The 70091-nt window shown below is 51.4% G+C and overlaps 3 protein-coding genes across 4 annotated transcripts in view; 2 read left to right on the forward strand and 1 right to left on the reverse strand.

Moving 5' to 3' along the window:
• LOC126029657 (zinc finger protein 883-like) overlaps window positions 1-4652 on the forward strand; it is a 5126-nt gene extending 474 nt beyond the window's left edge. Inside the window, exons 2-4 of one of the 2 annotated variants that reach the window (XM_049787970.1) lie at window positions 330-412; window positions 2326-2940; window positions 3361-4652. In XM_049787970.1, coding sequence (XP_049643927.1) covers window positions 330-412; window positions 2326-2940; window positions 3361-4263 — 1601 coding nt within the window. In that variant the 3' untranslated portion in view covers window positions 4264-4652. Of the gene's footprint in view, window positions 1-329; window positions 413-2325 lie in introns of both variants that reach the window. The other variant, XM_049787969.1, reaches the window with a different exon arrangement.
• Window positions 4653-22702: 18050 nt separating this feature from the next.
• On the forward strand, window positions 22703-30197 carry LOC126029663 (zinc finger protein 883-like). Its single transcript, XM_049787974.1, has 5 exons — window positions 22703-22790; window positions 24288-24414; window positions 25444-25518; window positions 26682-26764; window positions 27424-30197. The coding sequence occupies exons 1-5, from the start codon at window positions 22758-22760 to the stop codon at window positions 28792-28794; spliced, it is 1689 nt and encodes a 562-aa protein (XP_049643931.1). The 5' UTR covers window positions 22703-22757; the 3' UTR covers window positions 28795-30197.
• Window positions 30198-38085: 7888 nt separating this feature from the next.
• On the reverse strand, window positions 38086-40786 carry LOC126029667 (zinc finger protein 420-like). Its single transcript, XM_049787979.1, has 2 exons — window positions 40754-40786; window positions 38086-39795 (listed from the first exon to the last, which is right to left on the reverse strand). Exon 2 carries the CDS (start codon window positions 39577-39579, stop codon window positions 38089-38091), a length of 1491 nt encoding a protein of 496 aa, XP_049643936.1. The 5' UTR covers window positions 39580-39795; window positions 40754-40786; the 3' UTR covers window positions 38086-38088.
• Between the last annotated feature and the right edge of the window lie 29305 nt (window positions 40787-70091).

Consider the following 70091-nt stretch of genomic DNA (forward strand, 5'->3'; position numbering starts at 1 on the left):
TTAAAAAAGAAAGTGTACAATTTTGTCTTTAATTTGTTTTGGGCGCATACCCAGCAGTGCTCAGGATACTTCTTACTCAGAGATCACTCCAGGCAGGCACAGGGGACCCTGTGGGGTGAACTGGGTCAGCCGTAGACAAGGCAAATGCCCCACCAGTGGTCCCATCTCCATGGCCCTAAATTTATGACTCAGTCATTGGATTGTTGTTGAACATGAATTTGTCGGGAGAACAGTGCAGATGAACTTGGCTGATTATTATAAGTTCTTTTAATCTCAATGGGCTCTGTTTTGTCTTTCCTATTCTCACCTGTACACACCTCCTCTTCTAGAATGGGACCTCCAGCTGCCAAACAAAGACTCCGAACTTGAGCCCTTTAACGCCGAGAAGGAAGCAGCCATTCGGATCAAAACGGTAAAAATGGGAAGTCTCCGCACCACTGTTCCTTTTAATCCACCTTGAGACGGTTATGAGATTTTTTTTTTCCACACAAAACATGGCGCCTTCACAACAAGAGGTGACCATCAGATAAACTTCACTCCCCCTTTGGCCAGATCAAGAATATATCAGGGCTGGGGCCGGGCGGTGGCGCTAAAGGTAAGGTGCCTGCCTTGCCTGCGCTAGCCTTGGACGGACCGCGGTTCGATCCCCCGGTGTCCCATATGGTCCCCCAAGCCAGGAGCAACTTCTGAGCACATAGCCAGGAGTAACCCCTGAGCGTTACCGGGTGTGGCCCAAAAACCAAAAAAAAAAAAAATATATCAGGGGGCCCTGAGAGCTAGCACAGTGGTATGGCATTTGCCTTGCACACAGCCGATCCAGGACAGATGGTGGTTCTAATCCCGGCATCCATATGGTCCCCCGTGCCTGCCAGGAGTGATTTCTGAGCACAGAGCCAGGAGTAACCCCGTCGGCTGTGACCCCACAAAAGAAAGAATACATCAGGGAGGACTCTGCCTTGCACACAGACAACACGGCTTGGGTCCCCATCATCCCATCAGGTTTCAGGAGTGATTCCTGAGCACAGAACCAGGAGTAATCCCTGAACATTACTGTGGGTAGTCACCCCCATCCACCCCCCAAAAAATACTGTTGACTGGGCCCGGAGAGATAGCACAGCGGCGTTTGCCTTGCAAGCAGCCGATCCAGGACCAAAGGTGGTTGGTTCGAATCCCGGTGTCCCATATGGTCCCCCGTGCCTGCCAGGAGCTATTTCTGAGCAGACAGCCAGGAGTAACCTCTGAGCACCGCTGGGTGTGGCCCAAAAACAAAATTAAAAAAAAAAAATACTGTTGACCAAGAGAGGACATAGTCTCAGGGGAGAGTCAAGGGTTCCTCGATATTCAGCTTGTAATGTGCCTACACCACTCCCACAGATTCGATCCCCAGGAAATAACAAGATGTTGGCGACAGAGCTGGAGGGATAGCAAAGTGGGGAGGGCCTTTGCCTTGCGCGTAGCTAACCAAGGTTCAATCCCTGGCATCCCATAGGGTCACCTAAATACCGCCAGGAGTGACTCCTGAGCACAGCCAAGGATAAGCCCTGAGCATCACCAAGTGTGGCCCAAAAACCACAACATAAATAACAAAGTATTATTGGACCAAGAATGAGTTCCTGGAGGTGGTGCGTGAATCTTTTCCGATCAGGGACCAGTCATGATTCCAGTAGAGTGTCATTCAGGGCCAGAGTGATAGCATGGCAGGGAGGGCGTTTGCCTTGCACAAGGCCAACCTGGGTTCGATCCCCAGCATCCCATAGGGTCTCCTGAGCCTGCCAAGAGTGATTACTGAGCACAGAGCCAGGAGGAACTCCTCTAAGTGCCCGGATTTGAGAGAGCCCAGGGCTGGAATATTCTCTCTCCTCTCTCTCTCTCTCTCCCTCTCTCTCTCTCTCTTTCTCTCTCTTTCCATCTCCATCTCTCTCCCTCTCCATCTCTCTCCCTCTCTCCCTCCCTCTCCCTCTCCCTCTCCCTTCTCTTTCCCTCTCTCCCCTTCTTCCCCTCTCTCCCTCTCTCTTTCTCTCTCTTTCCCTCTTTCCCCCCTCTCCTCTCTCTCTCCCTTCGTCTCACTCTCAACTGGCTCTGCACTTAGAAATTGCCCCTAGCAGGCTCAGGGACCATATGGGATGTCAGGAATTGAACTTGGGTTCATCCAGGGTTCGGTACATGCAAGGCAAACACCCCACCTCTATGCTATCTCTCCAATCCGCAACTCTTTAGCTCTGTTTCAAGCCTATTGGCAGTGTCAGGGAAGGGAATGAATGCGTCCACTCAAAGGCCAGTAAATTTCTGGGTGACTGTTAGCTTCTCTCTTGTCTGATCTGCCAGGAGCAACTCGAGGAGTGGGAGGTCTACGAGTGTGCGCAGTACAGGAAGGACTTCGGGGGAGTCCCGGGGGAGCCACCGCACAGAGACGTGGCCTCAGAAGACGACGAAGATGACGGTGAGGAGTGCAGAAAGGACATCCCCAGCCCCAAGCGGAGACCATCCCCAGAGACCGCCATTCGGGACACCGTCCACCTGGCTAAGGCCCCGGCCCCTGCCGCTGACGGGAAGCCCTTCTACTGCAAGGAGTGCGGCCTGTTCTTCATCAACGCTGCCTGCTTCAAAATTCACGAGCAGATGCACGCGGGCTCCTTCCGCTGCCAGGAGTGTGGTCTCGACTTCAGCTGCGCCGCACACCTGACCATCCACCTGCAGGCCCACGCAGACTCGGGCGGTTTTGGGGCCTCCCTGGCCCAGCCCACGACCCTGGCGGCCGACCAGCGGCACGGGAGTGGGCAGGGGGACGCCGCGGCCACCGCCATAGCCACCGCCAGTACCACCACCGTGGCTGGGGAGGAGGAAGACGAGGACGACGACGATGACGACGACGACGTGGAGGAGTCGGAAAAGATCTTCAAGTGCGACAAGTGCTGGCGGGCTTTCAGCACCTTCTCCAAGCTCACCACGCACTTCCGCACGCACACGGGCGAGAAGCCCTTCCAGTGCAACGTGTGCGGCAAGACCTTCACCACCTCCTCCTACCTGAGCATTCACAAGCGGGTGCACACGGGCGAGAAGCCGTACGTGTGCCAGGAGTGCGGCAAGGCCTTCACGCAGTCGTCGGTGCTGACCAAGCACCTGCGGGTGCACACGGGCGAGAAGCCGTACAAGTGCAAGGAGTGCGGCAAGGCCTACGTGAAGTCGTCCGGCCTCATTGAGCACATGAACGTGCACACGGGCGAGAAGCCGTACACGTGCAAGGTGTGCGGCAAGGCCTTCGTCAAGTCGTCGGGCCTGACGCTGCACATGAAGATCCACACGGGCGACAAGCCCTACAAGTGCGACAAGTGCGGCCGGGCCTTCTACTCCTCGTCCAACCTCACCAAGCACTTCCGCACGCACACGGGCGAGAAGCCCTTCCAGTGCAACATCTGCGAGAAGACCTTCACCACCTTCGCCTACGTGGCCATCCACAAGCGCTCGCACACGGGCGAGAAGCCCTACGTGTGCAAGAAGTGCGGCAAGGCCTTCACGGCCTCCACGCGCCTCACCAAGCACCTGCGCTCGCACAACGGCAAGAAGTACGAGTGCGAGCTGTGCGGCAAGACCTTCGCCAAGGCCTCCTGCTTCCTGGGCCACAAGCGCACCCACAGCCTCGACACGGCCGTGGTGACGGGCGTCATGCCCGCCACACCGGCCTGCATCTGCCCCGACTGCGGCCGGGTGTTCCTGGACGCCGCCGCCCTGACCGTCCACGCCAAGACGCACGCCGAGGAGAAGCCCTTTGCCTGCACCTTGTGCGGCAAGGCCTACGCCAAGGCGTCGGGCCTGGAGGGCCACATGCGGAGCCACACGGGCGAGCGGCCCTTCTCCTGCCAGGAGTGCGGCAAGGGCTTCCTCAAGGCCTCGGGCCTGGGCGACCACATGAGGATCCACACGGGCGAGAAGCCGCACACCTGCCCCGAGTGCGGCATGGCCTTCATCAAGTCGTCGGGCCTGAGCGAGCATCTCAAGGTGCACACCCGCGAGAAGCCCTACAAGTGCGACAAGTGCGGCAAGACCTTCGCCTCCACCTCGCACATCACCAACCACTTCCGCTCGCACACGGGCGAGAAGCCCTTCCAGTGCAACGTGTGCGGCAAGGCCTTCGCCTGCTCCTCCTACGTGACCATCCACAAGCGCACGCACACGGGCGAGCGGCCCTACGAGTGTCGCAAGTGTGGCCGTGGCTTCACCGCCTCCTCCTGCCTCATCAAGCACCTGCGTTCCCACAGCGTGTAGACGGGCCCGACCGAGGGGGTCAGGGAAGTCACTCGGGGTCCACTATCTTCGTGGCCCGGCCCTCCGGGTCTCATGCCATCGCGCTCCTCTGGCACAGGGAAGCCACAGGGACTGTCGGTGGCCTTGTGCACGCAGGGCCTGCCCGGACCTGTTTTTCTTTTTCTTTTTCTTTTTTCCCCTTTTGAGTGTTCTCAACGTGGGAGCATCTGAACCAGCGTCTCGCCGTCACTCGTGGGAGAATTGCATGCATGGCAGTGGGGAGACAGTCTCCCCCCCCACCCCCAGACACATGCCTCCCCCAGCGGCCGCAGCTGTCTCCCATCTGTCTTCCTGGCTCACGGGATCCGACCAGGTCTGGGACTTCCCAGCTAAAGGGTCTACCCAGCCTCTCCCCGGGTGTAGGCCCAGCTTGCCTCTGCTCTGTTCTCTGGGAGGCGTGGCTGGGCCATGCTGCTTCTGTCAAGATGAAGAATGCAGGGACTTCCCCCAGGTATAGGGACTCCCCCAGACGTGGGGGTGTGTCTTTGCCGTGTTTTTTTTTTCCATGAGAATCCCACATGTAGGAAGTGGGAGCTTCCTGGATCATGTACCCTCATGGAGGACCGCTCTCTGGAGACACAGGGAGGGTCCCCGCCATGTGAGGCCTACAGGGCAGGGTGGTCCTGTAGGTAGACCCATACAGCTTGACCCCCTGGGCCCGCAGGCCATATCTGGGACATGGGGAGCAGTAGCAGGTCACCCACATACTCGGGGTGGGTGACACTGTCCTGTGCTTGGGGGTCCCATGGAAAGGAGTAAAAGCCCCCCAAAATATGTTTGTAGCTTTGTGTTGAGGAGTTGGTATTCCCCAGCTAGGAAGAAAGGGGGAGAGCACTTTGGGGAAAAGTCCCCAGAAAGGATGTCCCCTCAAAAAAAAAAAAAGCGCTTCCCAGCCTCCAACCCTACTCTGCTCTACGGCTTTGTCCTGGGTCCCAGAAATGTCTGGTATGGACCCCTCCTGGGTTGAGGGCTCATGTCCACCCCTTTTGTCTAGGGTGTGGGGAGCGGCTGATGCAGTACTGAAGAGTGAAGAAGCACTGTGGTAGCTTCTCTGGGGGATCTACCAGGGAGAGCTCAGTCAGGACTGGCTCTTGTGGATTTCTGGGAGGTTTGGGGGGTTCCAGATTGTCTGTGTGTGTTTGCTAGTTGCGTAGTTTGTGAGTCCAGCAGAGGAGGGGTGAGGGGCCAAGGGATCAGAGTCAGGGTTTGGCGTGGGACATGGACGGGCTCCTAAGTGTTAAGTTAGAGTCTCTGGGACTGGGGTTTCTCTCTACCAAGGAGGGGCTTGTCCCAGAAAAGCTCCCGTCTGCCCCCAACCACCAGCACCACCAGCAAGATGTCTAAAGTCACAAAAACTTCAAGACAGTGAGTGATTTTCGTGCTCATGAGATTCGGTTCCAGCAACAGATGGTCGGTGCCTGCCATCAGGAAATGACTTGTGGTTTCCATGGCGAACCTGCCCGTGTCCCGTGGATTTCAGGGGCGTCCGCCGACATCTCCCTACCCCAAAAGGCCTCGCTGAGACATGGGCTTCTAGTGGGTGTGTAGGGTGAGCAATGCAGTGCTTTGGTTTCTGACATAACTCCGGCCACTGTTGTGTTGTTATTTTAGCGTCATCACCTCTCTCCCCCATCTCTCTCGGCCACAACCTAGGACATTGGCCTTTGGGGAGGTTCAGGTGGGGAGCATCAGTGGCTGCTACTAGCAGGGGCCAGCTACCCCCAGGAAGGTGAAGAGGGGACGAGAGAGGAACCTGGACCCTGCCGGCCTGACTAAAGGACAAGCACATGGGACTGTCTTTGTGCCTGGCCACACACAGGCCAGCCTGGACCCGAGTTTGGCACAAAGGAAGATCAGGTGGGGAGTGAGCAAGCACAGATGCCACATCCAGGGCCTCCCTGTGTACCTCGGACTAGGCACTTAGGAAAGCAAACCGACTCAAACCCCGAGCTGCTGGCACACAGAGCCAGGATCTGCCTAGAGTGGGGAACACGGGCCAATGTTTAGACCACACACAGAGCTGGGTCTCTGGCCAGGACAGCAGGTCCTCAAACCAGGAGTTCAGGGCACTAGGACAGAAGCCCCTGAGGCTGGGAAGCACCATGGTGACAAATCAGGAGTCTCATATTTACAACCGGCTCCGCTGGGACTTTCCCATGATCCAGCCATGCTGAAAGCTGAATCCATGGGTGGCCTGGCCTGAAGGAACGTGAGGTACCGCTGGGGGCTCACGGGTCTAGGCTCCCCTAGTGTAGGAGCAGGAACCTGCCCGGTGGTCCGGCCCTGCCATTCATACTGATGCCAGGTCACCGCAAGTTCAGGTCCCAGGGACAGTGAAACCACAACAGGAAGTGAGGTGTTCATGGGAGCTGGGCCAAGTGGGCACCTCAGAGGTGCTGATTTTCCCCCTACCAAGGCGCCCTTTCTGCCTCACCCCCCCTCAACTTCCAGACTTTAAGGCAGGACAGATGACAGCTGGGGAGAGTGGCACCCCCAGACCACTAATGAGGGACAGTCACATTTACACTAACTTCCAGGGCCAAAGAGGTAGTTCAACGGGGAGTGTATTTGCCTTGTACATGTCCAAATCGGGTTTGAGTTATGACATCCTGTAGGGTCACCTGGGCAGCGCTAGGAATGATCCCTGAGTACAGAGCAACGGTATGCCAAGAGTACCATCAGGTGTGGCCCCCAAACAAAATACACGGACCTTCTACAGATACCTACTGTGCCCTAAGCTGCTGCCATCCCCACTGATGGAAGGAGAAACTGAGGCATGGAGGAGCCTTTGGTATTTAAGCAGGCTGGATCCCAGAGCATGTTCATGGGGGGGGGCTGTCAGGCCACACTGCAGGCCCCCCCACATTCCACAGAGGAGAGGAGAGCAGGAATCCCCCAACTTCATGCCCCCCCTACAGGTCATACCGAGAGAGATGGTGACTCAAAACTAGCCACACAGCTGGCCAAGTCTGACCCCTCCTGAACCCCAAGAGCAAACTCCCAAAAGTTCATAGACCCCTGCAGGGGAGGGGCCCTCCGCACAAGGGAAACAGGCCAAGAGGGGGTTCGTGGTGACATGATCAAGCCAGGGGACTTAGAACTCAGTTTGTCCAAGAGACGGCTGTCTTTGTGAAGTGGATAGTAAGGCTGGAGTGATAGCACAGCGATAGGGCATTTGCCTTGCATGCAGCCAACCTGGGACAAACCCAGGTTTGATCCCCAGCATCCCATATGGTTTCCCAAGCCTGCCAGGAGCGATTTCTGAGTGCAGACCCAGGTATAACCCCTGAGTCCCCCCAGGTGTGGCCCAAAAACAAGAGTGTATCGTGTTCATATACATATAGTCTCAAGGCAACCGAATTCTTTAGGGGACACCCATCATTCCCACCTGACTCCTTAGGTCCAGGGTCCCAGGCATCTTGCTCCTCTACAGCCTCATGAGTCTGTCCCATTAGATTGGAATTCAGTCTCCATCACAAGATCATGGGGTGGCGGTGATGACTGGGTGAGAGTTCGATTCCGTCTGGGTTCTCATCTGCTGTATCTCTTGCACTCACTGATGAGTTTAGGGGGAGCTTTGAGCTGTGCCTGTGTGTGTATGCCTGTTTGGAAGGTGTCTCTTCCTCCCCCCCAAAAAATGCTAGGTCTGTTTGCATCAGGGATTTGCAGAATCGCGCCTTCATTGCACGCCGAGTTGGAGTGGATCCTGGGACGAACTTTTCTGGTGCTGCCTCGCTCTGGTGTCTCGTCTTCCTTCTAAGGACCCTCTCACCGTCTCAAGACACCCCACCCAGGGAAGCCGTGAGCTGCTTGTTGCATTTGGGACTGTTTTGGGTTTTGTATTAAGAGCTTCCTGTCCATGTTCTCTTCTAGATTTTTCTATCGTCCTAGGTAAGATGCGTTTACCCTTTGTCTAGATAACCTTGCCCTGCCACCTTGCTAAGCTTTGGGAAATATATTCATTTTGAAAATGCCTCTGGAGTGGTGTGTCTGCCTTCTGAAAGCTTTTAGCTGAGCTTTTCTTACTAAGGGACAAGCAAGAAGAGTTTCGCAGGGATCAGGAAGGATAGCACAGCAGGAGGGCATTTGCCCTGCACGCAGTTGACCACTTTGATCCCTGGTACCCTATAGGGTCCCCTGAACCAACTGAGTGATTTGTGAGTGCAGAGCCAGAAGTATACCCGTAGTACTCTAAGGTGTGGCCCCAAAATAAACAAGTCGGAATGATAGAACAGCTATAGGGCATTTGCCTTGCATGAGGCTGACCCAGGATGGACCTGGTTTAATTCCTAGCATCCCATATGGTCCCCCGAGCCTGCTAGGAGCAATTTCTGAGCACAGAGCCAGGAGTAACCCCTGAGTGCTGCTGGGTGTGGCCCCAAAACAACAACAAAAAAACCCACAAAAACAAAAAGAATAGTTTTGGGGCCAGAGGGATAGCATAACAGGTAGGGTATTTGCCTTGTATGCGGCTGGCCCAGGTGCATTCAATCCCCAGCATCCATAGGGTTCCCCAAGCCTGCCAGGAGTGATTTCTGTGCACAGAGCTAGGAATGGGAACCCCTGAGTGATGCTAGGTTTGGCCCAAACATCAGAAACAAAAAAAATTTGTTTATTGGGACCAATGCAATAATACAGTGGCTTGCAATAATTACATGGCCTTGCTTGAATTTCAGTCCTACATTGCAGGCATTCCCAAAAACCCCTCCGGAGTAAGTCCTGAGCAAAGCTGGGTGTGGCCCAAAATGAAAAGGAATTTTTAGAAAGCTCTTAGGTCCCTAAGATTCAAAGACACTGGTGGGGCTAGAATGATAGCAAAGAGGCAAGGTGTTTGCCTTGTTCACTACTGACCCAGGACCGACCCAGGTTTGATCCCCAGCATCCCATGTGGTTCCCTGTGCCTGTCAGGAGCACAGAGCCAGGAATAACCCCTAAGCACCACTGGTATGGCCCAAAAACCAAAAAAAATAAATAAAGGAGAACACTGGTTTTTTGAATCTAACTGGAACCCAGCAATGCCCCCATATGACCTCACCCAGGTGCCCCCCTCACCCCTCATGGCCTCTGGGTTTTCTGTGAAACATGGAGTCATGGGGGGCCCGGAGAAATAGCACAGCAGTGTTTGCCTTGCAAGCAGCGGATCCAGGACCAAAGGTGGTTGGCTGGAATCCCAGTGTCCCATATGGTCCCCGTGCCTGCCAGGAGCTATTTCTAAGCAGACAGCCAGGAGTAACCCCTGAGCAACACCGAGTGTGGCCCCCCCAAAAAAAAAACCAAAACCAAAAAAAAAATGAAGTCATGGATCATTTATGTCATGAGGGTGGGAGATCTTATCTTTCTTTCTTTCTTTCTTTCTTTCTTTCTTTCTTTCTTTCTTTCTTTCTTTCTTTCTTTCTTTTTTCTTTCTTTCTCTCTCTCTCTTTCTCTCTCTCCCTTCCCTCTTTCTTATCTCTCTCTCACATATGGTGGTGCTCAGGGGTTACTCTTGACTCTGCCAGGGATGAAACCCAGGTTGGCCACGTGCAAGGCAAGAGCCTTCCCCACTGTACAATCGCTCTGGCTTCTATTTAGTGCTGTTCTCAGCATTAACGTTTATCCTTTTTTTCCTTCTTTGCACTGCTGGGACTCAAGCCCACGTCTCATGCATGTTTATTCGTTGTTGTGGGGGTTCGATGGGGGAAGAAGGAGGCTTTGGGGCACCACACCTGGCAGTGTTTAGGGTCATTTCAGGCTCAGAGCTGGGAGTCGAAGAGAGATGACAGCAGGGAAGGTTTTTGCATTGAACGCAGCTGACTTGGATTGGTTCCCAGGCACCACACAGAGGCCTCCAAGCTGCACCAGAAGTGATCCCTGAGCAGAGAGCCAGGAGTCAGCCCTGCGCACTGCCGGATGTGACCCCCCCGCCAAAACACACACACACACACACACACACACACACACACACACACACACACACACACACACAGACAGACAGACAAAAGAAAACCAGGCTGTGCTGAAGGAGCCATTCTGTCCCAGCGATTGCATTTGGGATCTTTTCATGCAAGACAAATGCTTTCTAGCTGAGTTTTCTCCCAGCCCTGACATCTGTTTCTTTGGATTCTTGGCCACACCAGCCACTCAGAGATAGACAGACTCCTGGCTCGGTGCTCCCTCATGGTCTCCATGGATCATGCATGAGGTGCCAGGAACAGATTCCAGGGCTCCTGCAGCTCCAGCCCCCTTGGTTCTCTCTGTCTCTCTGTCTCTCTCTGTCTCTCTGTCTCTCTCTGTCTCTCTGTCTCTCTCTGTTTCTCTGTCTCTCTCTCTGTCTCTCTGTCTCTCTGTCTCTGTCTCTCTCTCTCTCTCTCTCTCTCTCTCTCTCTCTCTCTCTCTCAGCATTTCTGGCTCACTCTTGCTGTGGGAAAGCTAAAATTACCACCACATACATATGAAAGAAAAAATTTCAAAAAATAGACCGTATAGAAAAATACCAAAAAAAAAATATATAGGAGCTAAAATTAGTCCTGAACTGTCCCAGCCCCATGCCTTTGGGTATTTTGGGATGGGATTTGGCCCTGTAAGTGCCTGTGTTTGCATGCAAAGCCGCTGTGCAAAGCACAAGTTGTCTCGCGAGAACACAATCTCCCGTTTCCACAGCGACGCCCCCCCCCCACCCCTGGCCTAGTCTTCCTCTCCTGGGAACACACACACACACACACACACACACACACACACACATACACATGTTTCCATGACAACTAAGCCCCCTTTAAGCAGGACAGAGAAGCACGCAGCCAGCCAGGTGGGACTGGAAGCAGCGGGCGATGGAGAGCAGAGGCCGTTTCTAGGGTGTCTGGGTCACTCTCAAGTGTGGTTCCCCAAAAATAAAAAGAGAGGGGGAAAGGACTTCAGAAGAGGACACACTGGCCCTGCTGGGGGCATGGGAAATGGGCAACTAGGACAACCTCTATTAAACTTGGTCCCTGGGGGCAGAGTGACAGCACAGCGGTAGGGCATTTGCATTGCAAGCTGACAATCTGGGTCAAACCTGGGTTTGATCCCAGCATCCCATATGGTCCCCCAAGCCTGCCAGGAGCAATTTTTGAGCACAGAGCCAGGAGTAACTCCTGAGTGCTTTTGAGTGTGGCCCCAAAACAAAAAGTTGGTCCCTAAAATAATTACTCAGACCTAAATTCTCCGTTCCCCGAATACACATGTTCTCTCTTATTGTTCACATCCAGCTGTACTAAGGTCCCTTTGGGGTGCTGGGGAACTGAAGTCTGGCTGGCCACAAGTGCCATCCCTGCTGTCCAATGACTTCATACTGACTCACTTTTTATTTAATGGGTATCAGAGCCACCCCCATGATGCTGGGGGCTGTGAGACCCGACTCAGTGCTCAAGGGATCTTGCAGGGATAGAACTCAGGCTTTCAGCCCATTTTTTATTTTTTGGAGGTTCTTGGAGGAAATCTAGACTCGAGGGCACCAGACTTGCTTTATTATTGTTTTGGGGGCCACAGCCAATGATGCTCAGGGCTTGTGCCTAGGAATCATTCCTGATGGTGCTCAGGGGACCCCTCTGGGATGCCAGGAATCAAATCTAGGTAGGCTGTGAACAAGACCAGTGTCCTCCCCTTTGTGCTATGGCTCCTACGCCCTTCACAGAATATTAAGCTGTTCCCTTGGCTCAACCATGAGGAATGTTAGCATCAGGCAATGTTGCACCCCATCCCGGACTTGCCACTAACCCCATGCACCCCAGGCTGCCTTCAAGTGTGGGAGGATTGGTTCTTGGGCCCTAAACCCTGCAAAACTCCCCACCATCCGAGGATGGGGAGCAGCAACAGAGGCTCCATTCTGAGGGGAGAACCACCAGCCAGCTGGGCTCTGGGGGTTCCTGGGGGATTAGGGGAAGGGGGTACTGAGGACCACAGGAGTCCAGAACACACATGTTTACCCCTCCCAGAAATAAAATAAATGTGATTTCCTGCCACTGAAAAGAGCTGTTGATTGATTTGGCAACTGAAGTGGAATTGCTTTAAAAGAAAAGTCATGCTACTTAAGGCAGCCCAAAAAGGCAAAAAAAAAAAAAAAAAGTTTAGTTTTTTTCAGGACAAGAAGGAATATGGCATAGTGTGGGGTGAGGTGAGAGACACTTGCTTGCACCCGTGCAGCCCAGGCTTATTCCTCAGCATCCCATGGGGTCCTCCAAGCACAACCAGGAATGATCCCTGAGTGCAGAGCCAGGAGTAAACCCTGAACATTGTCATAAAAATATAGTTTTTTTTCCAAAAGGCATGTGCCCTATTCACCCCGGAAGAGAAAGTTATTGGGAGAACTTGGTGTCCAGGGAGACAATTGATACAGAGAAATTACACCCCAGTTGGGGGAGGGGGGCCCTCTCATTACAAGGATGTCTCCAGGTGCTGGAGTGACAGCACAGCAGGGAGGATGTTTGCATTGCACATGGCTGACTCTGGTTTCCATCCCCAGCACCCCATAGAGTCCCTCCCAACTGCACTGCCAGGAGAGATTTCTGAGTGCTGAGCCAGAAGTAAGCCTCCAGCAGAGAGGGTGGGAGAGAAGGTGGAAGGGAGAAAGAGAGAAAGAAAAGAAAGAAAGAAAGAAAGAAAGAAAGAAAGAAAGAAAGAAAGAAAGAAAGAAAGAAAGAAAGAAAGAAAGAAAGAAAGAAAGAAAGAAAGAAAGAAAGAAAGAAAGAAAGAAAGAAAGAAGAAAGAAAGAAAGAAAGAAAGAAAGAAAGAAAGAAAGAAAGAAAGAGAAAGAGAGAGAGAAAGAAAGAAAGAAAGAAAGAAAGAAAGAAAGAAAGAAAGAAAGAAAGAAAGAAAGAAAGAAAGAAAGAAAGAAAGAAAGAAAGAAAGAAAGAAAGAAAGAAAGAGGAAGGAAGGAGGAAGGAAGGAAAGAAGGGAAGAGGAAGGAAAGTAGAGGAAGGAGGAGTGAATGAAAGAAGAAAGGAAGGGAGGAAGGAGAGAAAAGAAAAGAAGGAAAGGAAAGTCTTTCTGTTTTGTTTTGTTTTGTTTTGGGGTCACACCCAGCAGTGCTCAGGGATTACTTCTGGCTCTGCACTCAGAAATCACTCCTGGCAGGCTAGTATGGGATATGGGATTCGAACCACCATCTATCCTGGATCGGCTGCTTTCAAGGCAAATGCCCTATTGCTGTGCTATCTCTCAGACCCTTGAGGGAAAGTCTTTATTACAAGCCCTGGTGAGGGGCTGGAAGATAGTGTTAGGGTTCCTAACAATAGAATAGTGGATTGGACACTTGCCTTGTAAGTGGCTGACCTGGGTTCGATTCCAGAACCCCATTTAGACCTCCAGCCTACCAGGAGAGATCACTCGTTGCAGTGCTTCCAGGACTATACCAGATGCCGGGGATAAAACTGTTGGTCACGTGCATGGCAAGAGCTCTCTCCACTGTCCGTTCATTCTGCCCTCCAAAAGTTATTTATTCCATACCTCGCCTGATGTGAGAATGAGCCCCAATTGAGAAAACCCCGGTATTGTTTGTCCCCTGTTGGGCCAGTTCCTAAGCTCCATCCACTGGGCTAAAATAGCGCTAAATTCCGTGTTCAAATGCATCACATCATGGAAGTGGCCATGGAGCACCAGGTCTGGAGGATCTGGCCCACCTGTGCCCTGAAATAGCTGCCAGCCGGAGGGGAAAGATGGACAGATTCGTCACTCCCTGCACACAACCAGCCACAAAATTATGGCCAGCAGGAGAGGGTCCTAGACTCACGTTTTGGGGGCCATACCTGTTAGTACTCAGGTTTGACTGTGCTCAGCAATCACTCCTAGCAGGGTTTGGGGACCATTTGGGGTGTCAAAGATCAAACCCTGGACCACATACAATAAGGAAATTGCCCTCCCTGCTGTACTATTGCTCCAACACCCCAAATTGTGGGGAGTCTTGTTTGTTTTTGGGGGGCCACACCTGGCAGTGTTAAGAGCTTACTCATGGCTCTGCGCTCAGACATTACTCCTGGCAATGCTCTGCGGGGATCTTATGGGATGTCCAGAATGAAACTCCGGTTGGCAAGACAAACGCCCTTCCACTGTCCTCTGGCTTTGGCTGAGCCATTCCAGGCTTTTTATACAGATCAAATGCACCACACACACACACACACACACACACACACACACACACACACACACACACACACACACACGAGACAAATGGTGAGGCATAAAGGCCACAAAAAGGGGAACAGTCTGGGGTCAGTGCTCAGGCCAGCTGGCCGGGCCTAGAGTCTATTTCTTGGTCCCCAGCGAGGTGTGGGAGCGGGGCCAGCTCACTGCAAGGCTCTCCTGCAGCTGCCTTTTGTCATTTGTTTGTTTGGGGACCACACCCCGCGGTGCTCAGGGCTGACTCCCCCACCCTGTGAATTGGGGCTGCTCCTGGGTGGTGCCCTCAGCCCGGGCCTCCGGCCTGCAAAACACAACGGTCTGTCCGGTGGAGCTGCTTTTTTTTATTTTTATTAATTTCTCTTTTAGTCCCAGCGTGTGTGTTTTGTTTTGGTTTGTTGCTTGTTGTTTTGTGCGGTCGGGGGAAGAATGGAACGCGCGGCCTCACACAGGCAAAGCCTTAGCGCCGAGCCACAACCCCGGCTGCAGCTGCGTCTCCAAGGGCTGGAGATGGGGGTGGACGGGCTTGGGGCCTGGACTGGATTCAGGTCGTTGCAGCACGGCTCCCAGGCCACCCGCGAAGCCAGCGCTGTGGGCGGTCCCAGAGAAGCCGGGGCGTGGCTTGCCACCGGAGGGGGCGTGGCCTACCGCAGGAAGGGAAGACAGCTCACCATGTGGGTGGAGTCTGACGCCGAATGGGAGTGGTCTGCCGCTGCGGGGCGTGGCCAAGTGATGAAAGGGCGCGGCATAGCGGTGGATAGGCGTGGTCTGACCGCAATGGGGCGTGGCCTGCCGCCGAACAGGGCGGGGTCTGCCCATAACGGGTGTTAGGGTCGGCCTCTAGCTTGAGAGTTGTCAGGCTGTGTGTGGGCGGGGTTTGCCGCCGAGGAGGCGGGGACTACCGCCGAGGGCGGGGATATCTCCGTGTGGGCGTGACCTAGAGGTAGCGGGGGCGGGGCTTATCGCCAGAGTGAGGGTTGGTTGCTGTGTGGGCGTGGTCTAGTGGCAGCTAGGGCGGAGTTTGCCGTCGGGAGGGCGTGGCCTGCGCTGTCATCTCAGCTCCTGCAAAAGGTCCATAACTCAGGGGCTTAGGCACCGTTTGTTTATTGTCCCTCCCCGGTGGCAGGCGCAAAGGTGGCCGACCCCGGCTGGCCTGCCTGGGGCGAGGGTCGCGGCCTACATTGCCTGCTCCATCTTTTCACGCTTTTGGGGCCCCCCCACTGTGGGCCCAGCCTGGGCCTCTCCTTCTGGCTCCTTCGTCCCTGCGAGGCGGCTGTTCTGGGCACCGGCCCAAGGCCCAAGGGCGTTGGATGCTCTTGAAGGTGAGGTCACCACGGGCTCGCCCTGGGGACCCCGCAGAGGTGCCCAGCCGCGACAGATCGTGCAGGATGGCCGAGGGGGGCCCACGTCCAGGTCTTGCACAAACTACTGAAGCCGGATATCTGTCCTGACTCTCTTTTCCGAGGTCCCGCTTGCTGGGGTCCAGCCAGTGCTCTCCTTGGGGGCCCCCACTCGGGCTTTCCTGAGTGGTCCTCGCTCTGGGGTGTGCGCCAGGCCCTGAGCACTTGGCTAGGCGCATTCCACGGAGCTGGTCTGACCTGACCCCGGGGAGCTTGGGGTCTAGGGTTTGGCGGATGGCGGGCCCCTTTTGGACCCCAGGGGGTAGGGAGGAAAGATCCCCGCGGCACCCCCCCCCCTTTCTCCTCCAGCCCGGCTCAAAGCAGGAGCCCCAGGAAATGAAGCTTCCCCGCGGCACTGGTGTCACCGCGGCGGTCCCTCTGCACCTCCCCACCCCCGCGATGCTGGGGGACCAGGTTTGGGGTGTGGGATGCAGGCGCCCTGATCGCTGAAGCCAGCTCGGGAAAGGAAGTTTTCAATGCAACAATTCCTTTTACCTGCAAAGACCGCAGGCACCCTCAGCTGGACCGGGGCCCCAACACATATTGGGTCCTTCCACAACCCAGCCTGGAGTGATCCCTGAGCACTAACAGATGGGGTCCAGACCTCTGCATCCTCCCCCAAAATAAAACGGTCTGTGAGCCTTCAGTGCTCCAGGAAAGATTTTTCCCGGGGTTAACAAAACTGGCCTGTGTCCCAGTCATACTACTGGCCACTCCTTCAAGCCCACCCAGTCCCCCCAAACACACACATATACATACCTTTTCCTGTCCCTACCCACCCAGGCAGCAGCTCTGGTTTCCCTTCCCTTCTATCCCAGTTCCCTGGCACACATCTGGATTTGATGGGATGTCTTGGGGTCTATTGTTTTTTGTTTTGGGGCACCCCTTTCCCCAACAACACCCCAACAACACCCCCAAAAGAATGCTAAGTGTGAAGGAAGCCCAGCAGGGGGCTCCCTGCAGAGGTTTTGGGGAAGCTTTTGAAAAAGTTGATTTCTTTGCTTTTACCTATTTCTTTTTTTTTTTTTTTTTTGGGCCACACCCTGTGACGCTCAGGGGTTACTCCTGGCTATGTGCTCAGAAGTTGCTCCTGGCTTCTTGGGGGACCATATGGGACGCCGGGGGATCGAACCGCGGTCCGTCCTAGGCTAGCACAGGCAAGGCAGGCACCTTACCTCCAGCGCCACCGCCCGGCCCCAACTTTTACCTATTTCTTCCTTCCTTCCTTCCTTCCTTCCTTCCTTCCTTCCTTCCTTCCTTCCTTCCTTCCTTCCTTCCTTCCTTCCTTCCTTCCTTCCTTCCTTCCTTCCTTCCTTCCTTCCTTCCTTCCTTCCTTCCTTCCTTCCTTCCTTCCTTCCTTTCTTTCTTTCTTTCTTTCTTTTCTTTCGACTCACTAGCTGCATTTATCCATCGCATGAATGAGTGAAATCAGGTCTGTGGGTTACTTTCAGGGGAGTCTTTGCAGAAGCACTGAGATGTTGTTGTAGCTTGTTATTTAGTTTTGGGGTTATTTTGGGGGGAGGGGTGGGGAGGTCCACACCTGGCAGTAATCACCTTACAGATAACCCACCCCGGTTAGAATCCTCAACACTCGGGCCCGGAGAGATAGCACAGCGGCGTTTGCCTTGCAAGCAGCCGATCCAGGACCAAAGGTGGTTGGTTCGAATCCCGGTGTCCCATATGGTCCCCCGTGCCTGCCAGGAGTTATTTCTGAGCAGACAGCCAGGAGTAACCCCTGAGCACCGCCGGGTGTGGCCCAAAAGCCAAAACCAAAAAAAAAAAAACAAAAAACAAACAAACAAAAAAAAGAATCCTCAACACTCGGCATAGGGATCCCCAATAATGTCAGGAAGGAGCACTGAGCACTGACAAACGTAGCTCCAAAACACAAAAAGAGGGCTGGAGATATAGTACAGACGTAGGGCATTTGCCTTGCACAAAGCCGACCGGGGACAGACCCGGGTTCAATACCCTACGTTCCATATGATCCCCTGAGCCTGCCAGGAGTGACTTTTAAGCACAGAGCCAGGAATAACCCCTGAGCATTGCCCGGTGTGGTCCAAACACCCCTAAAAAAAAAGAAAGAAAGAAGGAAGGAAGGAAGGAAGGAAGGAAGGAAGGAAGGAAGGAAGGAAGGAAGGAAGGAAGGAAGGAAGGAAGAATGAAAGAAAGAAAGAAAGAAAAGAAAGAAGAGAAAGAAAGAAGAGAAAGAAAGAAGGAAAGAAAGAAAGAAAGAAAGAAAGAAAAGAAAGAAAGAAAGAAAGAAAGAAAGAAAGAAAGAAAGAAAGAAAGAAAGAAAGAAAGAAAGAAAGAAAGAAAGAAAGAAAGAAAGAAAGAAAGAAAGAAAGAAAGAAAGAAAGAAAGAAAGAAAGAATATATAGGGGTGGGGCATAAAAATTAAAAAAAAAAACTAAAAACGGGCTTCAGGGAGGACCCTGGAGAGGTAGTTCAGCAGGAAGGGCGCTTCCCTTGCACGCAGCTGACAGGATTTGATTCCCAGCACCCCTTTAGGCTCCCCGCAACCCCACCCAGAGTCACTGGAAGGCAGAGCCAGGAGTCAGCAACTCCAGAGCAACGCCAGGTGTGGCACTAAAACAAACACAAAGCTGGGGTGTGTGGGGCCGAGGATAGCACAGCGGTGGGGGCATTTGCCTTGCAAGCTGTTCAACCTGGGTTTGATCCCCGGCATCCCATAGGGGTACCCCCCCCCCCAAGCACTGCCAGGAATGATCCCCTGAGCACAGAGCAAGTAGTCAGCCCTGAGCACCGCCAGCCAGGCATGACCCAAGAAAACCAAACCAAAAATAAAATAAAATAAAAATCCGGATTGCCTTCATAGAATATTAGCTGGACCCCAAGAAGAAAACTTGGTATTCTTAGAAGCTTTGGGGGGGTCTCTAAGACTCAGAACCTGGAGATGCTGGAAGAAAGACAAAACTGGAAGACAAACTGGATTCCCCCAAGGACCGCCTTCAGCTTGGGCACAAACCCCGCCCGGGCCCCGCCCAGCCCAGGGCTTTAACCTTGACCTGAGCCGCAACGGTCCGCACAATAAGGAGGTGCAATGTCTCTTCTTTCCTTTGAATTGATATAAATTTTATCCCCCCCCCCCAACTTCGCTGGACAGGGATCGAGCTCGGGGCCTCCCGCGCGCAAAAAGGCTAAGCGCTCCGTGTCTGGAAGCGCACCCGGGGCCTTGCGCAGCGGCCGCGTCTTTGCAAAAAAAAAACAAAACAAAACCCTGGTGGGGGCCAGTTGGGGTGTCCACGGGGGGCCCCCCGGGCTGGCCCTTTAAGGGGCGGGCAGGAAACGGAAGTGGCGTCAACGGATCGCTGGACCTTTTTGTCTGGTGGCTGCGTCGGGGGAGAGAGTCGGGCGAGTCGTCGTACCCCGAAACCCATCAGTGAGCCGGGGGTGGCGCGGGAGGCCGCTGGACCGGGGTCCGAGGGGTCGGGCTGGGATGCTTTGCTCCAAGGGGTGCCCAGGGGCCGCCTCGGACAGGCCCGATCACCCCCAGCCGCCCTGCACACCCCCCTGCAAGAGGCTGCTCTCATTGGGGGGTTCAATTGGGGGGCGCCGAAGGGGGGTCTCCCACGTGCTCCGGGGGTCCTAGTCCCCCCCCCCAAAAATCCCACAGCCAGGGTGCGAGTAACCTGGGTGCTTTATTTCTTTCTGCAGGAGACCCAGGATTTTCTCCCGGAGGGGGCAACTGACTCAGGTGTACCCGCAAACCCCCCTGTTGCAAGCTCTCGGGTTCTTCCCCGGACCTCAGCGAACCCCGAGTGTCGGGGTAAGTATTTTTAGGGGATCCAGTTTGTTCCAGAGAGCCTGCCCGACTGCATGCAAGCAAAAGTTTGGCTTTAGAATTCTTCTTTGTCTTTGCACTTTTTTTTTTTTGTTTTGTTTTGTTTTTCTCTTTTCCTGCTCTCCAAAGCGTTTGCAGGCGCTGCGGGGAAAGGAAGAAGGTTGCAGGCGGGTGCGGGGATGCTCGGAGTTGGTCCCTCCTGGGATGCTCCGAGGTGATGCCTCGGCCGGTGGGAAAGTTACCTGCCTGCGGGGAAGAGAGATAATACAGCTCCGTTGGAGCCCGAGTGGTAGGGTAGCTGGGGAGGCCCCTTGCCTTGCAGGCAACTCATCTCTGGGTTCGATCCTCGGCCTCCTATCGGGTCCCCAGTGCACCATCAAGGAGTGATTCCTGAGCGCAGGGCCGGGAGGAGGCCCTGAGCAACGCCGGGTGTGGCCCCAACAGACAACAGACAAAAAGAAAAAAGAAAGATAACTCATACTTAAGTATAAAAAGAGAGTGCACACTCGTGTATGGAGTTAGGGATAAAATTGATCTTCTGGGGGGGAAAATTAAGAATACTCATCTAGGGGGGCTGGAGAGATAGCACAGCAGTAGGGCATTTGCCTTACATGGGGCCAACCTGGGAGGGACCCAGTTCCGTTCTATTCCTGGCATCCCATATGGTCCCCCAGCCTGCCAGGGGTGATTTTTGAGTGTAGAGCCAGGAGTGGACCCTGAGCAACGCTAGGGGTGGCCCAAAAACCAATCAATCAATGAATAAAGTTTAAACAAAATAATTGGGACTGGAGAGCTAGTGGTACAGTGGGGAGGGTGCTTGCCTTGCACACAGCTGGTCAGGGTTTGATCCTGGTACCCCATAATGTCCTCTGAGACCCATCAGGAGTGATTCCCTGAGTGTACAGCCAGGAGTAAGCCCTGAGCACAGCTGGGTGTGCCCCCCAAATATATATATATATATATATATATATATATATATATATATATATATATATATATTCGTCTGTATCCTTAGCTGAACTTAACAGGTTTAGCATTTTAAAAATATTCATTCCAGAATGACTGAGGGTTTTTGTTTGTTTGTTTTTGGACCACACCCAGAGGTGCTCAAAATTACTCATGGTGGTTCTGGGGTACTGGGGATCAGAGTTGGATTAACTGGGTGGGTGCAAGGCAAGCACCCTACTTGCTGTACTGTGGCTCATTTGGATCGACAACTAGGAGCGAATCCTGAACAGAGCCGATGTGTTCCCTTATTCCCCTCTCCAAAAAAAATATATATCTTTTTTCAAGTTACCATTAACAGGAGAGACTTGGACTAAGCGTATTTTCTTCTGCATAGTTCTTCTGCATAAGCATATTTCTACAGGCAGAGGAGAAATCATAAAATTTGGCAGCCAGTAAAATCTGATCCATGATTGAAATGATGTCTTTCTTTTCTTTTCTTTCTTTCTTTCTTTCTTTCTTTCTTTCTTTCTTTCTTTCTTTCTTTCTTTCTTTCTTTCTTTCTTTCTTTCTTTCTTTCTTTTTCTTTCTTTCTTTCTTCCGTTCTTTCTTTCTTCCGTTCTTTCTTTCTTTCTTTCTTTCTTTCTTTCTTTCTTTCTTTCTTTCTTTCTTTCTTTCTTTCTTTCTTTCTTCCGTTCTTTCTTTCTTTCTTTCTTTCTTTCTTTCCTTTCTTTTTCTTTCTTTCTTTCATTCTTTCTTTCTTTCTCTTTCTTTTCTTTCTTTCTTTCTTTCTTTCCCTTCCTTCCTTCCTTCCTTTCTTTTCCTTCCTTCCTTCCTTCCTTCCTTCCTTCCTTCCTTCCTTCCTTCATTTCTTTCTTTCTTTCTTTCTTTCTTTCTTTCTTTCTTTCTTTATTTATTTCTTTCTTTCTTTCTTTCTTTCTGTTTCTTTCTTCCTTTCTTTCCTTCTTTCTTTCCTTTCATTCTATCCTTATCTTCTTTTCTTTCATTTTAAGCCACATTTGGTGATGCTCAGGGCTTATTCCTGGCTCTGCACTCAGGAATCCCTCCTGGTACAGTGCTCAGGTGACCATATGAGATGCTGGGGTTTGAACCCAGGTTGGCTGTGTGTGAGGCAAACACCCTACCTGCTGTTCTCTGCGCTATTGCTCCGGCTCCTGTTTCTTTTCCTTTTTTTACTTTGGTCTTTGGGCCACACCCAGCAGTGCTCAGAATTCACTCCTGGCAGGCTCGGGGAACCATATGGGATGCCAGGGATCAAACACCCTACCACTGTGCTATCGCTCTGGCCCTTTATTCTTTTTTTTTTTATTTTTTTTTTTAATAACCAACTTGAGTATTTTGTCTCCAGCCATGAGCACATTATTTGATGGTATGTGATTCCAGGCTCATCACGTGTGTATCAGCTTTGTGTAAAGCAAGCACTTACCCGCTGTACTATCTTTCCAGTCCCCAATTTATTTTTATTCCTTTTTATTGAACTTTTCTCCAATTCAACTACATTTTTTATAGATAATAGGTTTTTTGGGGGTGGGTGGGCTCAGTGGATACACTCAGCAGTGCTCAGGGCTGACTTCTGGTTCTGTGCTTGGGGGTCACATTTAATAGGGTACAAGGGATTGAACCAGGACCAGTTTTGTGCAAGGCAAACTCCTTAACCCTTTACTACATTTCACCCTTTTTCTTCTCTTGCTTTACCAAGTGAAGATTTACCTAGCTCATGATTCTTTACCGAGACTTACCTGAAACTATATTTTTGGGGGGTGGCCTAATAGTACAATGGGGTTGGCACTTGTTTACACACAGCTGACCCAGGTTCAATTCCAGGCTTCCCTATAGTCCCCTGAGCACTGCCAGGAATTACCTTGGAGCACAGAGCCCAGGAGTCAGCCCTGAGCACTGGGGGGGGGGGGGGGGCGGACAAAAACAAAGCAAAGGAACTCTCATTCAGTTCTTGGTGGGGAGTCAACACCTGGCCCCCTCACCCCCAGCATGGTTTCATTCATCAGTGCTCCCATGTGGGAAATCTCGCATTTAGAGGGAAGGGGAAATTACTTGATCTTTTAGTGTTAAATGTCAGTGAGTTCCAAGTTTTGGGGCTTATGCCTTATTGGGGTTCTTCCAGCTCATCCCCCTAGGACGAACCAGAGGCCAGAAGGATGGAGATGACCACCTGGACAGAGGGTCCACAGGTAAGTGGGTCAGTCCAGCCTTGCCCCCCCCCCAAGTGGCCCCTCCTGGGGTCCCTTTGTGGAGAGGCTCAGGCCAGCTCAGCTCTCTCTAGGACAGAAATGCAAGTGGTGGGGGATCCCCCCAGGGAAAAGGTTATGGGTGAGCAGCATAGTTTAGCCCTTGAATTCCTGTCTCCTGTAGCAATATTCTTTTTTTGTTTGTTTGTTTGTTTTTGGGCCACACCTGTTTGATGCTCAGTGGTTACTCCTGGCTAAGCACTCAGAAATTGCCCCTGGCTTGGGGGACCATATGGGATGCCGGGGGATTGAACCGCGGTCCTTCCTTGGCTAGCGCTTGCAAGGCAGACACTTTACCTCTAGCGCCGCCTCGCCAGCCCCTCCTGTAGCAATATTCTTTTGGATTTATTTTATTTTGGCTTGGGGGCCACACCTGGCAGTGTTCAGGGGTTCCTCCTGGCTTTGTGCACAGAAATGCTCCTAGCAGTCTTGGGGGTCCTTATGGGGTGTTGGCTATGGATCCCAGGTCAGTTGCATGCAGGGCCAACGCCCTCCCCTCTGCTATCTCTCTGGCCTGTCTGTTGGATTTTTTTATTGTTGCTGTTTCGGGTTGATTGGGCCACACCCAGATATGGTCAGGGGTTACTGCTGGCTCTTAGGAATTGCTCCTGGCAGGCTTGGGGGACCAGATGGGATGCTGGGGATCGAAATAGGTTTGGCCGTGTGCAAGGCAAACACCCTCCCTGCTGTGCTATCGCTCCGGCCTTTATTATCATTGTTTTGCTGAAGTCTCGAGTAAAGTGGGAGGGCGCATACATTTCTCAGGCATTCAAGTTTCATCAGTGAATGTGTCTAGCATCGTGCTTTAGGATGGAATTCAGGCGAGAGATTTTGGGGTCACTGAGATCATTTTATGTGACTCTGTTTTTTGGAAGGGGCAAGGTGGGGTGATGGGGCTTTGGACCACTCCTGGCTTGTGCTCAGGGATCCCTCCTGGCAGGGCCCAGGGGCCATATGCAGTACCAGCTGGACTCCTTTAGCGACTCTTATATCCTTGGAGCCATTTCTGGAGCAAGTTTCGACATGACTGTACAGATGAATATCCAGGGGCGGAGAGATAGGACAGTGCGGGGGGCGCTTGCCAGCATCCCATATGGTCCCCTGAGCTCTGCCAGGACCCCATATGGTCCCCTGAACGCAGAGCCAGGAGGCAGCCCTGAGCACAGAGGTGACTTCAAAACCCTGAAAATTTAGAATTAGGGGAGGGGCCTCCCAAGACCCTGCCAAGACCCCATATGGTCCCCCAAGGACAGAGCCAGGAAGCAGCTCAGAACACTCCTTGGTGTGCCTCCGAACTCCCCCAAATTTAGGGTGATGATCTCTGAGGGGAGAGACCCTCTAAGACCATGAATAGTCCTGGGGAGGGAGGGTCCTATTCTCAAGCCCAGAATGCAAGAAGGGGTGGGGCCCTGACACATATACCCCCATGTGCTGGCTCAGGATGCGGTGACCTTCCCCGATGTGGCCGTGAGTTTTACCCCAGAGGAGTGGACCTGCCTGGACACCTCGCAGAGGAAACTCTACAAGGACGTGATGCTGGAGACCTGCCAGCACCTGCGGGCTGTAGGTGAGAGTCGCCCTGGGGCCGCCTGTGCGGCTGACATCCACAAAAGCACTTCTCTGCACACAGCCAGGTCCTTCCAATATGACCCAAGGACGATCCTCATTTCCAGGATAGATCTGTGTTCTCAGCATTGGGAGCCATCTGCTGTGACATCAAAGCACCTGGACACTGGGGAGGGTGTTGGCCTTGCATGCACCTGACCCAGATTCGATTCCTTGGCATCCCATGAGGTCCCTTGAGCAGCTTCAGAAGTGATTTCTGGGCCCGGAGAGATAGCACAGCGGTGTTTGCCTTGCAAGCAGCCGATCCAGGATCAAAGGTTGTTGGTTCGAATCCTGGTGTCCCATATGGTCCCCCGTGTCTGCCAGGAGCTATTTCTGAGCAGACAGCCAGGAGTAACCCCTGAGCACCGCCGGGTGGCCCAAAAAACAAAAACAAAACAAAAAAAAAAAAAGAAGTGATTCCTGAACACAGAGACAGGAGTCAGTTCTAAGCATCACTGGGTGTGGCTTCCAGCCCAAAATCTTCTCCAAAAAAAAAAAAAGTAGTAGAAATATAGAACTTAAGTTACAGGAATAACTATAGAACTTAGTTATAGGAAGTTATTAAGTTAATAGGAAGGTAAGTATTATTTCTTTTGTTTGTTTTGTTTGGGTTTTATTGTTGTTGGTTTTGCTTTTTGGGCCACACCTGGCTCTGCACTCGAGAATCACTCCTGGTGGGCTCAGGGGACTATTTGGTATGTTGGGGATTGAATCTGGGTCAGCCGCATGTCAGACAAGTGCCCTGCTCGCTGTGCTGTCGCCCCAGCCCCTAGTTTTTTTATTTTTATTTTTTTTGGCAGTGCTCAAGGCTTACTCCTAGCTCTGTGCTCTGAGGTTGTTACTAAGGAACCCTATAGGGTGCTGGGAATTGAACCTGGGCCAGCCAAGTACCAGGCAAATAAATGCCCTACCTACTGTGCTTTCATTCCGGCCTTACTGGTCATTGTTTCAGTGGAACTGTTGACATGAATGCATCTTCCCCACACAGGGAATCCTGAGCTGAAATCCAGTGCAATGTCTTGGCTGGAAGAGGAAGAAGAAGACCTGAGAGCCGTGGAGGGAGGTGAGGATCTAAGGTGGTCACTGTGGAAGGGGATATTGAGGGTGTGTGAATTGAATGGAGGGGAGAAAGGGAGAGCACTGGGAGGGTGGTTCAATGGTCTGCATGGATACTAGACCCTACCAGGTAGCCCCAATACCCAAATCCAGAAAGCTCAGGAAATCTAACCTGATTATACTTTCTTTTTTTTTTTTTTTTGGATTTTGGGCCACACCCAGCGGTGCTCAGGGGTTATTCCTGGCTGTCTGCTCAGAAATAGCTCCTGGCAGGCACAGTGGACCATATGGGACACCGGGATTCGAACCAACCACCTTTGGTCCTGGATTGGCTGCTTGCAAGGCAAACACCGCTGTGCTATCTCTCCGGGCCCCTGATTATACTTTCAAAAGGCTGAAGATAATCACTCTCATAGACATACTATTGACTCCAAATTTCCTGCCATAGCACAGCAAGGAGGTGCTGGTCTGGAATGTGGCCAACCCAGGTTTGATCTCTGGCATCCCATAGGGTTCCCTGAGCACCGCCAGGAGAGATCCCTGAACTTGGATCTCTTGGCACAGAGCCAAGAGTTAGCCCTGAGCATCAAAGGGTATGACTCCATAACCAAAAGGAAAACAAATTTAAATTCTGGGTGATAGTCACAAAATTATTTGTTGCATTTTAAAAGTGATGGTTTCTAAACGTCTCATTGATGTATTACTGGTTTACAGTCGTATATAAGTTTTTCATGATGATAATAGCAGTGAACTACATTTTTATCTCCAACTATGTTATTGGTTTGGGGGAAAAAAGGGAACCACCCCTGGTGGTGCTCAGGGATGACTCCTGGTTCTATACTCAGGGATCACTCCCGAAATGGCTTGGGGGACATTGTGGGGTGCCAGTTATCGAACTCAGGTCAGCCGCATGCAGAACAAGTACCCTCCTCACTGTCTCTCTTTAGCCCCTCAATTGTCATGTTAGGCAAATTCTTACATTTTAGGGGCCAGAGGGATAGGACAATGAAGAGGGCATTTGCCTTGTATATGGCCTACTTGGGTTCAATCCCAGGTACCCCATAGTGTCCCTTGAGCACAGAGCCAAGAGTCAGCCCTGAGGTCCACCGGATGGGATCTAGAACCACCAGCCCCAAACATGAATCTTAATTTGACCTTCTCTCCTCCTAGAATGTGAAGGTCAACTTCAGAACACAGAGTCTGATACCGAACCATTGACTGCGGAGAAGGAAACGTCTGTTCAAATCAAAACGGTAAGAGCAGGAAGTCTAGGCAGAGGCTTCCTATTCTCCATCTTGGGAAGGTCGGAAGATGTTGTCACACAGAACATGGCGCCTCCACAGGAGGAGTGACTCTCAGATCAACGTCACTCGCCTGAGACTTACTCACTGTAGTCTGGGGAGCCCCGATACCCCACTGGACACAAGCCAGTACTACTTCCATGGGGACTCGGTCCCCCAATGATGACAAAATGTTAGAGAGATCAAGAATTTCTGGGCATGATATGAAACATTCCAGGCTGTGGCCAATGCCCATGATGTGGCTTTTATTTTGTTTTGTTTTGGGGCCACACCTGGTAGTACTCAGAGATGACCCCTGACTCTGTACTCAAGGATCATTTATGGTGCTCAGGAACCTGTATGGGATACTGGGAATAGAACCCGAGTCAGCCCTATAGAAAGCAAGCACTCTCTTTGTTGTGCTATCACTCCAGCTCCAAGGGTGCTAACTTTATATACACCAACCCGGGTGCGATCCTCAGCATCCCATAGGGTTCCCTGAGTGTGACCCAAAAACAAAAAGAAGGAGGAAAAGGAAAAAAGAAATCGTGGTCCAAGCTGAAGATGGTTTGCCCTATTCTGAGAGTCTAGAAAATGTCGGGGTGACTATTTGCTTCTCTATCGCCTGCCAGGAGCAAATCGAGGAGTGGGAAGACTACGAGTGTGCCCAGTACGAGAAGGACTTCGTGGCTGCGGGGGAGACGCCGTGCGGAGGGGCCACCTCAGAAGATGACGACGAGTGTGGGGGAGACTTCCTGGACCCCAAGCGTCCACCGTCTCTGGAGTCCCTGCATCTCCCCGAAACCGCAGCCACTGTTGATGGAGTCCTGGCCGGGAAGCCTGGCATGTTATTTGGGGCCTCTTCATGTGTCCACCTCCATCCCCAGGTACACCCAGGCCTGGACCCCTATACCTACTCGGGTGAATACGGGCTTGACCTGTCATGGCCTGCTCATCTGGTCGACCCACTAGGATCAGCCTGCCCGCCGCTGCCACTGTCGCTGCCGTCGGGGCCACCCGGGAGCAACCCCACTGTCAGTGCCACCACCGTGGCAGGGGAAGAGAAAGTCTTCAAGTGCGACAAGTGCTGGCGGGCCTTCGGCTCGCTGCCCAAGCTCACGCGCCACTTTGTCACGCACACGGGCGAGAAGCCGTTCCAGTGCAACATCTGCGGCAAGACCTTCACCAGCTCTTCGTACACGCTCATCCACAAACGGGTGCACACAGGGGAAAAGCCCTACGAGTGCAGGGAGTGTGGCAAGGCCTTCACACGCTCCTCGGTGCTCACCAAGCATGTGAAGATACACAGCGGAGAGAAGCCCTACAAGTGTCCCGAGTGCGGCAAGGCCTTCTCCAAGGCCTCGGGCCTGGCCGAGCACATGAAGATCCACAACTCCGAGAAGCCCTACGAATGTCCCGAGTGTGGCAAGTGCTTCCTCAAGTCGTCGGGCCTGAGCGAGCACGTCAAGATCCACACCGGGGTGAAGCCCTACAAGTGCGACAAGTGCGGCCGGGCCTTCTCGTCGTCGTCCAACCTCACCAAGCATTTCCGCACGCACACGGGCGAGAAGCCCTTCCAGTGCAACCTCTGCGGCAAGACCTTCACCACCTCGTCCTACGTGGTCATCCACAAGCGCTCGCACACGGGCGAGAAGCCCTACGTGTGCAAGAAGTGTGGCAAGGCCTTCACGGCCTCCACGCGCCTCACCAAGCACCTGCACTCGCACAATGAGAGGCGCTACTATTGCGACCTGTGCGGCAAGGCCTTCGCCAAGGCCTCCAGCCTGCTGCTGCACAAACGGTCCCATGTGGGCGACCAGGCCTTCGCCTGCACCGAGTGTGGCCGGACCTTCCTTAACTCATCGGGCCTCACGGCCCACATGAAGATCCACAGTGGCAACGAGACGCCCTACCGATGCCAGGAGTGTGGCGATTGCTTCTCCCTCTTCTCGCAGCTGGCCAAACATGAAGAGGTGCACTGGAGGGAGGTCATCGGCCTGTAGGAAGGGCACTCCCCAGCCAACCCCCCAAGCCAGGATGATCCCAGCTCCTGCGCTTTGCTGGAAGCGAGGGGTTTAGCTGGGCCATGCCATGGTTCGAGGCCAGGTCCTGCTGGCCCCTTGTGTATGGCCCTGAAAAACAAAACAAAGACGCAGAATATTGATGTTGGAGAGGGAGGTTACTCCCGAATGTGGCCCGCTTGCTTGCTAATCATTGGAGAAGCTCTGGAGAGAAAGTTCGAGAAGGTTCTAGAAGCATCTAGAAGGCACTGGGAAGGGGGAACTGGGTTTCTTTCTGCCTTGCCATGTGCTCACAGCCCAGGGAAACTCAGGAGCACCCTCCTTCCCTGCCCATCCCCAGGGAGGAGTGTTCAGCTGTCCCCCTAAACCCTTCCCTGCCTTCTGGCACCGGGGAAAGCATCCAGTGTATGGAGGCTGAGGGCAGCTCTTTGGCTCCCAGGACTGTACAGCCCTGCACTGCTTCCTCTCTGCCGTGTGGAGGAGCTGGACTCTGGGACTCTCCAGCTGCCCCGCTGTGGACCCAAGCAGAAGTAAGGGGACCCCCAAACCGGGAAAGGGGGACACCGGTTCTCAAGTGCTCCACCCCCCGCCCAGCCCATCCACAGACACAATGCGAGTATTAATAGGCATTTGGGTACTAGGTACCCAGGAGTTGGGTGTGAGTACTAAATACTCAGGTACTTGCTGGGTATTAGTACTGAGTACCCGGGTACTCACACATCCATGACTGCCGGATACCCAAGAGGAGCAGACATGGGAGTGTGAGAGCCCCTCTCTCCCCAGGGAGGAGACATTCTGGACTTTTCTAGAGCTGCCCTGCTGTGGTGGGCCCAGCCTCACCCCTGCTGCTTTCTCTGTTCAGTTCCTGGATTCTGATGGATTTGGCCTGTTCAGGCCACCAGTGACTTTATTTGGAAGAGGAGGGGAAACTCCCCTCACAAGGTTTTTGGGGGCCCCGGGATGCAGTGCTGCCAACGCCACCCGGTTTGCCTGCCATACCCAGGACCCCAGCCCCCCCCCCCGTACCCCCCACCCACCATGCTCCCCGGCCCACATTCAGCCCCAGGCTCGGCAGTAGTCACTAGACTTGAGAGCTAAGACAGCGACAAAATCCATTTGTAACCTTCGCAGGATTGCCTGATCCCGCCTAGCCACCTCGCTTTCCCCCCGTAACTATTTATGGGTGACACTTCGGATAAATGGAAAAGAAAAGAGGTTAGAACCGGGCCATATGCCCTTGGGGGACTCATCACCCCAGTTCCCCAGTCTAGGGGGCTTGGATGCCCCATCCAGGAATTAGGAGGGTCACAATTGTTTCTTCACCCCAAATATGCTTCCCAGCCCACCTGCAACCTCACATTTTTTGGGTTCCTTTCCCCCTTATATTTGGGCCACCACCCAGCAGTGCTCAGGACTGACCCTGATTCTGGGCTCAAAGGTCACTCCTGGCTCCAGGCTCAGAGGTCCCTCCAGGCTCTGTGGTGCTTAGGGGCCCTATGGAATAGCGGGGATTGAACCTGAGTTGGCCATGGGCAAGGCAAGTGCTTTAACAGCTGTGCTATCACTCTGACCCAAACCCCTGCATTTTTTGATGTGGATCCAAGACCCCTGTCCAGGCCTTTTACCCCAGAGTCCCCAGGACCCAGCTGTGGGGGTCTTTCTGCCTGCTGCTGAGTCCAAGGCTGGCCCTCCTAATGTGGGGGGGCCGAAGCCAGGGCCAGGGCTTGGCATGTGAAGTGGATGTGCTCATGTGAGCCGTTTTGCCATCTGGGACTGGGGTAACCCTGGAGGGCCCCTCTAGCACTACCCCCTAACCCCTCCCAAGATGCCCCAAAGTCACAAAAGCAAAGTGTGGGGCGAACACATGCTGGAGGTCCCGGAGATGGGAGCCTCAAGCTACGCCCCTTTCACTTGCTGATATCAGGGCTCTGCTTCCAGGCTCACTCAGCAGTGCTCAAGGGCTTGCCTTGACCCTGGCACATCGCTCAGGGGGATCACTTACACCCTGGGGATCCAGGCAGGGGTCTCCAGCAGTTCAGAGCCTGTGCTAAGCCCTTTGAACCATCTCCCACCCCTTGTTTGGTTTTTGGTTTTGTTTTTAAAATACAATCTAAAATGTCAGCTGAGGTCTGTTTGATTAATGCAGTGCTTGGCTGTCTGACAATGGGGGTGGGGGGTGCAATCTTGCCATCTGAACAATTGGGGTAATTCCAGCCCCCTCCCCAGTGGTGCTTGGGTGTATCACTTATGTTTTTGGTTGTGAGCCCCACATCTAGTGATGGTCAGGAATTGGTCCTGGAGGTGCTCAGAGGACCCTATGGGGTGCCAGAGATTGAGCCCTGATTTACCGCATTCAATGCAAGCTCCTTCTCTACCCACTGGACTATCTCTCTGGCCCTTGTTGCTAGGATATTTGGGGATAGAGGAGATTGGGGCACACCAGGCAGTGCTCAGGGCTGATTTCTGGCTCTGTGGCTCAGTAAATGCTAATGGCGGTGCAGGAGGAATCCTGTGGGATGCTGGGGCTCGAACCCAAAATGGACCGTGTGCAAGGCAAGTGCCCTCCCACTGGACTATCACCTGGGCCTTAAAGCATCACACCTGGCCAGTCTTAGGGGACCCATGTGGTAATATTTTTTCCAGTTGATGGTGGGGATGGACCCACAGCCGTGAAATTCCCCTAGCATGAACACATTGAATCCCCCCATAAGCAGCCATTTATGTTGATTAAACCACATTAAGATGACTCACAGTGGTCCCCACCAATGTCCCCAACTTAACCTCAGAACATGGGCCACATGGGTGAGGCATGGGGTAACCCAGGCTCAGGAAACCCAAGTATCCATTTAAGGAAGTCCCTGAGCAGAGTCAGCACCCGCCGACACCCCCATGAACACACAAAAACATATGATGGGGGAGTCAGCCCAGCAAAGCCAGAGTAGCGAGTCTGCTGTGACCCCGTCACAGATCACAGGACACCCCAGTTCCTTGAGGGACCCCCAGACACAGGTACTTTGGACTCTGTCCCCCCAAAGGGCACTGGGGGGCCTTCAGCACCAGCTAAGATGGGCAGGAAAAGTTATGAAGAGGTTCATGAGATCCTTTGGGGGGTGCTGATCTCAAACTTTGTTTGACTCCCACACCCAACTGATGCTTCCCAGAGGGGTAAGACCACCCCCACTTCCAAAGGGCACAGGGACAGATTGGAGGGGGGCTTGAAGATGGTAACTTGGAGGGGGCAGTGGTGGGTGAGTTTTCTTTCTTTTTTATTTTTGTTGGTTGGTTTTTGGGTCACACCCAGCAGCATTCAGGGGTTCTATGCTCAGAAATCGCTCCTGGTAAGCTTGGGGGGCCATACGCTAGCATTCGAGCCACCATCCTGCATGAAAGGCAAACCCTCTACCTCCATGCTATCTCTCCAGCCCAGTGAGTTTTCTTTTTGAGTCAAGAAGGTGGATTTCTCCGGGTGCTGATTCACTCTGAGGAGGCAAAGGCAAACAGGCCTGGGGGGAGGGCGACCCCAATCTAGGCCAATGCCTGTTGTGGGCTGAGGGTGGGGATTTCAGGGAGTATCTTTATTTCCTGCTGCCGCCATCACTCCCCTTCAGTTTTGGGGCCCCATCTCCCGCCCCTGCCAGGATTTCAGGCAGGACAGATGGCACTGGGAGAGGGGCCAGTCTACACAGGTCTTCCTTGGACTGCTGAGCTCCAAGCTGCTACCAGCCCTGCAGACATGGAGAGACAGGCGGTGAGGTGGGGGTGGGGCACCCTCCAGTCTCCCCCAGAGCCGTAATAGCCTTTGGGACTGAAACCTACTGGACCCCAGGTCACATTTAGGGGCCACTTCACAGGGGAAGGGACACAGGAAATGGCCAGAATTGATGGGAGGGGAGAGCAAGACCTCCTTACTTCTTTTTTTTTTTTTTTTTTTTGGTTTTTGGTTTTTGGGCCACACCCGGCGGTGCTCAGGGGTTATTCCTGGCTGCCTGCTCAGAAATAGCTCCTGGCAAGCACGGGGAACCATATGGGACACTGGGATTCGAACCAACCACCTTTGAAGACCCCCTTACTTCTTTTTTTTTTTTTTTTTTTTTTTGGTTTTTGGGCCACACCCTGTGACGCTCAGGGGTTACTCCTGGCTATGCGCTCAGAAGTTGCTCCTGGCTTCTTGGGGGACCATATGGGACGCCGGGGGATCGAACCGCGGTCCGTCCTAGGCTAGCGCAGGCAAGGCAGGCACCTTACCTCCAGCGCCACCGCCCGGCCCCGACCCCCTTACTTCTTAATGACCTCCCCCTGGACCAACACACAAAGGGGACACGGGACAGAGCGCCACCTATAGGAATTTGCTTTGTATTTCTCTTGTGTGTGTTTTTTGTTTTGTTATTTTTGGAGGGGGACAGCCACACTGGCAGTACTCAGGTATCACTCCTAGTGAACTCAGGAGACCCTATGGGAGTCCTGGGATTGAACCCGGGTGGCAGCAAGCACTTTCCCCACTATCCTATCGCTCTAGTATCTTTTATACATTTATTTTCATCGACTTTTTTTTTATTTGTTTTGGGACCACTCCCAGCAATGCTCAGGGCTTACTCCTGGCTCTGCACTCAGGGCTCACTCCAGGCAGGACTCAGGGGACCCTCTAGGGGGGGTGCCAAGGATGGAATCAGGGTTGGTTACATGCCAGGCCAGTGCCTTCCCTGCCGTCCCAGCGCTCCAGCCCCTCCCAGCAACCAGCAGCATTCAGTTTGGCTTTTGTTGATTTGGGGTCACACCCAGCAGTGCTCTGGGTTTATTCCTGACTCTGCACCTAGCAACGTGGTTGGAAGTCTCCACGGGGCTCAGCAGCGATGGCTGCGGTGGCTGAGCTGGTCTCCAAGGATGGGGAGAAAATGACTCAACCAGGGAAGAGGCAAGATTAGCGATGGCTCAGCAAGGCCGGGCCTGACAGATCGAACCGGGGACCCTGCAGCTAGCATGGGAGTAGGAGGGGGCCGTGGGCAGGTCGTGATTAAGTAGAAACTCAGGCCAGGGCTGGAGTCATAACACAGCGGTGAAGGCACTTGCCTGATCCGGGTTGCAGCTGACCCGGGTTCGATCTCTGGCATCCAAAGGGTCTCCTGAGTACTGCCAGGAGTGATCCCTGAGGGCACCAGACAGCCATGTGCAGTCTGTACCAAACACCTCTGTGCTTTACAGCTCAGAGATGTGGCTATGAATGACATTCTGGGGGACCAGCTGGGTGTGTATGTCCCAGAAAACAGCCATAATTTGCTCTTTAGTTCACCCACTCTTTTTTTTCTTACTCCCACATAAGCTTTGGTATTTGGGCAGTTTCTCAGCTGGTGGTCAGAAGCGACTGCAGAGGCGTAGAGAATCATGGGAGTACTGGGAAGCAAATGGGCCCAACCAACCCTCTGATCTCTCTCCCAGGCCCTGTATTCTGTCTTTATTTTCTCCAACAATATCCTATGTTAGGATTGCATCAAATCTGCGCTATGCTGGAGCTGGAGTGATAGCACAGCGGTGAGGGCTTTTGCCTTGCATGCAGCCAATCTGGGCTTGATCATCGGCATCCATGAGTTCCTCCATGCCTGCAAGGAGTTATTTCTGAGCATAGAGCTAGGAGTCATGCCTGAGTGCCGCTAGGTGTGGCCCTAAAACTAAAGAAACTACTGGTTTTTTGTGTGTGTGTGAAAGAGAAAAGAGAAAGGAAGAAAAGAATGGATCAAGGATAGTGGAAGAGAAAGGAAAAGAAAAAAGAAGGGGGCCGGCGCGGTGGCGCTAGAGGTAAGGAAGGTGTCTGCCTTGCCAGCGCTAGCCTAGGACGGACCTCGGTTCGATCCCCGGGTGTCCCATATGGTCCCCAAGCCAGGAGCGACTCTGAGCACATTGCCAGGAGTAACCCCTGAGCGTCACCAGTTGTGGCCCAAAAGCCAAAAAAAAAGAAAGAAAAAAGGAATGAGAAAGGAACGAATGAATAGAGGAAAAAGAAAGGAAAGAAAAAAGAAAGAGGAAGAGAAAGGAAGGAAAAAGAAAAGGTAGAAAGGAAAGAAAATGAGGAAGACGGAAGGAAGGAAGGAAGGAAGGGAGGGAGGGAGGGAGGGAGGGAGGGAGGGAGGGAGGAAGGAAGGAAGGAAGGAAGGAAGGAAGGAAGGAAGGAAGGAAGGAAGGAAGGAAGGAAGGAAGGAAGGAAGGAAAGAAACTCAACAAGTCATCCCTAATTACCACTATGAATTACCATTTTGGAAGATTTCGGGAGGAGAGAGATGAGCAGTGCTTGCAAGGCCAGCAGCAAACATGGCTTTTGTGGGCCAAACCCAGCAATATTCAGAACACACTCTACACACTCTACACTCAGATCACTCCTGGGGGGTCCTATGGAATGCTGGGGATCCAACCCAGGTAAGCCGTGTAAGGCAAGTGTCCTCCCAGCTGTCCTTTTTTCAGTCTCAAACAGCCAACTTGGTTTTGATTCTTAGCACCATAATATATTTTTTTTTTTTTTGGTTTTTGGGCCACACCCGGCAGTGTTCAGGGGTTACTCCTGGCTGTCTGCTCAGAAATAGCTCCTGGCAGGCACAGGGGACCATATGGGACACCGGGATTCGAACCAACCACCTTGGGTCCTGATCGGCTGCTTGCAAGGCAAACACCACTGTGCTATTTCTCCGGGCCCACCATAATATTTCTTGATCCCCCACTATGAATAATGGGGGTACCTTATCCAATGGGGAGTCACCCCAACATAAATGGAGGCTGTGATGATACCGCCTCTGAGGTCATGTGGTTTTCTGTCGAAATGAGCACACTGGGTTTGGAGCAAGGAAGGAGATAGATGCAGGGTCACCCTGGGCCCATCTCCCAGCATCTTGGGGCCTAGATGTCACTTCTTTTTCCCAAGTGTCCTACATGGGGGCCTCGGGCTGCCCACATAGGGTACTAGATGTGATTCCAGGCTCACTATCACCTGCACTAACTTAACCCTGGTTCAGTTCTGCTGGGATCATAGGGTCTTAGATCATGAGTCCAGTTAGGACACCCCATCAGTGGTCCCAGGATCAGAGGAGCCCCTGGGGGGGGTGCTATCTACTGTCAAAATCCCAATAATTACAAAAGCACAAATCAAAAACAGTTGACACTGTCACTTAAACTTCTGGAAAGGAACCAATTGTGCCAAATATTTTGTCTCCAAAAGCATTTATTATGTATTAACTGTGTCCTTACAGTCTTTTATTTAGAAAACATAACAAACAAAAAAAAAAAACCCTTTCTACTGGGACATCTTTGTGGGATGTTCTGGGGAAGGGGGTGACTTGGGGGAAACCCCTAAAATCCTGGAGACCCCCACAATTCATTCAAGCTCATCTACATCACATGCCAAAACACCCAACTCTGGATCCCTCCACCTTCAGGCGTCCTCTGCTGGCCTCACAAACTGGGCAATTAGCAGCCAGGTAACCCCTCCAGAAGCCAGGTCCACATAGCAGGATATTCCTAGGCTGGAGAGCCCCAGAGAAGGTGCCATGGTACCTTGCTCCCTGCCCCCACATGACAAAAGGGTTACACAGGCACCCTCCCAAGGGCTCTGTATCCTTGTCTCAGATCCAGGATGTGAATCAATCAATGTGGAGTGTGGTGGGGTGTTAGTCAAGCTAGGAAGCACATTTGGGGGTGCAAACCCCGTCACTCTCCTGGATACAGAACACAAGCCACCTCCTGGGAGTTGGGATGCCCAGTGGCCACCTTGGGCACTGTGTGAGCCTGTTTATTCCCCTACTCTAAACCTGCACAATCCACATTGGGTTGTGTTAAGGACAGGGAGGGCAAAGAAGGGGACTTCCCAGCCACAAATTTGGTGGGGGTCTCTGGAAGCATGAACCCAGGCTGCCAGGGCAGCAGGTATGGCTATGGAGAAAGGAAGGCAGTGGTGGTCACAGCTGGTGGCTCCAAAAACATCACCCCAAGCCTCAAGTTCACTGTCTCGCTCAGAAACTGCCCCGAGTCCAGGCTCTGGGCATTGCAGGCTGCGGGTCCAGCTGTGGTTATGGCTCACATGTCTGCACCCTAAATCTGTGCAGATCAGGGAGAGAGAAGCTGGCAAGGTCCCAGGCTAGCCCGTGATACTAACCTGTCACTTCACTCAGGAACGTCTCGGGTGTAGTGGGGCGTCTATCTGAGCACTACCAGAATTTCTCCATGCAGGAAACTTTGGGGCTCACTCTGGACCCCTCTCACACCCACCTCCATCTCCATCATATCCTCGTGGCTTAAGTGAGCAAAACTGCAAGTCACAGGTTCTGGGGTTTCCCACAAGGGCCCTCATTTGTGGGGCATTTGATCAATGAGTGCAGAGCGGGAATTTAGCTTCCCCTGTGGGGCAAGGGTCTCTTGGAGAAGGGGTGTCACCTTCACATTGTGTCCCCTGTGGCGAGATGCCGCTGAAATGTCCACAAAGCCATGAGGACGAAAGAGACGGGGATCCACTTCCCCACCCAACTGCCATCATTAACCCATTGGGGATGCCAGGTTAACAAGTGGCCGGGCACATAGTTCAGTGTACTTGGTGCACACTTGGGAGGGGACCAGCTGAGGCCCCTCTAACCTGAATCCTGGACCTCCTTTCCCCCTTCTCCCCCAATCCAACCAGCTCACTCCTAATTTCCATCCTTGGAACCTGAAAGCTTTCTGGACCATCTGGGTCAAGATCTGGGATGGTGAGGAAAAATATAACATCCCAGCCAAGCCAGTAGCCTTTCACTAACTGGGTCCTACTGAGGCCTGAGGAATGTATGGATGGGTGCATGGATGGGTAGATGGATAAATAGATGGGAAGGTAGTTGGATAGATGAAAGGGTGATGGATAGGTGTGTAGGTATAGATAAGATGGATGGATGGGTGGGTAGATGGCTGAGGGAAAAGAATGGCTAGACGGATGAATGATGGGAGGGTAGATAGATGAATGGAAGAATGATGGATGGATGGGTGGGTGGGTGAATAGGTAGATGGAGAGATGTGTGGATAGATGGATGGGTGAATGGGTGGATGAATGGACGGAAGAGTGGATGGGTGGGTGGATGGACAGGTGGATGGATGGGAGGGCAAATGGGTAGATGGATGGATGGGTGGGTGGATGAATGGGTAGATGGACAGAGAGATGGATGACTGAGTATGTTGGGAACAAAGGCCGAGCCTGGGCCTCCAGGCCAAGAGTACGGAGGAAGCGGAGCTGCTCATGAGGACAGCCTCCCCTGCTAGCTTGGCCAGGGCCCCCATCTACACCGTGTGCGAGCGCAGGTGCTTGATGAGGCAGGAGGAGGCCGTGAAGGCCTTGCCACACTCCTCGCACTCGTAGGGCCGCTCGCCCGTGTGCGAGCGCTTGTGGATGGTGATGTAGGAGGAGCAGGCGAAGGTCTTGCCGCACACGTTGCACTGGAAGGGCTTCTCGCCCGTGTGCGAGCGGAAGTGGTTGGTGAGGTGCGTGGAGGAGGCGAAGGCCTTGCCGCACTTGTCGCAGATGTAGGGCTTCTCGCCGGTGTGGATCTTCATGTGCACCGACAGGCCCGAGGAGCGCGTGAAGGCCTTGCCGCACTCGCTGCACACGTAGGGCTTCTCGCCCGTGTGGATCTTCATGTGCTTGATGAGGGCCGACGACTTGATGAAGGCCTTGGCGCACAGGTTGCACTCGTAGGGCTTGACGCCCGCGTGGATCTTCTTGTGGGCCGTGAGGCCCGAGGCGTCGAAGAAGGCCTTGCCGCACTCGGCGCACTCGAAGGCCTTCTCGCCCGTGTGCGTGCGCTTGTGCACCAGGATGCTCGAGGCCTTGGCGAAGGCCTTGCCGCACACCTCGCACTCGTGCTTCTCGCCCGTGTGCGAGCGCAGGTGCTTGGCCAGGTGCGTGGAGGCCGTGAAGGCCTTGCCGCACTTCTTGCACGCGTAGGGCTTCTCGCCCGTGTGCGTGCGCTTGTGGATGGTCACGTAGGAGAGGGTGGTGAAGGTCTTGCCGCACACGTTGCACTGGAAGGGCTTCTCGCCCGTGTGCGTGCGGAAGTGCTTGGTGAGGTTGGACGAGGCGTAGAAGGCCTTGCCGCACTTGTCGCACTGGTAGGGCTTGTCGCCCGTGTGGATCTTGGCGTGCAGGGCCAGGCCCGACGACTTCATGAAGGCCTTGCCGCACTCGCGGCAGGCGAAGGGCTTGGCGCCCGTGTGCGTGTTCATGTGCTCGGCCAGGCCCGACGCCTTGATGAAGGCCTTGCCGCACTCGCGGCAGGCGAAGGGCTTCTCCCCGGTGTGCACCTTGAGGTGGTTGGTGAGGATGGAGGACTCGGCGAAGCGCTTGCCGCACTCGGGGCAGGCGTAGGGCCGCTCGCCCGTGTGCGTGCGCTTGTGGATGGTGATGTAGGACGAGCAGGCGAAGGTCTTGCCACAGATGTTGCAGGGGTACGGCTTCTCCCCCGTGTGCGAGCGGAAGTGGGCCGTGAGCTTGGACAGGGTGGCGAAGGCCCGCCAGCACTGGTCGCACTTGAAGGGCTTCTCGCCCGTGTGGTACTTGAGGTGCTCGGCCAGCTCGGCCGCCTGGCCGAAGGCGCGCCCGCACTCCTGGCACACGCACTGGGCCGCCCGCGCCCCCGGGTGCAGCTGCATGTGCAGGTTCAGGTCGGCGGCGCAGGGCAGCACCACGCCGCACTCGCTGCACGTGTGCGGGGGCAGGTCGGGCTCGCTCTTGCAGCCCGCCACGGCCGTGGCCACCTCCGACGGCTGATCCATGGCGCGCGCCGGGCTTTTGGGGTTCTGGAGGACACGAAGCTCACCGGGTGTAGGAGTGATGGGGAGAAAAGGGACAGATTTCTCAGCGGGAGAAGGCTCCCCCAGCGATGCTGATGGGCACCCTTGGCCGAGCTGCGACTCTGGGGTGTGCAACACCCCTGGGTGGGCGCCTCGTTCTCAGACACTTGGACATGTTCGAGGGTTCCAAGTTCTTGGCTGGGAAAGAAAGAAAGAAACAAACAAAAAAAAAAACGTCAAGATGGTTGCTTAAGAAGATATTTGGAGCATCCTGACATGACCTACCCTGCTTTTCTTGGTTCCCCCTTTATTTTATCTTTGGTTTTTGGGCCACACCCGGTGGCACTCAGGGGTAGTTATTCCTGGCTCTGCACTCGGAAATTGGTCCTAGCAAGCACAGGGAAACCATATGGGATTAGAACTCAGGTCGGTTCTGCGTCGGCCACATGCAAGGCAAATGCCCTACCGCTGTGCTCTCTCCGGCTCTCCTTTTATTATTGTTTTTTTTTATTGTTCTCCCACCTTGGTTTTGGGGTCACAGCTTGGTGATGCTGGGAATTACTCCTGATTCTGTACTAACGGATCACACCTGGTAATGCTTTGAGGGAGCAGATGGGACACCAAGGATTGAACCCACAGCAGTTGCATGCAAGGCTAGTGTCCCCCATACTATTTCTGGCACCCCCATTTTTTTTTTGGTTTTTGAGCCATATCCGGTGATACTCAAGGGTTATTCCTGGCTATGCGTTCAGAAATTACTCCTGTCTTGGGGGACCATATGGGACGCCAGGAATCGAACCGAGGTCCATCCTGGATCAGGCATGCAAGGCAAACGCCCTACCGTTTGTACCACTGCTCCGGTCCCATGGCACCCCCTTTTAAGTTTCTTATTTTAGGGAGGGGTCTTGGGCTACACCAGGTGGTACTCCTGGCAGGCTAGGGGTTCCTTATGGGGTGCTGGGGATCAAATCCAGGTCAGTTGTGTGCAAGTCAAATGCCTTCCCCACTGTGCTCCAGGGCTCCATTTTAGTTGTGTGGGTCACCTCCATGGGTGCTTAGAGACCACTCCTGGGGGACTGTGTGTATGGGCTGAGGATTCAAACTTGGGCCCCCCCCCACACACTGACAAGCACACCCCAGAGTGCTCTTGACTCACCATCCATCTCTGTCTCCATCTCCCCTGAGCAAATCAGGAAAAGGTCCCCCGGGAAGAAAGATCTGGAAACAAACAAGGCAATGAGATATGAGCAGCCCACGGGGTTGACAAGTTGCATCTCTGCCCACCCGGAAAACGCTGTGTGAGCTGAGAAATGACGTCATGTTCATGCGCCCGAAAATTTCTGGGGGCTGAAGAGAGCAAATGGGGAGTTGAGGTTCTGGCTTCGCACATTGTCAGCACAAGGCTTGATCCCCCAGCATGGCAGAGGGTGCCCTGGGCACCACCAGGAATGACCCCAAAACTCCAAAACAAAGAAAAGGGCCAGGGAGAAAGCATGAAGGTAAGGCATTTGCCTTGCATGAAGAAGGACAGTGGTTCAAATCCCGGCATCCCATGTGGTCCCCTGAGCCTGCCAGGAGCGATTTCTGAACATAGAGCCAGGAGTAACCTGAGCGCTGCTGGATGTGATCCAAAAACCAAAAACAAACAAACAAAACAAAAAAAAATTTTTTTTATTTAATTTAATGGGGCCTGAGCCTTAGAACAGTGGGGAGGGCCCTTGACTTGCAGGCCTCTAACTCTGGTTCTCTCTGGCATCCCATGGGGTTCTCTGAGCACCACCAGGAATGGCCCCAAAACTAAAGTGAAAGAAAGAAAAGCAGGTGACAGAGCAATAGCACAGTAATAAGGTGTTTGCTTTGCATGCGGCCGACCAGGGTTCGATCCCCGGCATTCCATATAGTCCCCTGAGCCTGCCAGGAGTGATTTCTGAACGCTGAGCCAGAAGTAACCCCGAGCACCATTGGGTGTAGCCAACCCCCCCCCCCCCAAATTAAAAAAATGATTTAAAATGAAAGAAAAAAAGGATTGAATTCCACATCTGAACCACACAACTCTGAGGTCAACTCCATTTAGCTCAAGTTCCTTCCCTGAAAATTCCTGCCTGGTCCACCAAACAACTTGGCCCCAAGACCTCACTAGGTAAACAGGGCTCAGCATTCCTCACCCCTCAAGCATGCACCCCGCCCCATTCTCCCTCCCCCTGTAAGTGCCACAGAATGCCGGGTAAGCCACAGAAGCCGGAGTCTGCAGTAGAGTCTGCAGTAGCAAAGGCAAGCCCTGAGCACTGCAGGGTGTGGCCTTCCCAAACTAAACAAATGCCAATAGAGACGGGGTTTCCAAACAGACACACACGCCAGTGTTCCGCCCGCTGTGGCCCGCTGGCCACAGAGACACACATACACAATCCCCTCGTTTCTCCCCCTGAAGGAGACACCCCTAATTTCAACCGGGGACCACACATTCCAGAAAGTTCCCAGCCTAGCTCTCTCTTCCCCCGTTTCTTTCAGACATTAACTTCCACTCGCTCCGAGTGGACAGAGAAAGACCAGTATTGGCCTTTGCTGGAACTACAAACAACACCCCCCAAATCCACCCACTCCACCAGATGCTATTCAAGTTCCCCCCAGAACAGGTCTTAGGGAACATCTTTCCAGCTGCCCTCACTGAATTTCTCAACTAACTTGTTAACTTCGGGGCCAGAGATAGCACAGTAGCAGGGCATTTGCCTTGCATGCAGCTGACCTGGGACAAACCCGAGTTTGATTCCCGGCATCCCATATGGTCTCCCAAGCCTGCTTGCAGAGCCAGGAGTAACCCCTGAGTGCTGCCGGATGTGACCCCCCCCAAAAAAACTAACAAACAAACAAGCAAAAAAAAACCCAACCAACCTTGTTATAACTTCACTGCAACTCTGAAAATCAGCTTCATCTACACCAATAGGTCAATCATGCCGGGACCCCAGGTGGTCTGAATCCTTTGAGAGGCGAGAACGCACACGTGTGTCTGTGTTGTGTGTACACACACAGAGCTGGGTTTCTCGAAAACAAATCTGCTCCCTGGCTTTTCCATGCTTCAAACAGTCCAGTCCCAACCCACAGTGTTGCACTAGGAAGGTTCATCTGAGGCCAGATGTCAGAGTCCAGCAGGAAGGGCGCTGGCCTTGCAGCCCTACAAGGGCCCCTGGAACCCTGCCAGGAGCGAGCTCAGAAACTGAAGTAAGCCCAGAGCAACTGCTAGGTGTGGCTTAGCAAAAATAAATAAATAAATAAATAAATAAAAGAAAAAAGTTTCTGCAGTGTCAAAAGATACAATAATAAATATTAATCAGGGGCCAAAGCTATAAACTAGTGGGTAGGGGGTCCTGCCTTGCAAGTGGCAGATCAGGGTTTGGTCCCTAGCAATCCAGAAGCAATTCCTGAGTGCCAAGGCAGGAGTAACCCCTGAACACCATCTGTGACTCCTCCCCGAAGTATGATCCTGATTCCCCCAAGCAGTTAGGAATGCCCCCATCCTCCTATTAAAAACGGAATAAATGGGGCAGAGAGATAGCATTGCCTTGCATGCAAAAGGACTGTGGTTCGAATCCCAGCATCCCATATGGTCCCCCGTGCCTGCCAGGGGTGATTTTGAACATAGAGCCAGGAGGAACCCCTGAGCGCTGCCGGGTGTGACCCAAAAACCAAAAACCAAAAAAAAAAAAAAGGTAAGGTGCCTGCCTTACCTGCGCTACCCTAGGACGGACCACGGTTCGATCCCCCGGTGTCCCATATGGTCCCCCAAGCCAGGAGCGACTTCTGAGCGCATAGCCAGGAGTAACCTCTGAGCGTCACCGGGTGTGACCCAAAAACCAAAAACCAAAAAAAAAAAAAGTAAAAATGGAATAAATACCAGCCTTTTAACTTTATTGGGGGGGGGGGCACAGCTGGCTGCATTCAGAAATTACTCCTGGCAGGCTTAGGGAACCATATGGGATGCTGGGGATCAAGCTTGAGTCAGCTGCGTGCAAGGCAAATGCTTCCCTGCTGTGCTCTCACTCTAGGTTATTTGAACTTTTTGTTTTGAACTTACTCCACTCTGGGCTCTGGACTCAAGGATCACTTCCGGAGGGGCTGTGAGAGATAAAACGGGGTGCAGAGGGCTGAACTCACACTGACTCCATGACAGGCTAACACCCACTCAACCTTTACATTTTGGTGTCCTTTGAAAAATTGGAATTTCCACAAGACCGAGCAATCCTGCAATACGTGCCATTGCATCTTGAGAGAAAAACCTATCTTTTTTGGGGGGTAGGGGGTGTTGGGCCACACCCAGTGATGCTCAGGGGTTACTCCTGGCTCTGTGCTCAGAAATTGATCCTGGCAGGCTTGGGGGACCATATGGGATGGCGGGGATCGAACCTGGATTTGTCTAGGATTGGCCACATGCAAGGCAAACGCCCTATTGCTGTACTTTCACCCAGCCCTCCTGAAGGAAATTGATGCTATCTGGAATCCTTGTAAAGGTAAAGAGAAACTTTTTATGTTTTGTTACTTTTCTTTTTGGGGGGTGTGTCGGAGTGGGCATCTGGAAGTGCTCAGAAGTCACTCTTGGTGGTGCTGGGGGGGGAACCTTATGGGATGTTGGTTATCAAAGCTAGGAGAGCTGCATGCAAGGCCAGTGCCCTCCCCTTTGAAAATGAAAATAGTATTTCAATTGTCTGTCAAAGTCTCACTCCACTCCTGGGCTTGTTTCTGCCCCAAGTTTTGCTGGAATATGCACCCCAGTGGATCCACAAAGGCCAACCTAGCAGATTAACCTCCTTCCACATTCAGGGACCTTGCAGGATCCAGCATACCCCACTGTGACTACTCTGATATCTAGTGAGCTGAGCTGAGCCTAGTTTGGGGGCTCACTCCATCCCAAGTGACAGAAAACAGAGGCTAAGGGAGAGAAAATGCTGAAACCTAGCCTCACAAACACCCAGAAACCTCCGAGCTTAGCTTTGCTCAGAGAAGTGGGATAACTTTGCAGTTAACTTACGGGCTGTCTGAAAGTGTCCAAACTACGCAAAACAGCCCCTCAACATTTTTCAGGAGTGCCCCAAATAAATCTGGATCCCATAGCACATTCTCTAACAGTGTATAGAAAAGTTTGGAACCTATTTTTCTTTCTGCCTTTTTTTTTTGGGGGGGGGGTCACACCTTGTAGTGCTCAGGAATCATTCCTAGCATTGCTGGGGGGGCACTATGGGAAACTGGGAATCCAACCCAAGTCGGCTGTGTGCAGGGCAGGCATCTTCTAACCCCAAGAAGTTGTTTTTCACACAAATTAACTCTAAGACAACACTAGCTAGCAGTTGCTTTTCTGGGGGAGAGGTGGGGTTAGTGCTTGCCTGGGTCAGACAATATCCTCCAGGGAAAGGAAACACATTTTGAGGGCGAAGTAGAAAATCTACAATTCAGCCGAACTTCCTGCCACTTTCAAAGCATTCATTTATGCAGAGAAAAATATGCAATCCTGTGATAGGGTTCATTCTATTTATTTATTTTTGCTTTGGGGGGAACACACTCAGCAGTGCTCAGGGCTGACTGCTGGCTCTGTGCTGCTCAGGACTCAACCCTGGCAATGCTGGGGACCCTCTGGGGTACCAGGATCACATCTGGGTTGGCCACGTGCAAGGCAACCACCCTCCCGGCTGTCCAATGGCCATGACCCCAGATCACTCCTTTTACAAGACCAAATGCGAACATCCTGTTTATAGTTAAATCAGTTATCTGGGGGCTTGGCTTTTTGTTTTTCTGGGGACACACCTAGGGGTACTCAGGGGTTACTCCTGGCAGGCTTGAGTGTTGGGTTAACAGGGTTCCAGCCTAATCTGTATATGCTTGTTACTCATTGGTGGGAAGCATCTTTGGATTGGTGCCTTAGACCACCTTCTTCACCCCAGAGTATGGTTTAGGGATTCCTAATAAAGACTGGGGTCTCGGGGGAAAAGCACTTGCGGTTTCATTTTAACCACCACTGAGCTATCTGCTTCTTAGGAGCAGGCTTGTGTGTGGAAGTTCCTGAGCCCGTTTTATCCCCTCAATTATTTCCTGTGCCGGCGTCTGCTTCCAGAACCCCATCTCTCCAATACCCTGGGATGGGGGCATGAGGCTTCTGTTACACTTGGGAACCATATGGATGGAACACAAGAGACGGAAACCGGGTTGGCCATATGCAAGGCAAAAGCCCGTTCCTCTGTGCTATTGCTTGGGCCCCTATCAAGGTTCTTGAGTCAAAACTTTTCTTTTTTTCGTTTTTTGTTTATTTTGGGGGCCACAACCAGTGGCACTCAGGGTTTACTCCTGGCTCTGGGCTCAGTAATTGCTCCTGGCTCAGGGACTATATGGGATACCAGGGATCAAACCTGCGTCTGTCCTAGGTCAGCTGCATGCATGGCAAACACCCTACCGCTGTGCTACCACCACTCCTGGACCCACTGAGTCAAAACTTTTCATCTGGAGCCAGAGAGACCCATACAGCAAGGCATTAGCCCTGCTTGCAGCAGACCTGGGTTCCATCCCTATTATCCCATTGGGTCCCCCAGAACTGACAGGAGTGATTCCTGAATGCAGAGCCAGGAGTCCACTCCGAGTAATGTTGGGTGCAGCTTCAAAACAAATTAATAGGGGCCAGAGAGATAGCATGGAGGCAGGGCATTTGTCTTGCATGCTGAAGGTTGGTGGTTCGAATCCCGGCATCCTATATGGTCCCGAGCCTGCCAGGAGCAACCCCGAGTGCTGCTGGGTGTAAACCCAAAACCAAAAAACTAATAATAATAATAATAATAATAAAGGAAAAGACCATTCCTTCATCTTTCTCCTGAATGCCCCCTTTTCTGGAAGGTTCTGGGGAGGGTCCGAGCTTGGGAATTCAGGTGTAGACACTGAACAGATTGGGTGGGGGGGTGTCTTAGCTTAGAATGAGGGGGCTTTTACATTCCACAGGACTTGCCTTTAGCAACCTCAACTCCCCCACTTTGGGGGACAGTGGGACTCAGGCGAAGTCTTCCCCTTGGGAAAGGAGTCATCTGTCAAACAACCTTTGGGGAGGGGACTGTGCAGGCTTGTCAACTCTGTGGAACCTTCATCCCGTGGGGGTATCTAACAGCAAAGTGTCAGGGGACTGGACAGGGCAGCTCAGAGGGCTGAGCACAGGTAGAGCAGGCAGGGGGGACCTTGGACGGATGTAACGGTGTCTCCCCCTCTTTGAGCAAAGCCCCTGAGGACAGAAAACAGGAAATTGCTGAGTATGCCCCCCTCCCGCCCCCAAAACAATCCCATGAAGGCCCAGAACGATTGTACAGTGGGTTTGATCCCCAACATCCCACATGCACTGTCCTGACCCCTGCCAGGAGTGATTCCTGAGCACAAACCCAGGGATCAGTCCTGAGCATCACCAGTTGTGGCACCAGTTGTGCCACCCCCCCCCCAAAAAAAAAGCCATGCAGGTTAGGGAGATGATGATTCAACCAACAGTAAACTAGATCTGGAGTCACCCCTCAACCCATATCCGAAACCAAATTCCCAATCCCCTCGAGTACCTGCTTTCAGGCAAAAACAGACCCCAAGTTGTTTCTTCAAGCCAATCTCACCCACCAAGCCTTTATCCTTATTATGATTTTGTTACAGTTTTTTATTTTTTTATTTTTATGTTTTTTAAGGCCATACCCAGCGGTGCTCAGGGCTTATTCCTGGCTCTATGCTCAAGGATCACTCCTTGGGGACCCGATAGGATGCCAGGGTCTCAGCATGCAAAGCAAACACCTTACCTGCTGTACTACTGCTCCGCCCCCTTTGCTTCTTTCTTTTATTTGGGGTGGGGGGAGGTTTCCTTTCCCCCTTCCTCCTGTGGGAAGGGAACCCAGCCGCTGGACATACTCAGACCTTTCCCCTGGCTAGCACTGACTGTGCTCAAGGAAATCATTCCCAGGGGGCTCTGGAGGAACTTTTGAGTTGCCAAAATGGGAATCCTGGTTGGCTGCGTGCAATGCCTTCCCCACTGTACAACCACCCTGATTCTCCATCTCCGACCTATGATCCCACACAGAGGGAAGGGACTGGAGGCTGGGAGTCCCCCCTCTTCAAACTGCCAGGAATGGTGCCTGTCTGAGCAACTGGAGCAGCACACAGTAAGTAGGTCCAGAATCATAACTTTCTGCCTGAACCCCAGCTCTGACCCTGACTTATTGAAGGATAGAACAGATTCTGAGGTGGGAGATATGGAGGAGAAACACTGGGGCAGGGGAGAGAGCTGGAGCAATAGCATAGCAGAAAGGGCACTTGCCTTGCACACAGCCTACTGGATTCCACCCCCAGCATCCCCTATGGTCCCCCCGAGCCTGCCAGGAGTGATTCCTGAGTGCAGAGCCAGGTGTGCCCCCAAACGCAAAAACAAACAAAACCCACTAGAAGTTCAGAAACACAAGTACCCCTTCCACTAGCCCCTTCAAGCACATTAAGTTTGAAGTGTTTCAATTTCTTTTTTTTGTTGTTGTTGTTCATTTGTTTTGGGGCTACACCCAGTGGTGCTCAGGGGGTGTGCAAGGCAAACGCCCTCCCCAGAGATCTCAACTAACTCTCAGACAGACCCTGCACAACTTCTAAAAGGAGAACCAAAGAATAGGCCAAGAAGGGAGGCGAGAAGTGGGGGTGGGGGCAGCGAGGAGGTAGGCCCTCGGGGTTCCCACTCTGGGTACCAATCACTAAGGTGAATGGAAGTGCAGAACCATCGGGGCCAGCTCTCTGAGCAGCAGCAGAGGCCCGTTAATTCCGAGCAAAGCTGAGTGTGGGCTATTATTGTTTTTTAAAAAAGAAATAAATAAAGCAAGATAAACAAAGAATCGGGCCTGAACTTGCGAGACCCCGAAACAGTCGTCAGCATCGCATTGTCCCCGTCGGGTGTGGGCCCCCCAAAACCCAAAGGAAAACATAACAAAACAAAACAAAACCAGGGTTGCATCGCATACCCTTGCAAATTCTATGCCAGGCTTGCAAGGAAAAAAATCCAAAAAAAAACCCCCAAAACCCCCAAAACTAATAAAAAATATAAAAGGAGAAAAGCGGGGAAAAAAAGCTGCAAAAATGCAAAATGCAAAATAAAAAGCAAAGGCCAATTCCAGGAGGAAACTTTTCCATGCACTAGGAGCGACCTGTAGGGAGCAAAGTTTGGGGGGGCCGATCCCGGTTCCCCCATCCCCGATACTCACCCCGGGGCCCTTGGGGGCGTGCTTGTCAGCGGGGATCGGGGTGCCGGAGCCGTGCACCTCCCTCCTGGGGGACTTATCCCCAAGACACTTGTCTGGATCCGGGAGCACGTGGGGGCGAGCACCCCCTCTTTCTCCGATCACCGCCCCCCGCAACCCCGCGCCTGCATGCAGCCCCTCCCCGGAGCCGCCCCGCCAGCAGCGCGCACCGTGGTGACCTTGGGGGTGGGGGCCTCCCACCTCTCCAGGGGAACCCCTCCGCAGTCCCGCGTCCTCGAAAGCGGCCCCGATCTTTGATTGCACCCCAGGGCGCACCCCCGGAGGGCGCCTCACCCCGGAGCGCAGCAGCCGCGGGATGAATGTGACTCGCGAGCCACAAGGAAGAGGCCGCGGACACAAAAAGCCCCGGAAGTCTGACGTCACTTCCACTTCCGGTCCGCGCCTTTAAAAGGCCCAGCGCCAGCCCGCCCCTCCGCTTGGCGGAGACTGTCTCCGGTGTAAATTACACCTGTCACTCTTGGAGACTCGGTTTGGCGATTGGTTAATATGGTGGGGTGGGCGTGGCCCCATAGGAGGCGGGCTTATAAGGCAAGGGGGCGTGGCTTAGGGTCTCCCACAGTCCCTTCCGTCCGCGTTTGATCAATTGCACTTGCTCTTGGAGCTCGGCTTGCTGATTGGTCAAAGCGGTGGTGGGCGTGGCCCGAATAAAGCGGGCTCACTTAGCAAAGGGGGCGTGGCTTAGGGGCCGGGGATGGGGCTTCCCTTGCACCTTCCGTCTGCGTTTGATCAATTGCGGTTTGCTCTTGGAGACTCGGCTTGGCGATTGGTCAAAACGGTGGGCGTGACTCCCAAGGGGGCGTGGCTCAAGGCCCCCCTTAGTTCCTTCCGTCTGCATTTGATCAATTGCGTTTTACACGTGTCTGGCACCTTTGAAACTTTCCCAGGCGGGGCACCCACCCAGCTCCATTCTAGCCATCGATGCTTTGGCACTGTCAGTGGAACGACATTTTGGGGTAACTATTTATTCCTTTTTTTTTTAATTTTTTTTTGGCCACACCCCGCGATGCTCAAAGCTACTCCCCTATTCGGTGCTGGGACGGCGGTAGGGAAGGAGGGGGGCTGTTCCGTGGGGGATCCTGTGGTTCTGGGCTGCATCCTGTTGTTGGCTGCAAAGCAAACGCTTTAGCCCCGTGCCCCACATTTTTTGGGGTAACAAGCGTTTTGCAAATTCAAGTAGGCCACATGTTTCTTCTGGGAGCCCAGAGGAGGAGTCTTAATGGTGTAAATCTAGCTAGCAGACTGGGGCCTGAGTGATAGCACAGAGGTAGGGTGTTTACCTTGCACGCTGCCCAGCAAGAACGGATCCGGGTTCGATCCCCGGCATCCTGTATGGTCCCCCTTGACAGCCAAGAGCGATTTCTGAGCCAGGAGGCCCTGAGCGCCGCCGGGTGTGGCCCTAAAACAAAAGTCCAGCAGATTAACAAGTCTGAGAACAAGTTTGCTTCTATTCAACAGTTAAGCCTTTCTTTTTTGGGAGTGGGGCGTGGGGCGTTGGGTTACAAACGGCTGTGTTCGGGATTTACCCCTGGCTCTGGGTTGACTCCTGACTCTGTGATTAGGGTTGACTCCTGGCTCTGCTCAGGGATTCACTCCTACCAGGCCAGGGAGAGGAACCACGTGGGATGCCGGAAATGGAACCTGGTTCCGCTGCTTGCAAGGCAAACCTTACCTGTTTGTCCTCTGTAAACAGAAGCGTTTCTGTGATTAAAAAATAACCCCCTCTGGTTTTCAGACCATCATCTTTGAGTTCACCCAGATCCTCAAAGGTGGGGTTGGAGGGGCAGAAGCATCCTTTATGGGGCTGGAGTTGCAGCTACACCTTTAGTTTTTGTTTTGCATATGTGAGACCCTGGAATTCATTTCTGTTATCTATCTCCCTGCTGCCTACCTGCAAAAAAAAAAAAAAAAAAAAAACAAGGCTTGGAGTGATATCACAGCGGTAGGCCATTTGCCTTGCACATGCCAACCCTGACAGATTCGATCCCTGGCATCCCATAAGATGTCCTGAGCCTGCCAGGAATGATTTTTGAGCACAGAACCTGTAGTAACCTCGGAGCACCACAGGGTGTGGCCACACTCCCCCACCCCTCAAAAAAAAGAAAAAAAAAAAAAAACCTCAACACCAAGAGATTGAACAGCAGGTAGGAGGCCTTGCAAGCGGCTGACCCGGGCTCAGTCCCCAATGTCCCATAGAGTTCCCCAGAATTACTTAACAAAAAATATAATTAACAAAGGAAGTCACAGATGGGTGCCAATTACTTAGTGAAATACGGTACATGCAGCTTGAAGCCGGTTGCAGAAAGTGAGTTGTTCCGACCTCGCTTTTATTATTTTGGGGTCGTCCTACCATCTGCTCCCGATTTTCTTAGCGTTGATCACAGCAGGGTGTTGAAGCATGACAAGGCCTTTTTTTATTTTTATCATCGCCTTAACTGCCTTGACCCTGTGGAGTTTGTTCTTAATGCAATTCTGTCTGTAAATTTATTTATCCTGGCTGTCCCTACTGAAACCCAGCTTTTATTCTGTTTTTTTAAGAGTTATTTTATGGGAGTCCGAATATGGGACTATGGGAGGCTGCATACTACTATTCTGTCACGCTGGGTCTTTTGTCACTGGGAACATTCTTTTTTGTTTGTTTGTTTTTTGTCTTTTGGGCCACACCCGGCGGTGCTCAGGGGTTACTCCTGGCTGTCTGCTCAGAAATAGCTCCTGGCAGGCACGGGGGACCATATGGGACACCGGGATTCGAACCAACCACCTTTGGTCCTGGATCGGCTGCTTGCAAGGCAAACACCGCTGTGCTATCTCTCCGCACCCACTGGGAACATTCTTGTTACTTCATTAAAAAAATCCACACAAGGGACTGGAAGCTGGGAGGAGTATTTGCCTGACAAATCCCTGAACCCAGGTTCGATCCCCAGCACCCTACTTGGGTGGCCAAAAAAAAAAAAAAAAACACCAGGGGCCAGAGAGATAGCACAGCTGTAGGGCATTTGTCTTGCATGCAGCCGATCCAGGACAGCTGGTGGTTCGAATCCCTGCATCCCACATGGTCCCCTGAGCCTACTGGGAAAGATTTCTGAACGCAGAGCCAGGAGGAACCCAAGTTGCTAGGTGTAACCCAACAACAAAAACAGACAAACAAAAACCAGACAACCATCTAAAGTTATTCTCCAGCCCAGAAAAGAGTTCTTATTTTGGCCAGAGCTCTAGAGGGAGGTCATTTTCTTCTTTTCTTTTTTTTTTTTTTTTTTTTGCCTGGCCTGAAATCCATACCTGATACCCAACTAGGGTCCCCCAAGTTCGACCAAAAGTGCTCGTTGAATGCAGAGGCTGTTGGAGTCAGCCCTGAGCACCGCTGGGTGTGGTCTCAAAAAAATGAAAAAGTTTTAAATTATGTAACAGGGGTGGGGTGAGAGGCAAGTTAGAAAGGGAGGAAATGATAAGCAGAGAACAAGTATTTGCAAACCCTGGCTCAGGAATTGGGCCCGAACACTCTCTTATTTATAACAAATTGATAAGAAAAATAAAAAGGCAGCCAGAGAGTATAAAAATGACCAATAGAAAAAGTAATAAAAAAGGACCTTCCTGGGCCAGAGAGATAGCACAGCGGTGGGGACAGACGGTAGTTCGAATCCTGACATCCCATATGGTACTCCGAGCCTGCCAGGAGCGATTTCTGAGAGCAGAACCAGGAGTAACCCCGAGTGCCGCCAGATGTGACCCCCCCCCAAAAAAAACCAAACAAACAAAAAAAAAAGGACCTTCCTATAACTCAAATTCAACTATGAAGGATTCTGTTGGTCACAAATGTTTCAATAAAATAATTTTTTTTTTTTGGGGTTTTTGGGCCACACCCAGCGATGCTCAGGGGTTACTCCTGGCTGTCTGCTCAGAAATAGCTCCTGGCAGGCACGGGGGACCATATGGGACACCGGGATTCGAACCAACAACCTTTGATCCTGGATCCGCTGCTTGCAAGGCTAGCCGCTGTGCTATCTCTCCGGCTCCTATAATAAAATTTTAAAAAAAGAACCTTCAACACATCCACTTGCTCAGTCTCAAGCTGACAAAATCATCAAACCCTTAAAATTGATTTTTTGTTTGTTTGTTTGTTTCTAAATTTGGATGGGGCTGACTCCTTGCTCTGCATTCAGGGATCACACTTGGTGGGGACCCTGACTGCCATCAAACCTGGTCTGGTGCCTCCAGAGCCAGCGCCTTCCTGGCCTGACGCAGTCTCATCTGTTTTATTTCATTTTATTTTATTTTATTTCCCCCCAGAGATCAGAAACTGCTTCTGTGTGCTTGTTCAAGCGTGGCAGGGCTGAGTTCTTTCCCGCATTTGCACCCCCTCTCCACAAGCTGCCCCTGGCTTCCGAAAGCAGAGGGGAGGGGAGGGGGGAGGCCCTGGCTTTGCATTGCAACCCACTAGGCTGTGCCAAAACCATATAGAGCTGGTACAGGGCCTTGCCAACCCTGGGCACCATAACACAGCAGAGGGAGGTGGGGGCCTGAACTGAACCCTCGCTGCAGATTCTCAGGGGTGAGGGAGGAAACTGGGGGGGGGGAACAGGTGGGGGCTCCTCGGTGCATGAAGCATTTGGCATGGGGAGCTGCCAGGCCTCCTCCCTCCGGCTGTGCTCCCGGTCCCGCAGCGCCTGGCCCGGCCAAGTGCTCCGCCTCGGCCATCTGCACTGCCCGGCAGGCGGTGCAGAAAGTGGGGTGGGGAGGCGGGAGCCCCTAAACCCACTCTGCAGCGCCTCCACGCGGCTTTTTTGGTTTCTTGGGTGGCTGCTAATTAGCTAGCTCCCTTGGCAAGTAAGCTTGTTTTGGGGGATCCGTTTTATTTGTCTTCGATTTGGATGAATCCAGTCCCACCCACCCACCCATCCATCTCGTGGTTGCCTTGTTTCTGGGTGCTGTGGCTAGATTCCATTTCATGAAGATTTTTTTCCAAAGCATGCTAAGATTTTTGTTTATTTGGGGGGTGGGTGTTTGAATCAACCTTAAGGTGATTATTGGTTTCACCTGGCTCTGTGCTCAAGGTTTTTTTTATTTTATTATTCATTTATTTATTTACTTCTTTATTTATTTAGGTCTTTGGGACATACCCAGCAGCGCACAGTGGTAGGTTGTTGCCTTCCATGCAGCTGCTGGGTTGTAGGCCTGGTGGCCCCTCACTTTCCTGCAGGCCTCCATCCAGACCTGCCTAAGGAATGAAAATTGGGGACCACTCCAGAAGGGAACACTAGGAACTTCAAGGCTGTCTAGACCCTGGGTAGGCCTGGGGTGATTGTGTTGTTTGTAGGCTCAGAGAGATCTCAAGTACCAGGATCTTGAAATAGGCATGGATGAGGTTCCCCCCTACTCAGATTCCCCCCCCCCCCAAATCTGGCTGACTCCCCTACCCTCCATTATAAAGCGGTTTATTCCCCCTTTGGGGCACTGAAAGCTCTCATGGTGCAGGAGGGTGAAAGGCCATTGATGCCCCATAGGGTCCCCCAGGCTGCACAAAGGAACACACAAAGGATGTGAATTCCGGATTCCCCTCCCCTAGGGTAGTACAATCCTCAGGAGGTGCTGCTGGGGGGTGGGGGGCACAGGAGACCCGATTGCATGTATGTTTGTGTGTGTGGAACTCTTAGTGTTGCTTTGAGTCACCCGAGCCCCAGGGTGAGGGGACCAGAGGGTCCCCCACTAAGAGCCCTAGAGGGGGCAGAGAAATGGCACATCCTGTACCGTATTTCACCGCATGTACGCGCACTCAGTGTTTTACCAGGATCTCTAGCACAATTGAGATTTAGAAAGTCGTCTTTTTCCTGCAAAAAGCAACGACAACAGCAAAATACGAGCATAAGATCTACGCCATTTCTGCTGTGCTTTGGCGTTAATGGTTTTAGATCTGACGGTGCTTGTGGAGGAAGGAAAAGGATATTTCTGAGTTTCTATTTTCAGTGGTTTTGTTTTGATTTTTCCTGGGGAGGTCACACCCAGCAATGCTCAAGGCTTTACTCCTGGCTCTACACGCAGGAATCACACTCCTGTTGGGGATTTGGGGTGGGGTGGGGAACCAGATGGGTTGCCCTGCTTGAACTCAGGTGGACTGTGTCCGAGGCAAGAGGCTTCCTTACCCGCTGTGCTATATGGCTTCAGCCTCAGGTTACCATACTGTTAAGGTTGTTAACTTTTGTCAAGAGTGATAAAAGCTCAAAGGGCGCAAGCACATGCCTGGCATGTGCAGGGAGGGCCGGGGGAAGGTCTGCAACACTGAGGGTTTCCTGAGCACTTTGGAGTGAGTCATGGATACTTAGAGAAAGAACTTGGGCCATGGGAAGGAATGCATGTTGCTGTGAGTATGCTTTTCTGTGAGTGCCTGGTATTCTTTTTTTGGTGCTGTTTTTGGTGTTGGGGTCAAACCCGGGTGGGGTGGGGCTGGGTGGGGCAGGGTGGGGCCGCTCAGGGCTTACTGCTGGCTCTGTATTCAGGAATTACTCCCGGTGATGGTGATGCTCTCATCCCTACTCAACTTACTCAGTCTTCTCACTGGACCTCTTTTTGTCTTTTTTCTTTTGTGTATTGGGGATACTCCCCACTGTGGTCAGGGCCAAACTCCTGGCAAGGTTCAGGGGACTCTGTGGGGTGGTGGGATCAAACCCCGGTGGGTCATATGGTGCTAGGCTTTTTTTTGTGTGTGTGTGTGTGGCTTTTGGGTCACACCCGGCAGTGCTCAGGAGTTATTCCTGGCTCCATGTTCAGAAATTGCACCTGGCAGGCACAGAGGACCATATGGGACCCCGGGATTCGAACAGATGACCTCCTGCATGAAAGGCAAACGCCTTACCTCCATGCTATCTCTCCGGCCCCTAAGGCTTAGTGCATGACTTTTTCTTTTTTTTTTTTGGTTTTTGGGTTTTGGGTTTTGGGCCACACCCAGCGATGCTCAGGGGTTACTACTGGCTATCTGCTCAGAAATAGCTCCTGGCAGGCACGGGGGACCATATGGGATGCCAGGATTCGAACCAAGCACCTTAGGTCCTGGATTGGCTACTTGCAAGGCAAACACCGCTGTGCTATCTCTCCGGCCCCCCATGTGCCCTTCTTGATGTACTAGTATTCTGGCCCCTTCTTTTCTTTTTCTTTTATTTCTTTAATTATTTTTTTATTTTATACTTTTGGTTTTTGGGTCATACCCGGCATTGCTCAGTGGTTACTCCTGGCTCTATGCTCAGAAATTGCTCCTGGCATGTTTGGGGAACCATACGGGATGCTGGAATTTGAACCACTGTCCTGCATCTACGGCAAACGCCCTACCTCCATGTTATCTCTCCCGCCCTGGCCCCTTCTTTTCAATCTTTTTATTTTCTTTTCGTTGGCTTGGAAGGGGGGCATACTCTGCAGTGCTCAGAAATCAATCCTGGCAGGCTCAGGATGCTGGGGATCGAACCCCAGGTCAACTGGGTACAAGACAAAGGCCATTCTCTGTGCTATAGCTCCAGCCCCCAGCTTTTCTCTTTTGCTTTGTGAGACCCACCCAACAGTGCTCAGGGCTTCTGGCTCTCCACTGGGGTCACCCCTAGCAGAATTGGGGCACCAGATAGGGTGCAGGGCTTGGCCCTCCCCACTGTACTATCTCTCCAGGTACCTACAGACCTACAGTCCTGAGAGGAGCCAATAGCACTGGGTAGCAGGGAAATAGTTTCAGGCCCTGGGGCTCCACCTCCACTGGGCTGGACCGGAAACGGAAGTGGGAGTGTCCGGAAGTGGATCCCAGCTTTTGGTGACATTGACCTTGACTTTGTGCGACCCATTTGCTAGTCTCCACTTTTTTTTTTTTTTTTGTGTGTGGTTTTTGGGTCACACCCGGCAGTGCTCAGGGGTTATTCCTGGCTCCAGGCTCAGAAATTGCTCCTGGCAGGCACGGGGGACCATATGGGGCGCTGGGATTCGAACCGATGACCTCCTGCATGAAAGGCAAATGCCTTACCTCCATGCTATCTCTCCGGCCCCTAGTCTCCACTTTTGAGCTGGTTGGTGAGTTCCTGCGATGGGGGGTTGGGGGGGTCCAAGAACCTTTATTTTAATTTATTATGATGTTGATTGAACTACATCCAATGGTGCTCAGGGCTGACTCTTGGTTCTGTGCTCAGGGTTAATTCCTGATGGTACCCTGGGGTAATTGTGGGGTATCTGAGATTGAACCCCATGGGTCTCAAGCAGGCAAGCTCCCTCCCTGCTCTGACCTGGATAAGGATTTTGCTTTTTGAGGAGGTGGTAGACACTTCTAGTAGAGCTGGGGGTAACCTTATGAGGTGCCGGGAATTGAACCTAGGTCTGTTGCATGTAAGGCAAGAGCGCTGCCCATTGTACTATCTTTCCGGCCCACAGGGAAGTGTGTGTGGTTGTTTTCATGGATGAGTTAGTACTGGGATGGAAGGGCTCTCTCTGCCTGCAAAGGCCTCTCCCTCACTCTACCCTTTATCTCCTCAACGGAGTCCACACTGAGCTGAGCTGAATGGTGAACCATCTGACTCTTACTACATCCACACTGTGCAGGGGCTTATGAATTCTGATCCTCTCGGGAAATTATTTGAATTTTGGAAGAATTTCTGCTTCTCTAATATCTCCAGGCTTGAGCCGGGAAGCAGCGGAGGTGGGAGGATATAGAGGGGATCTGGGGCCAGTTTCTCCTTAATGGTCTCAAGCCTTACTTGTTGTGGATTATTCCAGGCTAGTGAAAAGATAATCACGCAAAAAAGAAAAAAAGAAAAAGAAAAGATAATCAAGCTAATTGGGGAATGTATATTTGTTGTGCTTCTTGAATATGCTGATTTTTATCAAAGGGATCTACTAAAGAAAGGTAAAAGTAATCAACTATATATTTAATTGATTTTCTTCTTTTAGCCAGGGCTTACTCCTGGCTCTCTTTACACGGGAATTATTTCTGGAGGGATTCTAGGGAGTGTCTGGGGTGCCAGAGATCTAGCCCAGACGTGTGGCATTTAAGGCAGGAGAGCCTTGGCCCCTGTGCTATTTCTGGGTAAGATTCATCATTTTAAATATTTTGTATGCTTTGTCTAAAAATATAAATTTCTCTTTTGGGGGACTATGCAGTGTTAAGGGGTTGGTTTCTCCAGGCTCTGCACTCAGGGATCACTTCTGATGGTGTTTGAGGGATGTCGGAGATCAAACCTAGGCTGGCCTCCTGCAAGGCAAACAATCTATCCATTGTACAATCTCCCTTTTATTATTAATTTTGGGTTTGGGGCCACACCAAGAGGTGCTCAGAGTTTACTCTTGGCTGTGACCTCAGGGATACTCCTGCTGGGGCTCCAATGACCTTATGAAGTCTGGGGACCAAACTTGGGTCTCTTGCATGCAAGGCCAGAAGCCTTTGCCTGCGGAACCATTTCTGGTACAAGATAGTCTTTTGTTTATTTTGTTTTGGGCCATGCCCAGTAGTGCTTAGGTTATTCCTGATTCTGCATTTAGGAATCTCTACTGGCAGGGTTGGTTGAGTAACCCATTGGAATGCCAGGGTCTGAACCCTGGTCAGCCGCGTGTAAGACAAGTGCCTTATCCGCTTTAACCCCAAGATTCATCATTTTATTTATTTTTATTTTGGGGCCACAGGGGTTACTTCTGGCTCTGCACTCAGAAATTGCTCCTGGCAGGCTCGGGGGATTATATGGGATGCCGGGAATCAAACCTTCCTGGGTTGGGCACTTGCAAGGCAAATGCCCCTACCACTGTGCTATAACTCCAGCCCAAGATTCATCATTTTTTGTTTTGTCTGTGCATAAAAACAAATTTTTTGGGGGGTGGCACACCCGATGATGCTCAGGGGTTACTCCTGGCTATGTGCTCAGAAATTGCTCCTGGCTTGGAAGACCATACGGGATGCCAGGGGATCAAACTGTGGTCCATCCTAGGCTAGTGCTGACAAGGCTTTACCACTTGCCTTGCAGCACTGCTCAGGCCCCTGCTGTAAACTTCTTTATGTGCAAATAGGCTCCTGTGACTTAACCAAGGAAAGTTTGTTGATTAAAACAGCCCCGGGGGCGGGGGGGGGGGGTAGATAGTAGAGCCAAGAGGGGGCTCTTGCCTTGCTTGCAGTGGGCCTGGGTTCAATCAATGACATCCCGTTGGACTCCTTATCTCCACAAAGTGTAATCTCTGTGCAGTGTGTGGAGTGACCTCCAAACAAACACAAAGGAAAAAGGGGCTGGAGGGATAGAATGGCAGAGAGAGTGTTTGCCTTGCAAGCAGCTGACCAGGGGTTCAATTCCCAGTATTCCATATGGTCCCTTGAGCCTACCAGTAGTTTGTGAGCTCAGAGCCAGGAGTAACCCCTTAGGGCTGGTAGGTTGACCCCCTCCCCCCCCCCCAAAAAAAAAAGAAACAAAGGGAAAAGATTACTGAGAAAACAAAGGAGTGAATGTTTGTTTTAATATGGGATCTATGGGGTGGAGCCACACCCAGCAAGATTCCGGAACTTCTCTGGTTTATATGCTTTGGGTTCCTGGGGACTGACGCTCCGGGGTGCCCAGAATGGAGTCATCCAGACAGACAGTCCTTTGACCTCTAAGCCCATAGATGTCTGGGTGAGACACAGCCCTGAGGGCTAAGGAACTTACTTTCCTCCAGGTCCTTTGTGCCTTTCAGGGAAACATTAGCTCTCCAGAAAGGAGAAAGGGGCCACCACAAGTGACTTCCTGTGTCCCCAACAGCTCTTAAGACCAGCTTTTTGTTTTGTTTTGTTTTTGGGCCACACCCAGCGGTGCTCAGGGGTTACTCCTGGCTGTCTGCTCAGAAATAGCTCCTGGCAGGCACGGGGGACCATATGGGATTCGAACCAACCACCTTAGGTCCTGGATCGCCTGCTTGCAAGGCAAACGCTGTGCTATCTCTCCGGGCCCAAGACCAGTTCTCTTACATAGAGAAACATTCCCCAGGTGTCTGTGTCCCTGTGACAGTGCTTCTCAAATAGTGGGATGCGCTCCGTAAAAGGGGGTCGCATTTGACCTCGCAAACGCTGTCAGAACAAGTTAAGCCACGTGTTTATGTGTCTGTATGTCTCTGGAGCTGAGAATTAATTAATCCAGACATCACCTGATTAAAAAATCAGCTCAAATTATTTTGTATATTTTTGTTTTGCAGGTTAAAGTTTTTTTTTTTTTTTTTTTTTTTTTTTTGGTTTTTGGGCCACACCCAGTAACGCTCAGGGGTTACTCCTGGCTATGTGCTCAGAAGTTGCTCCTGGCTTGGGGGACCATATGGGACACCGGGGGATCGAACCGCGGTCCGTCCAAGGTTAGCGCAGGCAAGGCAGGCACCTTACCTTTAGCGCCACCGCCCGGCCCCACAGGTTAAAGTTTTTTGTTTGTTTGTTTTTGGTTTTATTCCCGTTAGTCAAATTTGGGTGTGAGCAGGAGACAATGTTAAAAAGCTTAACAATAACACACAACCTAAATTATTTTTAATAAAGATATTATTTACAGTCACAGCGTGGGGGGCGCGAAAAATGTTTTCTTCTTCTTAGGGGGGCATGACAGAAAATAATTGAGAAGCACTGCCCTATGGCTTTTAAAGTTTTTTTTTTTTTGCTGTTTGTTTGTTTATTTTTGGGCCACACCCAGCAGTGCTCAGGGATTACTCCTGGCTCTACACTCAGTAATTGCAGGCTTGGGGGATCATACAGGATGCTAAGGATCCAACCCGGGTCCACACAGGTTGGCAAGTACAAGGCAAGCATCCTACCACTTTGCTATTGCTCCAGCCCCCCTTTTTTTTGTCCTTTTTTCCCCCCTATGTTTTGGGGTCACACCTGGTGGTGCTCAGGGCTTACTCCTGGTTCTGTTTCAGGAATCACTCCTGGTGTGGGTGTGGGTGCCAACACAGTGGGATACCAGGGATTGGACCTGGCTTGGTTGTGCTTTCCCCTCTGTACTATCTCTCTGGTCCCCCATATGCCATTTCTTCCCACAGACAACACTATGGGATCCCAGGGTACCACCTCGGTATTTTCCATCATTATCTCCTGGTTTTTGTTTAGTTTTGGTTTTGGTATTTGGGCCACACCCGGCGGTGCTTGGGTTACTCCTGGCTGTGTGCTAAGAAATCACTCCTGACAGGCTCTGGGGACCATATGGGATGCTGGAGATTGAACCCAGGCCTGTCCTGGGTGAGGCATGTAAGGCAAATGCCTTTCCGCTGGGCTGTCACTCCATGCTCCTGCTTCCTGTTCTGTCTCTTCCTTTGGCCTAATCCTATTTTATTTTATTTGGTTTTGGGGCCCCACCTGGTGGTACTCATGGGTTATTCCTGGTTCTGTGCTCAGAAATTATTCCTGGTGGACTCCAAGGAGCATATGGGATGCCAGAGATCAAACCTGGGTTGGCTGTGTGCAAGGCAAATGCCCTCCCCCACTGTGCTATAACTTGGCCCCCACATCCTGTTTCATTTTGCTGGCTGCTGTGACGTGTCTGAAATTCTATAATATTTTTCAGTTTTTTTTCCTTGGTTAACCTTTTTTTTTTTTTTTTCCAATTGGGCCACACCTGGCAGTGCTTAGGACTGACTCCTGGTTCTGAGCTTAATGATCCATCAAGTCAATGCTCTGGGGAACCCTATGGGTTCTGTGCTCAGAAATTATTCCTGGTGGACTCCAAGGAGCATATGGGATGCCAGAGATCAAACCTGGGTTGGCTTGCAAGCAAGGCAAATGCCCTCCCCACTGTGCTATTGCTCTGACCCCAGATTCAGCATGTTTTCACTCTGAATCTGTCTCCCCTTAGGTGCTTGGAAAATTGCCTTGAAACCAGCCCTGATATCTTGGGTTGGAACAAAAAGATTTGAAGACATTCAGAGAGAGCAGTCCTTCCAGGTCAGTGATTCTAGAAACATCTCTGGTGAACTCGGGGACTCATGTTTGAGGTAAGAATGAGTAAATTTGCTGCATGCTTTTCTCAGAAGCTCAGGACCGATTCCTGATGTGGAATCAGTGAGTTCAATGGGGTGTGGGTCACCCCCCCCCCCCCGGGAAAAAAAAAAACACAAGAAAAATGTCCCATGATTTCACAGAACTATTTATTAGGTTTGGTTTCTAGTTGTATTTGCTGTCTCTTCTTTTTTTGGGTGGGGACACACCTGGCAATGCCCAGCAGTTATTCCTGGCTCTGCACTCAGAAATTGCTCCTGGCAGGCATTGGGGACCATATGGGATGCTGGGATTCGAACCACCGTCCATCCTGGATCAGCTGCATGCAAGGCAAATGCCTTACCGCTGTGCTATCTCTCCAGCCCCGTTGCTGTCTCTGTTCTTGGTTGACTTATCAGAGTATATCTTCACATCTTCATTGTTTGGTTTTTGGTGTTTTTGACTATATCCAGCTGTACGTGGGTCACTCCTGGCAGTGCTCAGGGAAGCAAGTGGTATTCTGGGGATAGAACCTAAGTCAGCAGGTGAAACGCTCCTACTTGCTGTACTATCTCTGCAGTTGATGTTAAAGACATATAAGTAATACAGATGCATTTCACTATTTTGCTATTTCTTTTATTTTTTTTTGTTTGGTATTTTTTTGTTTGGTTTTGGTTTTTTGGGTCACTCCCGGCAGCGCTCAGGGGTTCCTCCTGGCTCTATGCTCAGAAATCACTCCTGGCCGGCTCGGGGGACCCTATGGGATGCCAGGATTTGAAGCACTGTCCTTGTGCATGCAAGGTAAACACCTTACCTCCATGCTATCTCTCCAGCCCCTTGCTATTTCATTTGTAAATAATAGTTGAATTTCATAGTAGCTAAAAGGAACATTTTTGTTGGTTTGTTTTTGTTTTTGGGACCACACCCAGTGGTGCTCAGGGGACTATATAGGATGCAAGGGATTGAACCTAGGTCAGTTGCGTGCAAGGCAAACACCCTACCCACTGTGTTATCCCTCCAGCCCCAGAACATTTCTTTTTTCCCAAACCTTACATTTCTCATTGTTTTTTTATTCTCTTTTCTGAAAGAACAGAAACTGCGGGATGGAGGCGAACGTTCATACTTTTAACGATTTTAAAAAGAAAGCATCCAAGCAGATGAATAAGGTAAAAAGACTTGAGTTTTTAAAACAAAGGACAGTTGTTGGCTGCAAGTTTTAATAACAATGAATTGTGGACAGTCCAAAGCACAGTTTCAAATTTGAGCTGGGGAGAGAGTTGAAAGGTTCATGCTCATGGTTTTCATTTGGGGACCAGTGACTCATACCTAGCAATGTATAGTTTCCTGGTAATACATATGCCAACCTCTTAAACCCCTCATGAGATCACCAGGAGTAGATCTTGAGGGCTCCAATGTAACTAATCACTTTAAGCAGAAATCCTGCTTTCTGTAATCCCCTTACCCTGTCTTCCCTAAATGTAGAAGCACATACCCCGTTTTTTTTTTGTTTTTGTTTTTGGGTCACACTCAGCAGTGCTCAGGGTTACTCCTGGTTCTACGCTCAGAAATCACTCCCGGCAGACTCAGGGGACCATATGGGATGCCTGGGTTTGAACCACTGTCCTTCTGCATGCAAGGCAAACACCCTATCTCCGTGATATCTCTCTGGCCACATACCCTGTTTTAATCCCCTCTCACCTCTTAACCTGATTGACAGAGTCCACACTGCACTTTTCCCTAATATAAAAGCCCATTTTCCGCCTACAATAATATGACTTATTCTCCCCAAGTGTATGGTGGATGGGATCCAACCTCACCAGTGACTTCTACATCTTGAGATCTGATTTCACTAGCATCATTTACATTTTTTTAATTTATTTTAACTGGTTGAAATTTTATTTAAATGCCGTGATTTACAAAGTTGTTCTTCATATAGACTTTGAGATAATCATTATTCCAACACCAGTCCCATCACCAATGTGACCTTCCCTCTCTACCAATGTCCCCAGTTACCCACTCAGCAAGCACAAAGTAGTTTTTATTGCTTCTTATTTATATCTTTTCTTTTTTTCTTTTTTTGGTTTTTGGGCCACACCCAGCGGTGCTCAGGGGTGACTCCTGGCTGTCTGCTCAGAAATAGCTCCTGGCAGGCACAGGGGACCCTATGGGACACCAGGATTCGAACCAACCACCTTTGGTCCTGGATCGGCTGCTTGCAAGGCAAACACTGCTGTGCTATCTCTTCGGGCCCCTTATTTATATCTTAAATGCTAATGTTTATGAAGTTTTTTGTAAACAGAATAAAAAATTTTTTTTTCTTTTTTGGTTTTTGGGTCACACCTGGCAGTGCTAAGGGGTTACTCGTGGCTCTGCACTCAGAAATCATTCCTGGCAGGCATGTGGGACCATATGAGATGCCGGGAATCAAACCAGGGACTGTCCTGTGTTGGCTGTGTGCAAGGCAAATGCCCTACCACTGTGCTCTCATTCTGGCCCCCAGAATAAATTTTAAAACTAAAAATACTTGGAGCTGGACAAATAGTACATCAGGTAGGGTATTTGCCTACCCGGGTTTGATCCCTGGCATCCCATATGGCTCCCTGAATAATTCCTAGGAGTAATTTCTAAGTATAGAGCCAGGAGTCATCCTTAAGCACTACAGGGTGTGACTCAAAAAAATAACTTGTGCTTCAGAATTCTCAGGGGAACTCATTTCCATATGTGGAGAAGCAAATAATGATCACCCTGGCCCCCAAACAATAACTTTTATAGAACAGTTCCTTAATCTGGCCAGCAACTCCTCAGATGAGAGACAATCTAGAATAATTTTGACATTCAGTGTGTAAAACTTAGATGACGGGGAGAAATTGTATTGTGGAGACATTGAAAATCAGTTACTGTGCTGAGCTTTTCCCATCTTGATTATTCTTTATTCTTGTGTCCAGACTGAGTGTAATAATGATGGGCCTGAGAATCAGGAAGGAGGTCTCGGGGCCCCTTCATCAGTAGATGGCAAGAACTCTCCTGTGAATAAGCAAAGAAAAAACTTAACCAAACGGAAGAAATCTTCCTGTCAGGAGAAAACCAGAGCGAAGCTTACAGATCACAGTCAAAATTCAGAAACATCCATCGAAGAGAATGAGGAAAATGGAAAGGGTCTCTCAAGTGCTTCACCTTCCCACGATCACGCCTCCACCAACACTCCCGAGTGTCAGGATTGTGGGCCTGAATCTAAGTGTTCTGCACACGTTGGTGATTCCAGCACAACCTCCTCGAGCAAGAATCCAGATGAAGGAGAGAATGTCTCCACTGAAGCCTCCCACCAGAGCAAGCCCATTAAAAAGAGGTCTAAAAATAAGGTCTGTCTCTGTGACCGATGTGGGAAATGCTTCCACAGGGCTCTCGAACTCAAAATACATTATCGATCGCACATGTCAGTGAAGCCATACAACTGCAAGGAGTGTGGGAAGGGCTTCGTGAGGTCGTCTCATCTGACAGAGCATATGTACGTCCACAGTGGGGAGAGGCCCCACATGTGTGATATCTGCGGAAAAGGCTTCTCCTGCGCCTCCAACCTCAAGAGACACCTGAAGACCCACAATGGCCAGCGGCCCTATGAATGTCACATATGTGAGAAAACCTTCATTCAGGCTATCAACCTCGACTACCACATAAAATCTCACACGGGCGAGAAGGCGCATCAGTGCCAGCAATGTGGGGAATGCTTCAGGCTTCCCGCCCAGCTGAGGTACCACCAGCAGAAGCACAGTGGAAAGAGACCCAATGAAAAGCAATTGGATCGGGAGAGGCCCCACAAGTGCACAGAATGTGGGAAAAGCTTCATCCAGTCCTGCAACCTGATCTCCCACATGAAAATTCACCCTGAAATAGAAATACCTAACTTTGCGTTGGTAAACTAGTTGGGAACTAGTTGTTCAGTTACTAGATGGTGCATGTGAGCCCACATTGGGAGAGATACTGAACGCAGGAAATGTTCTATGCATCCTCAAATTTATGTTTTCTTTCTAGTACACACACATACCACTAATTTGGGGCGGGGGCACACTCAGTGGCACTCAGGCTCTTACTTACTGCTGACTCTGATTTCAGAAATTTATTCCTGGCAGACTTGGGGGACCCTGTAGGATGTCAGGAACCGAACCCAATCTGGGTTGGCTGTGTGCAAGGCAAATGCTCTGTTGCTGTGCTATAGCACCAGCCCCCACAAGTTGTAAATTGTAAACCAACACTATCATCTGTGCTGTGTAGATCCAGCCTTAACACCTTTGTGTATGTGTGTGTGTGTGTTTAGGGGGGGCCACACCCAGTGGTGCTTAGGGGTTATTACTCTTGGTTCTGCACTCAGGAATCACTCTTAATGGGTTCAGGGACTATATGGGATGCCAGGGAGCGACCCAGGCCAGCCACATACAAGGCAAATGCCCTCCCTGCTCCAGCCCCAGATGCTAAGACTTGGAATATACCTTACACACACAGACACACACACACACACACACAAACACACACACACACATATACCTATAAGTCTTCAAACTAGTCCTCAAATCTGATCTTGACTAAGAAAATCTACATGGGAAAGATGCCTTTTATGAGAGACAAACATCAGAAAGGTCTTACTCAGCCCTCACATCAGAATCCAGTAAAGAAATGTGGGGCTAGAGCCATAATACCTCGGGACATATGCCTTGCATGCAGCAGATCCAGGTTCAATCTCTGGTAACCCTGAGTGTTGTTGTTGTGTGACTCAAATAGTGTGAGATTGGGTAAATGTTTATTCAGTTCACAAGTGCACTCAATGAATGGGTAAGATTGTGGGAAAGCTTTTGATCCTTTTTACTCACTATTTTTATATGAACTTTATTAAATTGCTTCCTAAAATAATTTTGATCTGTTTCTTGAATTATTTTTAAATTGATTCCTACACACCTTGCAAGTCTTCCTACAGTGAAAACTGGGGAAAAGATGGGGAGGGAAGAAGACTCTTAAGACCTGAAGCACATGCTTTGCACTGGGGAGCCCTGGGGTTCAACCCTCTACTTTTTGGTTCACTGAGCATCACAGGATGTGGCGAAACAGAAATTGAGTTGGGCTGGTAGGTTAGTACAGCATATCAGGCATTTACCTTGCATACAAGGTCCTGACCAACTCTAGGAGTGATCACTGAGGGTGGAGCTGGGAATAAGCCCTGGGCACTGCTGGATGTGATCCCAAAATCAAACATCGTGTTTTTAGTCCTTTTTTAGGGGGCACATCTAGTGGTGCTCAGGTATTACTCTTGGCTCTGGTCAGAAATCATCACTGGCAAGCTTGAGGGACACTAAAGGATGTGGAGATAGAACCTGGGTCAGCCACTTGCAAGACAAATGACTTCTCCACACCCAGAAATGCTCAGGGCTTATTTCTGGCTCATGCTCAGGAATCGACTCATGGCATGATCAGGGAGCCCAAGAGGATGCCGGGGATCGAACCCAGGTCAGCTGGGTGTATGGCAAATGCCCCCTCCCGCTGTGCTCTTCTGTTTCCTCACTGGCAAATCCCATGTCACAAAATGTGAAGACATCAATTACTCTTCCAGAAATGGTGACATGTGAGCGGGGCCTCTGGCCTGGGTGGCCTTTGTTCAATGGGAGAACTTCACGGGGTTCGAGGGCATTGTTGTGGATGTAGGGGACCAGGCCATTTCCAGGCGTGAGTCCCACCGGTGTTGGTTGAAGATAGAGCTCGTGCTGGTAGAGAAAGTTTCAGAATGTGGAAGGCAAGTCATTTCCGAGACCACTTGCCAGTGTGTCCGAATATGGAAGAGAATATTCAGCCCATCCCCTGGTCATTGGAAACCCACGGTCTAGACTTGCACGACCCCCACAGTTCCAGAACATGCACGAACCTTCTATAGAAGCGGTTTATGGCTTAGGACAATGTCTCCACATTTTCCACATCAAAGGTAGGTGACTTCAATCCTTTTTCCTTTTCCTTTTGCTTTCAAACCCCCAAATACCCAAAAGAAAAATTTGGGGAAATGCTCATGGTTTCTTAATTCCAGTAGTTTCGTCATTTAGGAAAATAAAATTCACCCCTTGCCTTTTTTCTATGCACAAAATATATATATGATTTCAAGGTACTTTTTTGTTGTTATTGTTCTTTGCTTTCTGGGGAGCCATACCCATCAGCCTTCAGAAATTACTCCTGGCAGGCTCTGGAGACCATATGGGATGCTTGGGATCAAACCTAGGTCAGCCAAGTGCAAGGCAAATGGCTTACTTGCTGTGCTATTGCTCAGGCCCAATGGAACATTGTTTGAAAAGAGGGAAATTCAAAACAAACGTTACACCATCCAATTGCATTTTTGGCAGTGTATGGTGAAGGGTTACCCGGAAGTTCTTGAACATTTGGGTGTTTCTCATTTATTTTCAGCACAATTACAAGTTTTCTCTGGTTCCCATGTTTTTGGTAACTTACTATGGAAGTTGTGCTCTTGTGTGGCAAGGAAGCCCTAGTGCTGAATGCTCTGTAGTCTGTTGTGTGGAGTCTTGGCTCTGCCTTGGATGTGAACCAGTGACCACTGCCATTCACGCACAAGTGTGTGTGCCAAGAAAACTTGTGATTGTGCCAAGGAAACTTCCTTTATAAAGCAGACCCCCAGATAGAAGTGTGACAACTAGTATCAAGGCTTCAGAAAGTCATCTCAGAACTTTCCAGGTGACGTGTATATCCAGTTAGTTGCATTGAATCAGGGAATATGGTATATAGGTGCAGTTCATTCAAGAGAAACAGGTTTCTTAGGAGAATGATTATAGGATGAGCAACTACATTTCATAGAACAGTTTGGTTCAATCCCTGCAGCCACATGGTTCCCTGAACACCAAACAGGAACACACACACCCAGCATTGATGGGGTGGCCCCAGAACAGAGAACACAGCTTTTCTCTGGGTATTCTGATGTTGCAGAAATCAGTGGGGAGGTAGGCATATGCCCACATTAGGCATTGGTGGGCCTCTTGCCAGTGTGGAATCATAAATGTCTGCAGAGAAGAGAGGATATAGCAAAGACTTTACCACATTTCTCACACTCAAAAGGCTTCTCTCCAGTGTGAACCCTAAAATGCTTGGTGCGGAGGGAAGAAGTCACAAATGCCTTCCCACGCTTGTCACACTGGAAAGGTTTCTCGCCCGTGTGAATCTTCATGTGCTCAGTGAGGCCTGACGACTGGGTAAAGCCCTGGCCACACTCAGAGCATTCATAGGGCCTCTTCCCAGTGCGTGTTCACTTGTGAATGGTGTTATATGAGGACATGCAAACGTCTTCCTGTAAATGTTACATGCAAACTTTTCTCCTGTGTGAGACCGGAAGTGCTTATTGGGCAGGGAAGACATGGCGAAGGTTTTCTTGCACTGGTCGCAATGAAAGGGTTTCTCTTCATGTGGCCTGTGAGGCCTGAAGACTGTGTGAAGACTTTCCCACAGGTCTGACATTTGTAGGGCTTCCCCCCTGTGTGCAGGTTTACTCTGTGAGGGTTTACTTTCAGCTCTCCACTCAGGAGTCACACCTGATAAGGGTTGAAAGAACCCTACAGGCTGCTCAGTTTCGAAACTTGGCCAACCAGATGCCAGGCAAATGCCCTGCTAGCTGTGCTCTTACTCTCTCTGGCCAGGATTCTGGTAGTTTTAAGACACTGTTTCTAAAAGTCAGTGGTTTCCTAGGTAGGAATGAGTCTTTATGGGAAGTCTTTAAGGCACGACCTTCAAATTACATCTAGTATCTCCCCAGTTCATTCTACTTGGGTAGCTGTTCAGAGACATTGTTTGGCCTCACAATGACACAACTGGGACACCTGCCCCCTGCCGGTGTCTCCTCCAAAAATAATCATATCTACAAGAAATTACCTCCTTTATCAGTTAAAAAAAAACTCTCACCATTCTGATTCCCTTAGATATTTTCTTCTCGAGATGGTCCAGTTGAAATGCCAAGCCATGGGCCCAGAGAGATAGCACAGCGGCGTTTGCCTTGCAAGCAGCCGATCCAGGACCAAAGGTGGTTGGTTCGAATCCTGGTGTCCCATATGGTCCCCCGTGCCTGCCAGGAGCTATTTCTGAGCAGACAGCCAGGAGTAACCCCTGAGCACTGCTGGGTGTGGCCCAAAAACCAAAAAAAAAAAAAAAAGAAAGAAAGAAATGCCGAGCCATTGTGTAGCAGGGATCCTCAAACTTTTTAAACAGGGGGCCAGTTCACTGTCCTTCAGACTCTTGAAGGGCCAGATTATAGTAAAAAC

This window comes from Suncus etruscus, chromosome 15 (assembly GCF_024139225.1).
Source record: "Suncus etruscus isolate mSunEtr1 chromosome 15, mSunEtr1.pri.cur, whole genome shotgun sequence".
In the NCBI taxonomy this organism is placed as follows: Eukaryota; Metazoa; Chordata; class Mammalia; order Eulipotyphla; family Soricidae; genus Suncus; species Suncus etruscus.

What these genes read in the sequence shown, in the direction of transcription:
- LOC126029663 (XM_049787974.1), top strand. Translation starts at nt 22,758, where the DNA reads ATGGAGATGACCACCTGGACAGAGGGTCCACAG. An exon ending in CCTGAGAGCCGTGGAGGGAG is followed by an intron (nt 25,519 to 26,681) that starts GTGAGGATCTAA and finishes CTCTCCTCCTAG; the next exon opens with AATGTGAAGGTCAACTTCAG. An exon ending in CGTCTGTTCAAATCAAAACG is followed by an intron (nt 26,765 to 27,423) that starts GTAAGAGCAGGA and finishes ATCGCCTGCCAG; the next exon opens with GAGCAAATCGAGGAGTGGGA.
- LOC126029667 (XM_049787979.1), bottom strand. Translation starts at nt 39,579, where the DNA reads ATGGATCAGCCGTCGGAGGTGGCCACGGCCGTGGCGGGCTGCAAGAGC.